The sequence below is a fragment of the Coregonus lavaretus genome (genome assembly GCF_964263955.1).
Source record: "Coregonus lavaretus genome assembly, chromosome: 8".
Lineage (NCBI taxonomy): Eukaryota > Metazoa > Chordata > Actinopteri > Salmoniformes > Salmonidae > Coregonus > Coregonus lavaretus.
In genome coordinates, this window is record NC_139995.1 from 14,850,125 (window position 1) to 14,922,213 (window position 72,089).

Sequence of the window (72,089 nt, forward strand, 5' to 3'; positions counted from 1 at the left end):
GGCCGGTAGAGTGAAACTCATTAAATCAGTTATGGTTCCTTTGATCGTGCCAACGTTACTTGGATAACTGAGGAAATTATAGAGCTAATACATGCCAACGAGCGCTGACCTTCGGGGATAAGTGCATTTATCAGACATAAAACTAGGGCTGTGGGGGTCACGAAATTTTGTCAGCCGGTGATTGTCAATCAAATAACTGTCAGTCTCACAGTAATTTACTGTTAATTAACATAAACACATTTAGCATCTCCTGGCTTCCACACACAGCCTACAAGCCACTGATGCAGATCTTTGGAACATCTACATTTAAAAAAGTCGAATAAATCCATGTAATATAGCCTACACCTTCACAATAAATTAATTTTTTACGCAATGAGGCTGACGCAACAGATCAAAACGTTTAGCTTAAAATGTTGATAAATTATTATCAAAAGTGACCACAAATGTGATTATGTATGTAATGTTTTTATTATAAAGGTGCATTTTTATGGTTAAAATGATCTTCACCAAACTTGAAACTCACGCGCTGCTTATGTATGCCAGTTAGGCTCTACACCCGTTGTAAAGGGGATTAATGTGCTTAATTTTAAGAAGTTATTTGGCCACTTTAGTTGTGATACAAACCTTATCAAAACATATAGGCCTATGGGCTAGGCTACATGAGATGTGCGACTATGATTCAAAAAAGTAAAACAAAAACACAATTGTTTCTTGCCTTAAGCTGGGCATCATTCACAAGTGATAATATATAATTCACAAGTGATAAGCTAATATTGTCACCCATTAGACTATTCTTGATTTAATCTTGTCTTTACATATATATGTGTGTGAAATTTGTTTTGATTTAGAATGGACCATTATCATGCACCTGTCTCGAAACAGGGGCAGGGGAAAAATACATGTAATCTCTGCACTTAAATAGCGAATGGAGGACGCTTTCCCTGTGGTTCATTTTCATGCCAGCCAGGTAGGCTATTCTCCTGTTGTAAAGATAAGCAATGTTCTTGATATTAGGAAAGTTGAGAAATAAATATAGTAGGCCTAGCCTATAGAAAGCTAATGTGATCCTCCACTTTTTCACTCCGTTTTCTCGTGCAATGTCATAGCCTATAGTAATATTGCGCAACATGAGCTCATGGGCTCTCATGAAGTGTTTGATTTGATTTTCGATTACATTTGCATTGATGTCAGAGTGATTAGAGGGAGAGTGCTGAGTACTAGGCAGTTAGCAAGTTTGGTAGGCTACTAATGACATTCAGCAGCATCATGTTTTTGGTGACCCCTTTCGTGGCGCTGACGTCTCATTCGAATGTGTGCCCTATCAACTTTCATTGATACTTTCTGTGCATGCCATGTTGACTATGGGTAACAGGGAATCAGGGTTCGATTCCAGGGAGGAAGCCTAAGAAACAGCTACCACGTCCAAGGAAGGCACCAGGCACATAAATTACCCACTCCGACTCGGTAGTGACACTTTCGAGGCCTTGTAATTATTATTATTTTTTTTTAGCAGACGCTCTTATCCAGAGCGACTTACAGTTAGTGCATGCATACATGTTTTTTTGTTTGAACCCAGATCCCTGCCGGCCAAACCCTTCCCTACCTTGGATGACTTGTGCGCCACCCATGGGTCTCCCGGTCGCGGCCGGCTGGGACAGAGCCTGGACTCGAACCAGGATTTCTAGTGGCACAGCTAGCACTGCGATGCAGTGCCTTAGACCACTGCGCCACTCGGGAGTCGGATGATTGGAATGAATACACTTAAATCATTTATTGATGTTTAGAAGTTGCAATTTACAATGGTCAGAAACTTTGGAAAGTGTAAAAATGTGTCTGCCTGTTGTGTATTGTCCGTCGGTGTGACATAATGTCCAATAGAGTAACGACAAATTATCGAAAAGAAAGGTGTTGTCTTGAACAAAATGTAAAAATAATTGTGAAGCTTGAGGCAGGTAACATCATCATAATACGCAAGTAAGCTAAATGCTTTTTATCTAGGTTTAATAAAATTACTCAAAATTTAATGGGGAGACACTTGGTTATCGTCATTATACAAGTAAATTGTGTTTTTCAATTGAAATTCCAGAATCTGATTACTGATTTAAAGACAGAAGTAACTAATAATGACAAAAAATTATGTTCTTGCAAATTATTCAGACCCCTTCCCATTTTCCACATTTTGTTACGTTACAGCCTTATTCTAAAATTGATTCAATTATTTGTTTTCCCTCATCAATCTACACACAATACCCATAATGACAAAGTGAAAACAGGTTTTTAGAAATGTTTGCAAATGTATTAAAAATAAAAAACAGTAATACCTTATTTACATAAGTATTCAGACCCTTTGCTATGAGACTCTAAATTGAGCTCAGGTGCATCCTGTTTTCATTGATCATCCATGAGATATTTCTACAACTTGATTGGAGTCCACCTGTGGTAAATTCAATTGATTGGAAATGATTTGGAAAGGAACACACCTGTCTATATAAGGTCCCACAGTTGACAGTGCAGGGGTTTTGGAGTTGCTTTAAAAAATGTAGGAACATATACAGTGAGGGAAAAAAGTATTTGATCCCCTGCTGATTTTGTACGTTTGCCCAATGACAAAGACATGATTAGTCTATAATTTTAATGGTAGGTTTTAATGGTGGGACTTGGGGCAGACACACTCCATGGAAACGTAGGCTCCCCTCTCGGGTTTGCTCTCCCTCTTACCCTCCCTCTTCCTCCTCCTCTCCCTCTGTTACCTCCTCTCCCTCCTCTCCCAACTCCTCTCCCTCCTTCTCTCCCTCTTCCTCTCCTCTCCCTCTTCCTCCTCCTCTCCCTCTTCTTCTCTGTTACTCTCCCTCCACTCTCCTCTCCCTGCTCTTCACTCTCCTCCTCCTCTCTCCCTCCACTCTCCTCTCCCTCTTTACTGTCCTCCTCCTCTCTCCCTCCACTCTCGTCTCCCTGCTCTTCACTCTCCTCCTCCTCTCTCCCTCCACTCTCCTCTCCCTGCTCTTCACTCTCCTCCTCCTCTCTCCCTCCACTCTCCTCTCCCTGCTCTTCACTCTCCTCCTCCTCTCTCCCTCTTCTCTCCTCTCCCTCTTTACTGTCCTCTTCCTCTCTCCCGCCACTCTCCTCTCCTTCCATTCCTCCTCACTCCACATCTCTATCCCTCCAATCATCTCTTAACTCATGTTCCTCCCTGCCTTTTGCTGCTGAGCCCTGACTCACCATATCACTTCCCTCTCTTCCACTGACAAAGAGGAACAGAGTAACAGAGGGAGAGGAGCAACAAATAGGAGACAATTGTGGTCAGGAACATATACTCTCTCTCTCTCCCTCTCACACAGTCTCTCTCTCTCTCTCTCTCTCTCTCTCTCTCTCTCTCTCTCTCTCTCTCTCTCTCTCTCTCTCTCTCTCTCTCTCTCTCTCTCTCTCTCTCTCTCTCTCTCTCTCTCTCTCTCTCTCTCTCTCTCTCTCTCTCTCTCTCTCTCTCTCTCTCTCTCGCCTCCAATCAACTCTCGCTTTCTTGCCTGACAGACTAACTACAGAGTTCGCCAATGTTAGCTGATTAGTTACGAAGCTGGACTAAACAAGCAACTTGTTAGCTGGCTATGTAAACAAATATCCAACTCAATATCATATGAGCTCTACTGCGAGGGCATCTACCCTAACACAACAGCTAAGCTGTCAAATAATAGGAAAACGAGGCAATGTATAGCCTATGAATATCTGCACCTAGCAAACATGACAAACCATAACCTAAGCCCAACAGATAAACACAAACTACTCCAACCTTCATTTTGGTGACTAGTTAGCTGATCGTCTGTATGGCTAGCTAGTGAAAGTGACAGCTGAGGTTGATGCTTTGTGAGCACTACACACAACTTTTCTTGCCTGACAGACTAACTGGCTAGCTAGCTAGCTATAGCAAGCAGCTTGGGCCGTTTCTATATGATTTACATCGGTAGAAACAAGACAAAACAACCAACTAGTTAGCTGTATCACCAACCAACATATATACAGCCTCTTTCACAGTGAAAAGTCGTGTCCGCTTCGGCGCCGTCATTTTGAGTAATTAAGTGATTTTCTTTTTTTTAAAGTCAAATGACAGCATACCCTGTTTCCGGTTTCTGGTTTCTGACAACAGCCCTGCAAATACTACGACAAGTTGTTTGCAAGTTAATTTTGCTATATTGACACAGACATTATTGTTTGAAAAACAAGGCCGTTCGCGGTCGCTATAGTATTTTTTTAAAAGCCCACTGACGGCTGCTATGGGTTCTAAAGAGTTAAACTGTATACATTAAAATTTTTTTATCAAAGTTGGCCACATAACATTTTGAATGTTTATTGCAAGTATATGTTTTTTTACTTACATTTTTGAATAAATGATTTGTTCACTTTTGTTTTGGCCATAATGTCAACTACTATCAAAATCTCAATCTATCAACCCTTCAGAGTTGACCTTACAGATTGACTTGACAATATGCACACCTATATAGAACCTTTTCGTTCTTTGGTTAAATTGTAAGAACCCTTTTCAGAAAAAGGGACTAGCTATGTTGCCGCTGAACCCAAATATCATTGCTACTGATGTCAGCAACTGCATGTAAGTTGGTCTTCTACATCATAATAATTATATGTCTGCATAGCATTTTTCCTTCATTCTTGCAGGTATAAGATTGACTCAAGTTTATGCTCCTTTTTTCTTCTTCTCAGGAACCAGCCAGGCAATAACCCATACAGTCCTTTTCCATAAAGAAGGCATGAACCCTGTGAAGGCATCCAGAGTTACCAAGATTGACATGGGCCTTCATTCAAACAAAGTGCCTCCCTGCCCACCAGTGCATATTTCCAAACAATGTTTGCAATATCTAAACTGTTTGTTTGAGTGTGACTATAATGACAATAAAATCTCAAAACTATGTTGGTATTATTTTGTGCATTATTTCATTATTTATTATATAATTTTCTTATTAATATTACTATTATATTAGTAGTAGCCATAATTCATAAATGGCGGTTCAGTGAAGAAGAACCCTACCAAAGAGTGCATATATCACTTTTAGAGGTTCCATATATGAAGCAATCAATAGAACCCTTTTTGATTCTATATGGAACTATTTTTCTAAAAGTGAGCCATTCTGCCAACCAATGGCTCCAAATTCCTCAATTTATGATAACCATCAGTTGACTTGGTACTGCACACACTTACAAACATAAAATCCAACATACATAGGGTACATACAATGTCCTGAACTGAACATGCTAACATTTACATTACATTTTTGTCATTTAGCAGACGCTGCTATTGAGAACGACTTACAGTGAGTGCAATCATCTTAAGATAGCTAGGTGAGACAACCACACACGGTGAGTGTCTGACACACTTAAACTCAATTTGATCTCACTGTTGGTAAGGTAATGCTTTCCCTTTGAGTACTAATCCTGTTTACCTTAAAGATTATGTCTCTGTCATAGCTCCCAGTCCTGAGACCAGCTTTATCAGTACTGAACCTTGACTATTCATGTGCATTTGCAGGCCAAGTAGCTTGTGCCACTTTGCAGATTATGAGTGCTTTAACCTGGGTCTTAGAACTTCTGTGCCCTGCATCTTTTTAAAATCAACTACTTATTCTCTTGAATATTTCTTCAAAACCTTGACAAATATTTGCAGATGTTTTGTGTGGACTTGAGATCAGGTCTTGGTTATTTCCATAATTCTAAGAGCGATTTACTGTTTTATTAATCACAGATTCCAACACATCTCAACCATTCAAAACAACATTTGATTTTAACTCCGACAAACTATTTCTATCACCAACATTATTCAATATTGCATTTGCTGGGACTTCCTCTAAACCTTGACACTCCTTTGTGCATATGCAGTGATCTTTCACCACTTCTGTGGCTATCTGTGGGAAATCTGGGCCAAATGTTCTCTGGTTCTTATGCATAAAATTCATTACATGGCCTTAGGAGGGGATGTCTAATCTGTCCCTACTTGAATTAACTGATCTCTATCTAACAGCTATTTAAGTATTGTCAAAAATAAGACTGCTATATGATTTAAGATTTACAATGGATGGTGGGGGTTGGGACTATATTGAAATCCAAGAAAAGCATGACTGGGTCGTGAAGGCCAGTAAAAAAAAAAAAACTATTTTATACATTGTAGAATAATAGTGAAGACATCAAAACTATGAAATAACACATATGGAGTCATGTAGTAACCAAAAAAGTGTTAAACAAATCAAAATATATTTTATATTTGAGATTCTTCAAATAGCCACCCTTTGCCTTGATGACAGCTTTGCACACTCTTGGCATTCTCTCAACCAGCTTCATGAGGAATGCTTTTCCAACAGTCTTGAAGGAGTTCCCATATATGCTGAGCACTTGTTGGCTGCTTTTCCTTCACTCTGCGGTCCAACTCATCCCAAACCATCTCAATTGGGTTGAGGTCGGGTGATTGTGGAGGCCAGGTCATCTGATGCAGCACTCCATCACTCTCCTCAGTCAAATAGCCCTTACACAGCCTGGAGGTGTGTTTTGGGTCATTGTCCTGTTGAAAAACAAATTAGAATCCCACTAAGCACAAACCAAATGGGATGGCATATCTCTGCAGAATGCTGTGGTAGCCATTCTGGTTAAGTGTGCCTTGAATTCTAAATAAATCACAGACAGTGTCACCAGCAAAACACCCCCACACCATCACACCTCCTCCTCCATGCTTCATGGTGGGAAGCACACATGCAGAGATCATCCGTTCACCTACTCTGCGTCTCACAAAGACACGACGGTTGGAACCAAAAATCTCCAATTTGGACTCATCAGACCAAAGGACAGATTTCCACTGGACTAATGTCCATTGCTCGTGTTTCTTGGCCCAAGCAAGTCCTTTAGTAGTGGTTTCTTTGCAGCAATTCAACCATGAAGGCCTGATTCACGCAGTCTCCTCTGAACAGTTGATGTTGAGATGTGTCTGTGACTTGAACTCTGTGAAACATTTATTTGGGCTGCAATTTCTGAGGTGCAGTTAACTCTATTGAACTTATCCTCTGCAGCAGAGGTAACTCTGGGTCTTCCTTTCCTGTGGCGGTCCTCATGAGAGCCAGTTTCATCGTAGCGCTTGATGGTTTTTGCGACTGCACTTGAAGAAACTTTCAAAGTTCTTGAAATGTTCCGGATTGACTGACCTTCATGTCTTAAAGTAATGATGGACTGTCATTTCTCTTTGCTTATTTGAGCTGTTCTTGCCATAATATGGACTTGGTCTTTTACCAAATAGGGCTATCTTCTGTATACCACTCCTACCTTGTCACAACACAACAGATTGGCTCAAACGCATTAAGGAAAGAAATTCCACAAATTAACTTTTAACAAGGCACACCTGTTAATTGAAATACATTCCAGGTGACTACCTCATGAAGGTAGAGAGAATGCCAAGAGTGTTTAAAGCTGTCATCAAGGCAAAGGGTGGCTACTTTGAAGAATCTCAAATATAAAATATATTTTGATTTGTTTAACAGTTTTTTCGTTACTACATGATTCCATATGTGTTATCTCATTGTTTTGATGTCTTCACTATTATTCTACAATGTAGAAAATAGTAAAAATAAAGAAAAACCCTTGAATGAGTAGGTGTGTCCAAACCTTTGACTGGTACTGTACCTAAACTCTGTCAGTGAGGAATATAACCCCTCCTGGAGGTCTGCATCATATCTCTTCACAGTGTTACTGTGACAACTACCTTTTTGAAGGTATAGTATTGTATGTCCCTCTCAGGATATGAATAAGTAATAACCACGATAAGACATCTTTACTATTAATTCACAGTTCATGATCGACATACTGATGGTACACTGTGATGAAAAATAATCAGTTAAGAGATCAGATCAATTATCTGTGTTTTATTTAAGACACATACAGTACCTTTGTGCAACATAACGTGACATAGGACATTTTAAGTACACTTCTTCTACTTTCATTCCTACACCTGCTTCTATTTTCAGATGGCCTGGCATCTGCTATGAAATCCCTGGGTACTCCACAGTTAGAGCAGTTCTCAGGAGATTAATGTCCACGTCCAGACACTTACCTGTCAGCCAACCTGATAAGATTATTCCAATGTGTGGCTGGCTGGAATGCACTTACTCTACTTTGGTGTCATGCCTCGTCTTGGAAATGTCATCTGCCATGTGGTACACAGAACTTTCTGTATCATTTGCTGTCCTAAATATCATATTTGAAATGTTACCTGGCACATTATGAAGTACATCCTGTGTGTGAGTTGATGAATTTGTCGCTTGTAAAGTTGACATGTACAATATATCCAATATAAATAAATACAATATCAGAAATCAGCATTCCAATATCATGCATTTGACATAACTTTGTTTGTCAGGAGGAAACAACTAGACAAATATTTTGCTTGATTCAAAACGGTTCCGTGGATTTCCTTTGTCACCCGCTATTCCTATTACTGAATGTTTACCATTCTAATTGCCTGTTGCAAGTTAATTTGTTTTCTAAGAAAGTTGTTATAATTGGAAATAATTATGAGAGCCTTCAATCATATGCTAGCAGTGTACAGTGTTCAACAGAGCTCATACAGGGGACCTGACCTCTGAAAACATGAACATTTCAAAGGTAATCTAAAAGTATCTGAAAAATAATCTATATAATTTCTGTATTCATGAGAGGTTAACCTTGAGCTATTGGTAATTAACAATCAGTATGCACAAGGCTTTGAATGGATTGTCTCCAGGCAACCATATAGATTGGAAGCATGAGATTTGTTTCATGTGGGGAAGGTACATCCACACAATACACATACATTCAGCAGTATTGAGCTGCTTACAAATACCACCGTGGGTTAGCATGAAGGGAGCAATTATTTTCTCTTGATACTTCTCAATGTTTTGACATCAGTGCATCTGATAATAGGGCAATATTAGCAAGAGCATGAAGGTAGTTATTCCCAGGCAATATGTTCTTGTCTAACCCAAGTAAGGTTCATTGATATTCTCGATAGAATTAGCACAGTTAACCCTAAAGTTCCCTAAACCATTATGTAATCATGATGTGTTAGGCTCTGGAAAGCACTGGACAATGTTTGTGGGTGCAACTGCCACTTTTCATTAGTAGGGTCAGTGTTCACTGCCAGTTGCAGTGCATCAAATCGAAATCAGGTAATTCAATTCTGATTAAAACAATCTAAATTGCATGCATGGACTGACACGACAGGAATTGGATTTGTTAATTTTATGCTAAGCAAGAACCAAAGTATTCAGTTAAATGTTGATTGTGTTCAAAAATAAAACCTTGGCAAGGGAAAGCACAGCAGCCATGCTGTCAGTGTTGTGAGCTACCTGTTCATGGTAACTGAATGGTAACTATTAATGCAGAGGGGTGTCACACTGACTCCTGTGAATGATGGCTGTCATTCTCCCTGGCACTTTCAAAAGGGTACACACACCTGAAATGAAACACATTTAAAATAGACATTTCAATTTGAAATGTTTTATTCATTCTCAATTACATCTCACAGAGATATCTTTTGTTTGTTAATACAATAGTATTAAAACAGTTATGCAACACCTATCAAGCACAACTCAGCCACAACTTGAAATATATTGATTACGAACCATGGAGAAAGAGTTGAATTAATCGAAAATGTTTGAGAAAATCTTCCCCAGGTACTGTTTCAATACACATTAACATGTTTTTCTGTATAGTTCTGCATATTGAGCCAAGATGTCTGTGATGGTCATATTGACCATGATGATACTGTTAAATGTTGACGATAGCATATGTGAAACCTCAAGAATGTCCATATACCACAGAACTGGGATAGTTTTTCACAGAATCTGCTGAATGTTGATGGCCACCAGACAGATCATACTGTCATTGTGCTTCATTAAGGAATTAAAGGACAACCTCCGAGTGAACCATGGTCGTTTCAACAGTTGAATCATTCTTACAGAACATTTACAATAACAAACAAACAGGTCACACAAAACACAGGGATGAGGCACACATAGGCAAGGTACTGTATCTCTACCATTAGAAAAGGACATCATGTTATTCTAAAGAGAAGCTTGACATGGCCATGGGGAACTAAACATTTTGATATGTAATTACTGAGGGACATAACCAACATCATTAAGGGGCACGTTTGTGCCTTCATTTGATTACTTTCATATTTCTGCCATTTATAAATATCTCATGTGGATTGTTCTAAGGTTTGACAATCTTCTCATATGTAAAAGCCTATCTTTTCGGCATAAAATCTAGACATAAAACACTCAAAAGCTTAGTTGACAAATTAATACAAAAATGCATACAATAAGGCAATGCAGCTGCGTTGAATAGTCTAAATAGTTAGCTGTTGATTTCACATTCTTGAGAAGTGAAAAGTACACCTAAAACACATCCTTTGTTGAGTACTTGACTCTGAAAGTTAGAGTTCATTAAAGGCATTACATGTTTAAGTCTTATAAAGTTAACCTTGAAAGTATAAAAAACATAACTGCACAAATCTTGCTTGGAGCTGAGCTGAAATGGCCCTTTGAGTTAAGACCTGAAAAAGACCAACACTCATCAACAAACATACAGTACCTGGGTGATTCATTGTTATGAAATAATTTAGTTGAAGGCACTCTGGAAACCTTGAATCTATTGTACCAAAAGTTAATCCTGTGAATGGTGAAAGCCAAAAACAGTGATCTCTTACCGGACATCTTTGGGATCCTTATGGGGCCACTGCTGCTGCCATCCCCTCCACCACTCAAGGCTTTGATCTCAATGAGGTAGTCCTCACCAGAGGGGACCTGCAGCTCCATGCTGGTCCTGTTGGTCTCCACAACGCTGGTCTTCCCAAGCCAGTTCTGACGGTACAGCACCTAGAGACGGGAGAGGGAATACCATGGTGAGTATCTGATATCAATAATACTAATTTAAGTGACCCAGTAGTTTGACATACAGTGGGGAAAAAAAGTATTTAGTCAGCCACCAATTGTGCAAGTTCTCCCACTTAAAAAGATGAGAGAGGCCTGTAATTTTCATCATAGGTACACGTCAACTATGACAGACAAATTGAGATTTTCTTTCTCCAGAAAATCACATTGTAGGATTTTTAATGAATTTATTTGCAAATTATGGTGGAAAATAAGTATTTGGTCACCTACAAACAAGCAAGATTTCTGGCTCTCACAGACCTGTAACTTCTTCTTTAAGAGGCTCCTCTGTCCTCCACTCGTTACCTGTATTAATGGCACCTGTTTGAACTTGTTATCAATATAAAAGACACCTGTCCACAACCTCAAACAGTCACACTCCAAACTCCACTATGGCCAAGACCAAAGAGCTGTCAAAGGACACCAGAAACAAAATTGTAGACCTGCACCAGGCTGGGAAGACTGAATCTGCAATAGGTAAGCAGCTTGGTTTGAAGAAATCAACTGTGGGAGCAATTATTAGGAAATGGAAGACATACAAGACCACTGATAATCTCCCTCGATCTGGGGCTCCAAGCAAGATCTCACCCCATGGGGTCAAAATGATCACAAGAACGGTGAGCAAAAATCCCAGAACCACACGGGGGGACCTAGTGAATGACCTGCAGAGAGCTGGGACCAAAGTAACAAAGCCTACCATCAGTAACACACTACGCCGCCAGGGACTCAAATCCTGCAGTGCCAGACGTGTCCCCCTGCTTAAGCCAGTACATGTCCAGGCCCATCTGAAGTTTGCTAGAGTGCATTTGGATGATCCAGAAGAGGATTGGGAGAATGTCATATGGTCAGATGAAACCAAAATATAACTTTTTGGTAAAAACTCAACTTGTCGTGTTTGGAGGACAAAGACATCTGAGTTGCATCCAAAGAACACCATACCTACTGTGAAGCATGGGGGTGGAAACATCATGCTTTGGGGCTGTTTTTCTGCAAAGGGACCAGGACGACTGATCCGTGTAAAGGAAAGAATGAATGGGGCCATGTATCGTGAGATTTTGAGTGAAAACCTCCTTCCATCAGCAAGGGCATTGAAGATGAAACATGGCTGGGTCTTTCAGCATGACAATGATCCCAAACACACCGCCCGGGCAACGAAGGAGTGGCTTCGTAAGAAGCATTTCAAGGTCCTGGAGTGGCCTAGCCAGTCTCCAGATCTCAACCCCATAGAAAATCTTTGGAGGGAGTTGAAAGTCCGTGTTGCCCAGCGACAGCCCCAAAACATCACTGCTCTAGAGGAGATCTGCATGGAGGAATGGGCCAAAATACCAGCAACAGTGTGTGAAAACCTTGTGAAGACTTACAGAAAACGTTTGACCTGTGTCATTGCCAACAAAGGGTATATAACAAAGTATTGAGAAACTTTTGTTATTGACCAAATACTTATTTTCCACCATAATTTGCAAATAAATTCATTAAAAATCCTACAATGTGATTTTCTGGATTTCTTTTTCTCATTTTGTCTGTCATAGTTGACGTGTACCTATGATGAAAATTACAGGCCTCTCTCATCTTTTTAAGTGGGAGAACTTGCACAATTGGTGGCTGACTAAATACTTTTTTTCCCCACTGTAAATGAGAAATTAGTGGTTTACGGATAATGACACTGTACTGTTTTTTATTTTAGGAAAGAGAAGCTGCTTCTCAGAGACTGACAAACTCTTCAGAAAAAAATATAAAAGTATTTTCTGGTGTAGCCAAATAGTCTTAAGAAATTGTATTTGTATTTCTCTGCAGACCCTTTCCAGAGGATGACATGAATTGCAAATTATAGTGCGAGGTGCTAGTGTGGCCCCTGTGGCGCTCCATGGAGGCTAGTGTCTGAGTGTGGAGCTTCACAGGCACCCAGCTGCTTCCTCGCCTTCTCTTTCATATCTCTGAGCCACATCAGATCAATAAATTAGCAAAAGGCGCTCAGTTGTAAATTAATACTTTAAAAGAAACCAGCACCTTTTCTGAGTCATAATCCTCTGCTGAATGCTCCCAGAGTTCAGATACCCAGGATGACATGAAACGCTTCCTGTTACGCATGTTCAAACACTTTTTACTACTGAGCATTCAGAGTTCAGAGGGATCAAAAGGCAGGGAAGAATGTATCATCAGGGTGTTCTGCCATTAGGGACGCCATTAGGGAAAGTGTTGCCTCAACAACTATCCACAAGGACACATTTTGTGTTTCCATATCAAAACATTGCAGACGTTCAATCAAACCTACTCAGTGGAAACCCAGCACAATGGAGAAACAGGTTTGTTTTGTGTCATATCACCAGGAACAGTCTTTAAAATGTTGTATGGACCATCCATACGTGACACTGGAAAGGTTTATATTTCTATTGTGATCAGGGAGTCATTAATAGATAAGACAGCTGTAGAGGTAAGCCAAGAAACTGCATTTGTTTCCTAGTTTTCAAAGATTCTGCTATTACACTGACAACACTCACCTTATATCCTGTCACCTCAGACTCATTTCCCATTGCCTTGACATGCTCCCAATTCAAAAAGATCTTGGAGTTTGTCAAGTTCCACTCAATATTCCCTGGAGGTTGACTTGGTGCTGAAAGATATGCAATCATATAGCCACACAAATTAATCATGCACAATTCCGTCAATAGCTGAAATGACTTCGAAATGACTTTCTCACTTTAAACATCCCCTTAATCACTGCTGTATGAAGGAACTCCCCACTGGGCACACACTGGTTGAATCAACGTTGTTTCCAAGTAGGGCTGGGCGATATGGACAAAATATCATATCACGGTATGAAAAAGAAAATGTACGGTATTTGACAGTATTTTATGTATTTGAATAATAAAAGTTCTAAATTTGCTTTATGAGTAGTGCGTGACCCTAGGGTGGCAACACATACATTCTAAGTGATTTCAATGGGTCTTTCTCCATTTTGATTGTTTTATACTGTTCAATTAAACTTCAACCAAAAATACTTTTCAGCATTTTCATTAATTTCTGCATTTCCTGCACTAATTTGAGATCATTGTCACACTGCCACGTAGGGATGCATGATATGGGCACAATATAGGTCTTATTTTTAACCAAATGTTGCAATTGCGATTTTACTTGCGATTTAGTGCAAAACAACTTGGGTGAACTGTTGGAATCATGGAAATAGAATGATTATTCTAATTCTATAGGCACAGTGTTGTTTGACATGACAATGAATGAAAATGCCAGGGAGGAGTTATTGTGACAGGGTAGGAACCAAAGTGTTGATAATGTGTTTCCTAGGGGACCCTGTAATCTTTGGCTACATTGAATGTTTTCTCTTAGCTACTTCATGTAGCTAACATTTTCATGCTTCACGTATTCCTCTTTGATTTAGAAGATACTGTTACACAAACAACATGCTGATTTAGGTCTACACCATCACTGTTATTATCAGGCTGTATAGCTAATTACGTTTGCTCTGACTCAGTACATTTATTAGCTAGCTAGCTAGCCAGATAACTAGCAATTAGCATTAGCAGCTAACAAGATTTAGGCCCAACTTGCTAAGAAAATACAAACTAGCTGTTTGCAGATGTAAGAAACACAAACTAATAGTGTTATTATAGAATGCTAGTGGATTTATATTAAGAAGCAAAGTGAAAACTGCATTGTTATCATCAACATTGTTGCATATGCTGCATTGACCATGCAGACTGAACGCAAGTGTCTCGTGGTCGAGGAACAACATTTGTGCTCCTTGAGTGACGGGGTGGGCTAGGAAAGCGGCATGGAGAGAGAGAGAGCAGAGAGAGATGACTCAAGTAGCGAAGTAAACTATAAAAATGGACGTTACACGCGGCTTATCACATTTAACAAACCAAACATTCAAATACCGTTATAGAAGGTAAAGTAAAAACCAAAACCGGTCCGTGCATCAATATCGGTATATTGTAAAATACGGTATACCGCCCAGCCCTATTTCCACGTAATTTCAATGAAATTACATTGAACCAACGTGGAATAGATGTTGAATTGACATCTGTGCCCAGTGGTTCTCGACTAGAAGATAACAAAAGGAGGAGAGCTGATTGCTTTGTGATAGAGTTAGTAGTTGAATAATTGAGTCTAACTCTGATAAGCTCATAAACACGCCTCCTCTCCCTGAGTAGTCAAGGCGAACAGCATCTTATCACCGATTTTTTAATTTATTAAAGAGCCCCAGAAGTGACTCTTCTTATCAACTGTACGCAATAATTTGCTATGTGTTGTCTTAAGAATTTAACATTATCTATGTTGATCTTGCCATCCCACATTGTCACACCTCTGAGAAGCAGAGGTTACATCGTGTAGGTCTGATATCTGATTGGAGGTTAACTTTACAGTAATACTATTGGTCAACAACTCAGGTTTTGAATCCAAAAAACACAGATGCTTATAAAATACTAAGATTCATTGTTCTTTCTCTTATTTGTTCCTGACCTGCTGTTGTGAGATACTCTTTCTTTCTTTCTCTCTCCACCTCATGGACTTTTGGGGCATGGCCTTTCAGGCTATGGTTTCTCTCTCTCTCTCTGATCATGCTTAGAATAATGCCTTGTAATGCTTGTTAATGCCTTGTAACTTAAGCTTTATGCCTTGTATATGAATCCATTCATTTTACAAAGTAGTTAAATAAACTTGTATTTAGAATCCATTCTCAGACATTTCTTCATTGCCTATTACTGTAACTCAACCATAGTCTCTTGCATATTGCTAATTATCTTTATGGAGTCAGATAAACATTTTAATAGGATAATTGCTTAGTCTTATTACGAGTCGCATATGATGTACTTACAATATACACATATAGAAAATTACTGCCCACTACACTGCTAATTCACGTTTGTAGGTATGACATAAGCCAATTCCATTCGTTAGTCTTGCAGTTAACATGCAGTCAAGACTTTACCCAGAGGATTATGTTTTGTCTCAGCAGTGCTGTTGATGTAAAGTATTCACAGAGGCTCTAAAGTCATTGAAGTTGTAGTGTATACTGCTGCATTCCACCACAATTCCATTAATATAAACCTCTACTGGATATGCAGGCTTCATACACGTGAAAGCAGACTTGTAAAGAGAAAAACGCTCAAATTGCATGTGACAGCTGTCCCATCTCAGAGAATACTCACGTGGTTTCTTGGTGGTGACGTTGACTGCGGGGCTAGAAGGACCTGCTCCAGCGCTGTTCTGGGCCCTGACTGAGATCAGATACACAGTACTGCTCTTGAGCCCAGAGAGAAGAGCTGCAGTGTCTGTGACCCTCACCATCTCAGCATCACTCTCCTGCATCCCCTCCTCCCAACAAAGGACCTGGAACCAAAGACATTAAGGTTATTCCAGACCTCCCGACAGCATTAGAGACACTTCCAGCACCGTTGTTTGATGATTTAATTCTGGACCTGATAACCAGGGGCTGTGAGTGACCTTACAGGTTCACAATGGAGGTCAAGCAACCTGGGCCTTCTCTACAGCCAGACAGTCTTGGGCTATACTAAGGGGAAAATGGGTTAGATTAGAGACAGTGTTAGTTGTGGAGGAAATTGATATATGATGTTCACACTTGTGAGGGGTGATTTATAGAACACTACTCAGGCAGAGTAGCAGCCAGGGTATTAGGCTCCTTGGGAGACTGGAACAGCTGTGGACAGACCTCTTCACTCTCTAGATTAGATGGTGAGAAATATACCTTTGTATCCCAAGGTATTTTTCGGTGTAGGGGAACTTCACGTTTTTGCCATTGGCAGTTCTATTTAAATGCATGCCAACCTATTGCTGAGTCAATCATCGTGAGGATAATACTGTATCTATCATGCTGTTTTCTGCTCTGTACCAGCATCATGATTCTTGGGATATTTTTCATACCTCATATCCAATGATCTTCCAACTGCTGGCTGTCTGGGTGATGGGTTCCCAATACACCTCGATTTCAGAGGCTGACAGAGTCCGGGTCCACACTCTGGACGGGGGTTCAGAGGGCTCTAAGCATTACAAATTTAGACCAAGGACATTATCAAGAATGTTAAACATTAAAGTCAAACTAACCCAAAGCTTCCATTTCATCAGCAACTTGAGAAATAGTCAAAATAACTAACCTTCCTCTGCAGAATACACTACAACCACATGGCTAGACGGGCCTTCTCCTTTGTTGTTGTAGACTCCAACTTTCACCTCAAATTGGGAGAGGGGTGGGATGCTGTCGTTCCTGAAGGTGTATCTTGATGCATCAGGTGAAGCCAGCACAGTCTGCTTCCACGTGCTTGTACCAAGAGGACGAAAAGCCACAACATATCCAAATTCTTCTCCACTCTGTAGCTCCTCTGGTATCGGCTATGAGACAGAGACAATTTGACAGCATAAATTGTAGTAATTCTTATCCCTTCCCATTGGTTGAACTGAATATCAAATTACTACCTCAACTGGAAGTGTCAAATTCTGAACAGTGAAATACCACAACACCAACATGATAATACATTATATCCAAAAGGTATACACAGTATATACACATTCTGCATGATAAGTCAATTCCCTTTAAGAGAGCCACAGATACACCCATTCTGAGACTTCGTCCTAGATTTATGCACAAACAATTTCCATCATCTCCGCATCTGCATTTTCATTTACACACCAGGGGAGCTGTTTGGAAGAGGCAAATAGCTAGGCAAGACAGCTCTTCTTTTAATTAAAACCCATTTAATTGAAGTCGCATCGCCGTAGAGAATTCTGTCAAAACCCCATTCATGTCAGAAGAGTGATTTGAACTGAACATATTTGTAGGTATTTTATTTTGTAATTGTCTTTGACATAAACTCAGCAAAAAAAGAAACGTCCTCTCACTGTCAACTGCGTTTATTTTCAGCAAACTTAACATGTGTAAATATTTGCATGAACATAAGATTCAACAACTGAGACATAAACTGAACAGGTTCCACTGAATATGTGTCCCTGAACAAAGGGGGGGTCAAAATCAAAAGTAACAGTCAGTATCTGGTGTGGCCACCAGCTGCATTAAGTACTGCAGTGTGTCTCCTCCTCATGGACTGCACCAGATTTGCCAGTTCTTGCTGTGAGATGTTACCCCACTTTTCCACCAAGGCACCTGCAAGTTCCCAGACATTTCTGGGGGGAATGGCCCTAGACCTCACCCTCTGATCCAACAGGTCCCAGATGTGCTCAAAGGATTGAGATCCGGGCTCTTCGCTGGCCATGGCAGAACACTGACATTCCTGTATTGCAGGAAATCACACACAGAACGAGCAGAATGGCTGGTGGCATCGTCATGCTGGAGGGTCATGTCAGGATGAGCCTGCAGGAAGGGTACCACATGAGGTAGGAGGTAACGCACAGCATTGAGATTGCCTGCAATGACAACAAGCTCCGTCCGATGATGCTGTGACACACCGCCCCAGACCATGACGGACCCTCCACCTCCAAATCGATCCCGCTCCAGTGTACAGGCCTCAGTGTAACTGTCACGCCCTGACTCTGGGGACTCTTATTTGTTGAGTCAGGGTGTGATTTTCTATGTGGTGTAGATCTATGTTTATAGTCTAGTATGTCTAGATCTATGTTGGCCGGTGTGGTTCCCAATCAGAGGCAGCTGTCGCTCGTTGTCTCTGATTGGGGACCATACTTAGGCAGCCTATTGGCACTAGTGGGTTGTGGGATCTTGTTCCGTGTGAGGTTTGTTGTGTGTACCTTAGGACGTCACGTATCGTTGGTTTATTGTTTTGTCGTTGTGTTTATTCATTTAATAAACATGTATGCATATCACGCTGCGCCTTGGTCTGACCCGTCGATGAACGAACGTGACAGTAACGCTAATTCCTTCTATGATAAACGCGAATCCAACCATCACCCCTGGTGAGACAGAACCGCGACTCGTCATTGAAGAGCACTTTTTGCCAATCCTGTCTGGTCCAGCGACGGTGGGTTTGTGCCCATAGGCGACGTTGTTGCCGGTGATGTCTGGTGAGGACCTGCCTTACAACAGGCCTACAAGCCCTCAGTCCAGCCGCTATCAGCCTATTGCGGACAGTCTAAGCACTGATGGAGGCATTGTGCGTTCCTGGTGTAACTCGGGCAGTTGTTGTTGCCATCCTGTACCTGTCCCGCAGGTGTGATGTTCGGATGTACCGATCCTGTGCAGGTGTTGTTACACGTGGCAGAGTCAGTAGAAAGGCCTCTTTAGTGTCCTATGTTTCGACCGTTCCACAGGTGCATGTTCATTAAATGTTTATGGTTCATTGAACAAGCATGGGAAACAGTGTTTAAACCCTTTACAATGAAGATCTGTGAAGTTATTTGGATTTTTACAAATGATCTTTGAAAGACAGGGTCCTGAAAAAGGGACGTTTCTTTTTTTGCTGAGTTTACAAGGGAAAACAAATAAATAATACAAAAAAAAAGTAAAAAAGAAGAGTGATTAGAAAACAATCTGTCACAATAAAGACGTATTCTATAAGTCTGTGATGATCAGCAAGCTTACCTCCCATTGGATAACTAGTTCTCCTCGCCTTCCTCCTCCTCCACTCACATTACCTGGTGCTACTTCAGGAACTGGACGGACAAAAACAACAACAGTGTCCAATATCAGGGTGTGTTTTCCTTGGAGAAAAGGCATGAATTTGAATCCCTACTACTCCGAAACCATACAGAAGCCTTGATATCACTATCATAGTGCCCCTAATTCCAATACGGTTTCCTACATTCACAGAGCAAAGGCTTGGTTTTTATATGTAATTAAATTAGGGTTGATAGTGGCACGAGCGCCAGTGCATGCTACTGCTGTTACTACAGTGTATCACACTGCAGGAGTACTCCTCCCTTGTGATTCAGTGAGCCAGGCAGAACCACTCTGATAACCCACTCAAAATAGACACTTTCAAGTCATTGCCTTATGGCATGCGTGGGTATTTCACACAGCGCCTGTTGATGCTGCTGACATGAATTAATAATGGCAGGATTTCCTGAGTGCTGATGTACACAGCATCTAAATGCTTAAAAGGTTTGATGCCTCCTGCTCGGATAGTTCTAATCTGACGAGCAAAAGTTTAAAGTGTCAATTTCCACATGAATAGATAGGCCATGTGGTCTAAACACATGAATAAATTATCTCTCACTTTCTTTTCCTATTAGGTAAATCATTAACATCTGTCTCTGTGTAAGTCAAATTAGAACAGAGCTGATTCTGTCTTCATTAGACATAATGGCAGGATTTCCTGAGTGCTGATGTACACAGCATCTAAATGCTTAAAAGGTATGATGCCTCCTAATCTGATGAGCAAAAGTTTCAAGTGTCAATATCCACATGGATAGATAGGCCATGTGGTCTAAATACATGAATAAATTATCTCTCACTTTCTTTTCCTATTAGGCAAATCATTAACATCTGTCTCTGTGTCAGTCAAATTGGAACAGAGCTGATTCTGTCTTCATTAGACGTATTTAGCGATGAGAAAGGCACAATAACCAATGGATTGGCTTGAAAAGTGAATGTGGGTTCTATATGGTGAAATTCATCAGGGGCTGTACGGAACACTCAATGCAAAATGAAACTAATCACCGTTAAATTACATTTCCACTGCGGGGTTGATAGATTCACCACAAGAAGAAAGAGGAATGAGAATGTACCTGCTCCTTTTGTTCGAATCTGCTTGGATTGCATGCTGGGCTCTCCAACACCCACATTGTTGATAGCCACCACCCTGAATTCATAATCCACCCAGGGATTCAAATCTATCACCGTTGCATGAAACATCTGTCCAGGCACAGAATCAGGAACTAGGATTAAAGAATTTAGAATTTAAATACATATTAATTCTCATCCAACAACAAAACACATTCATGTTATCAAAGACTGCCTGTGATACAATTCATGTTAATATAACTTATCCATGAAGGCCCCAAAGATAACGAATGATTAAAAATAAATACTCCTCTTCACATCATTCATCCCCAAATCTAACTGTTCCCACAGTATTCTGATAGTATAGACATTTTAAAGTGGAAATTACAAATTAACTTCAGAAGCCTTTTTAAACCTCAAATACACTACAAGTTTTACATTTCCTGCATTGCAAGAACATTCTCCTGCAACAGATCAAATTAAGATCCTACATCTGTAAACAGTGTCCGTGAAGGATGGGCTGGCATTGTAGCTACCTGTCCTGACGGCCTGCCAGCCAATGGAGAAGGGGGTCCTGGCCTGGATGCTGTATGTGATAACAGGGCTGTGGTTGTCAGGCCCAGACTCCCAGGAGAGCTGGACAGTGGAGTCAGTGATTTCCCCCACAATAAGGCCCTCTGGGGCACCGGGGGCACCTGAAATAACCAGCAGCACAGGGACAGAACAGGGAGACAAGGACAACCACTGTCAAAGAATTCTATTGTGTCAGCCAAAACAGGATGGTACGGTTAGAGCAGTTTCATGCAAGGCAGACAAGTCTGCCCACAAAAGAGAGAGACATTTAATATTTCACACAGCAGAGCTAAAGATCCTTCAGTTGATGAGGGGAAACAAAAAAGGATTCCAAAATGAAGGAGAAGAGGAAGATTTATGCATTGATTTTCAGATGCTCCTGTAGTCATTATTTAACACTGAATGAATGTCACCCAGAATAGTTGACTGAAGTAAAGCGAATTAATAGAAAGGGTGATCATGTCTGAGGTTGTCTAATTCCTCTTTAGATGGGTGCTACCCTAGATATGGTATATCTTTATGGGTGCTACAGCGTGCCTGTAATACAAAGTATCATCACAGGGAGGAAGTGCGTGCGTACCTCTGACAATCAGGTCGGCTGCTGCTGAGACACTGTCCACCACGGTGTGTACCATGCACACATACTTCCCAGAATGCTTTAGCTGAATATTCCTGACCATCAGATCACCAGCTGATCCCTGATGACAATAGAACAGAAATAAAAAAACAATACTAGTGTCTCAAAATACAGTCATTCAATATATATTTTTCCAGCTGTGTACCAACTTTTGTACCACTTATACATTATGATAGATGTTTTATCCCCTGTATGCTATTGCAGTAGCAGAAAGACCTAGGTCAGGCTACGTACAACAGTGAGAGAAAAGAGCAGGTAGGAACACTGGAGTGACAATGATATCAACACTCCTTGTGTTAAAAAAAAAAAAACTTCCTGAAGTTTAAGAGCTCTGCCAAATGATGCTCACAGTGAAAATGTCAGTGTTATACAGGCCATTTTAGTGCAGGGTATTTGTGTGCTCAGCAGACCAGAGGATAAATCCTGTAGTAAGACAGATTTGTGTGCCTTTGTTCACTGGAGTGTCAGGTGATTTACTCATAAGATCAGCAACAGACTGGGGGTTTTCATCTTAATGTCCACAGGTTTTACCTGGCCAGGTCTCCATGTTAAATGCAATTTTCTTGTCTGACCCCAAGTGCCTTCAGAAAGTATTCATAACCCTTGACTTATTCCACATTTTGTTGTTACAGGCTGAATTCAAAATGGATAAAATATTTTTTTTGAAATCACCCATCTACACACAATACCCCATAATGACAAAGTGAAAACATGTTTTTAGAAATCTTTGCAAATCTACTGAAATACAGAAATATTTTATTTACATTAAGTATTCACACCGCTAAGTCAATACATGTTAGAATCACCTTTGACAGCGATTACAGCTAGGAAGGAGTCTTTCTGGTAAGTCTCTAAGAGCTTTGCACACCTGGATTGTACAATATTTGCACTTTTTTTTATTCTTCAAGCTCTGTCAAATTGGTTATTTATCATTACGAGACATCAATAGATTTTCAAGCCGATTTAATTCAAAACTGTAACTAGGCCACTCAGGAACAATTCAATGTTATCTTGGTAAGCAACTCCAGTGTATATTTGGCCTTGTGTTTTGGGCTGAAGGGTGAATTTGTCTCCGAGTGTCTGTTGGAAAGCAGACTGAACCAGGTTTTCCTCTAGGACTTTTCCTATGCTTACCTCTATTCCGTTTCTTTTTATCCCCCCAAAAACTCCCTAATTCTTGCCGATGACAAGCATACCCATAACCATGATACAGCCACCACCACCATGCTTTATGTGTTGTGTTAGATTTGCCCCAAACATAACGCTTTGCTTTCAGGACATAAAGTTAATTTCTTTGCCAAATTCTTTGCAGTTTTACTTTAGTGCATTACTGCAAACAGGATACATGTTTTGGAATATTTGTATTCTGTATAGGCTTCCTCCTTTTAATACTGTAATTTAGGTTAGTATTGTGGATGTCACGCCTGCACCCGCTCCCCCTCCCTGGCGCTCGAGGACGCCAGGCTGCCCATCATTACGCACATTTGTCACCATCGTTACGCGCATCTGCGCTCATTGGACTCACCTGGACTCCTTCACTTTGTTGATTGCCCCTTCTATATCTGTCTGTTCCCCAGTTTGATCCCTGTGTCTGCATTAATGTCGTTACGTTTCTCCTGTCCAGACGCTGTCTGTGTTTTGTTCCATGTCTTTTATTTATTAAATCATCACCCTGTACTTGCTTCCCGTCTCCCAGCGTCTGTCGAGCCGAGATCGTTACAGTGGAGTAACTACAATTTTGTTGATCCATCCTCAGTTTTCTCCTATCACAGCCATTGAACTCTGTAACTGTTTTAAAGTCACCATTGGCCTCATGGTGAAATCCCTGAGCGGTTTCCTTCCTCTCCGGCAACTGAGTTAGGAAAGACGCCTGTATCTTTGTAGTGACTGGGTGTATTGCTACACCATCCAAAGTATAATTAATAAGTTCACCATGCTCAAAGGCATATTCAATGTCTGCTTTTCTACCAATAGGTGCCCTTCTTTGCGAGGCATTGGAAAAAACTCCCTGCTCTTTGTGGTTAAATCTGTGTTTGAAATTCACTGCTCGACTAAGGGACCATACAGATAATTGTATGTGTGGGGTACAGAGATGAGGTAGTCATTCAAAAATCATGTTAAACATTATTATTGAGTCCATGCAACTTATGTGACTTGTTAAGCTAATTTTTACTCCTGAATTTATTTAGGCTTGCCATAACAAAGGGGTTGTATACTTATTGTCTCAAGACATTTCAGCTTTTCCTTTTTTATTAATTTGTAAAAATTTCAAAAAACATAATTCCACTTTGACATTATGGGGTATTGTGTGTAGGCCAGTGACACAACATCTCAATTTAATGAATTTTAAATGTAGGTTGTAAAAAGTCAAGGGTGTGAATACTTTCTGAATGCACTGTAGGTGTTGGTGTACTGTTACTGTACAATTTAGGATGCTTGTGTGCGGAGGTTGTAAATATTCTAACATGTTCATATAAGGTGTAGCTTTACAGTACAAGCTATGAAGCTTGTGAGCAGAGACTACTGTGTGCTGTCTCCTGTACAGTACAGATAGTAGGTACATACCACTCCTATCATCTCAAAGTGGTCCTGTCGGTTGAAATCGATGAGCTTTCCGTTGAAGAACCACCTAAAGGTGGGATCCAGGGAGGAGTCTCGAGACACTTCACATGGCAACACGATGCTCTCTCCCACAGTGGCATCCACACTCAGCGGTGGAACTATTATCTTGGTTGGCTCTATTTGAGAACACAGAAAAACAAACACACAGAATCATGTGTAACTGGACCCATGCTACATGTCTTGAATATTCATATAAACTTGCTGCTAGACAAAATATACTTTAGACAAGATGGTTCAATGCAGAGGCAACCTCCCCTGCTATTAATGTAACAAATTGATCTTAATTTGCTCCACTTCTCTTCCTCTCAACCCTATTACATGTGTTTTTTTATTGATATAGTCTTGAGACTGAACAATTCAACTAAATGCAATCATTGTGTCAAATTAAGAAAAAAATGAATAATCCATGTATAACCATCAGTTATTAAAACAGCCAAATCGAAAACTGCAGCAGCAGCTCTTTTTAAATTAACATGCAATGTCTGACTTGGATGGAACAGAACATCTCTCTCCTCACTACTATAGATATAGGGATTTTCTACCCTCCGCTGTGTGAACAATAACTCACAGCTGACAAAACCAAGGATGAGTTATGTTTCTGTCAAACCAGCAGGAACATAAAACAACTATACATTTCATTATCAATTTCATGCTTGGCTTAGTATTTTTTTTCTCTAAACAGGTTTAAACCATCTGCTTAAAAGGTAGTGAAATCTGTGTCCGGAAAAGTACCTTTCACCACCAGAGTGCCAGTACTGCTTGATGTCCCAAAGGGGTTCCTGGCCACACAGGTGTACCTCCCTCCGTCTGATTCGCTGATGTTGCTGATACGGAGAGTTCCATCCTCCATGATGGTCCGTCTGACAAGAATTAAAGAACAGACAACTGTTGTTATCAGGATCAATAATTATTTGATAGCCCTCACTGGGTTATATAGGGATTATAAATACTATATTAGTGATTGATAAATGATGAAAACATACAATTACATCAATACCTTCATATCACATCCATTCCTATATCCATGTTGTAGTTTGAATGACAACTATTTCATGAATAAAAACGTAATTATCTGGAAGATTGAATTCTCTACAAGCACATTTGCAGAGAGCAATTATCTTAGTTGAAGCAGAACAGATTTGTTGTAGAGTTGCCATGCTATTGACAGCACAAAATATTAAATGCATATTTTAATAGGATCCACAGCGGGACACTAAGACAAAAATGAGAACAGAGAAGAGAGCAGAGTAAAGGAGAGAGATGATTCACTAACAAGAATCTTTACCTGCAGCCTTATCATTATTATTTTTTTTTGAACATGTGAGTGATTCCTCAAATAACCAGGACAAAAAAAGACCATGGTTTTAGAAATGTTCACAAACTGCAATCCATAGAATGGTCCTTTGGAGGGATGTTGACATACACCTTCCTAATATTGAGTTGCAACCCCTTTTTCCGTCAGAACAGCCTCAATTTGTCGGCGGGATGGATTCTACAAAGTGTCGAAGGTGTTCCACAGGGATGCTGGCCCGTGTTGACGTTAATGCTTCCCACAGTTGTGCCAAGTTGGCTGGATGTCCTTTGGGTGGTGGACCATTCTTGATTCACATGGGAAACTGTTGAGCGTGAATAACCCAGCAGCGTTGCAGTTCTTGACACACTCAAACCAGTGCACCTGGCACCTACTACCATACCCCGTTCAAAGGCACTTAAATATTTTGTCTTGCCCATTCACACTCTGAATGGCACACATACAAAATCCATGTCTCAATTGTCTCAAGGCTTACAAATCCTTCTTTAACCTGTCTCCTCCCCTTAATCTACACTGATAGATGTTCCTAATGTTTTGTACACTATATTTGACATTTGAATCTAATTTGGCATATTTACGACATAATGTTTCATCTGTAGGTACGAGTAAGCAAGAATTGGTGGCATATGAAGCTTTACCGCTTGCTCCATACCATTTATTTTAAACATTAATTTATGAATATTGAAAATATATGCAGCACCAGTCAAAAGTTTGGACACACCTACTCATTCAAGGGTTTTTCTTTATTTGTACTATTTTTTACATTGTAGAATAATAGTGAAGACATCAAAACTATGAAATAACACATATGGAATCATGTAGTAAGCAAAAAGTGATAAACAAATCAGTGTATATATATTTGAGAATCTTCAAATAGCCACCCTTTGCCTTGATGACAGCTTTGCACACTCTTGGCATTCTCTCAACCAGCTTCATGAGGAATGCTTTTCCAACAGTCTTCAAGGAGTTCCCACATATGTTGAGCACTTGTTGGCTGCTTTTCCTTCACTCTGCGGTCCAACTCATCCCAAACCATCTCAATTGGGTTGAGGTCGGGTGATTGTGGAGGCCAGGTCATCTGATGCAGCACTCCATCACTCTCCTCAGTCAAATAGCCCTTACACAGCCTGGATGTGTGTTTTGGGTCATTGTCCTGTTGAAAAACAAATTAGAATCCCACTAAGCGCAAACCAAATGGGATGGCATATCTCTGCAGAATGCTGTGGTAGCCAGTCTGGTTAAGTGTGCCTTGAATTCTAAATAAATCACAGACAGTGTCACCAGCAAAGCACCCCCACACCATCACACCTCCTCCTCCATGCTTCACGGTGGGAAGCACACATGCAGAGATCATCCGTTCACCTACTCTGCGTCTCACAAAGACACGGCGGTTGGAACCAAAAATCTCAAATTTGGACTCATCAGACCAAAGGACAGATTTCCACCGGTCCATTGCTCGTGTTTCTTGGCCCAAGCAAGTCTCTTCTTCTTATTGGTGTCTTTTAGTACTGGTTTCTTTGCAGCAATTCAACCATGAAGGCCTGATTCACACAGTCTCCTCTGAACAGTTGATGTTGAGATGTGTCTGTTACTTGAACTCTGTGAAACATTTATTTGGGCTGCAATTTCTGAGGTGCAGTTAACTCTAATTAACTTATCCTCTGCAGCAGAACTCTGGGTCTTCCTTTCCTGTGGCGGTCCTCATGAGAGCCAGTTTCATCATAGCGCTTGATGGTTTTTGCGACTGCACTTGAAGAAACTTTCAAAGTTCTTGAAATGTTCTGGATTGACTGACCTTCATGTCTTAAAGTAATGATGGACTGTCATTTCTCTTTGCTATTTGAGCTGTTCTTGCCATAATATGGACTTGGTATTTTACCAAATAGGGCTATCTTCTGTATACCACTCCTACCTTGTCACAACACAACTGATTGGCCCGAACGCATTAAGAAGGAAAGAAATTCCACAAATTAACTTTTAACAAGGCCCACCTGTTAATTGAAATGCATTCCAGGTGACTACCTCATGAAGCCGGTTGAGAGAATGCCAAGCGTGTGCAAAGCTGTCATCAAGGGAAAGGGTGGCTATTTGAAGAATCTCATATATAAAATATATTTTGATTTGTTTAACACTTTTCTGTTTACTACATGATTCCATATGTGTTATCGCATAGTTTTGATGTCTTCACTATTTTTCTACAATGTAGAAAATAGTAAAAAGAAAAGAAAAACCCTGGAATTAGTAGGTGTGTCCAAACTTTTGACTGGTAGTGTACATGAATACAGAAAAAACACAATTTTAAATCTGGCAATTTTTTCTATATATTGTTGAACATAATATACTCTACAGACATATCAAAATTCCAGAGTGCGATCTCTGGTATTTTTAAAGTTCTGGCCAATTTTATGCAGAGAATATGGCATAGTAGGCAATGTAACCAATCACAACCCTCCTTTTACTTGTATAATTGCACATTCTGCATATCACCAGCAGAGGGCCACCACTTTGAATCAATTTTCACATTCACTCTGTTGGTAAAATAAAAAGATAGACATTTAAATATTACTTGTATTACAGAGCATGCAGTAAAGCTTCATATGACACCAATTTTTGCTTTGTAGCACCTACAGATGAAACATTGTCTTAAAGGAGGCCTGGGTAAGACCAAAATGTCATAAATATGCCAACTTTGATGAATAATTATAATTATTATATGCTTTTAGATACAAATGTCAAAAATATGTCAAAAATCCTTCCTCCAAAGGACCATTCTATGTATTCAATTTCGTGAAAATCCTGCAATTATTTTGTCCTGGTTTCATAAGGAATGACTCATGTGTGAGATCCTATTGAAACACTAAAAGTCATTTCCAAAAGGTAATGAAAGCAGATATGACTAGAGAGCCGTCTCTCTTGTAGCTGGTTGTATGGACTCAGTGAAAAACCAAGGGAACTCGAGCAACAATGGTTAAAAGGCACATGACGGAAATACAAATCAGGGACGATTTAGAGCTGGGTTCTACATGGAACCAAAAATAGTTATCCTATGGAGACAGCCGAAGAACCCTTTTGGAACCCTTTTTTCTAAGAGTGTACTTTTGGATTATTACCGTACCCTTAGAACTACTACTACTACTACTTTGAATGTTGTAACTATCAATTGTAACCATCCATTGTAGTCAATATAAGCAGACTTACAGTATTTCATTGCAAACTTCACATTTCTCTAGTATAGGCTACTTATCGTGACAGCAAAATGTGACTAGTTTCAGGAAACTAGGCGTATGTCGCACGTCACTACTTCACAGGAGCGTAATTTGAACGTAAACATTTATATATTTTATCAAAATGCTTGTTGGGCAGAAATGCCTTCTGGAACGTGAACTTTCATGTGCCTTAATAACAAACTTGTATTCCATCCATAAATACGAATACAATTGTAAAACACAGGAACCTTCCCGCTAGCCATGATTGGCTGAGATAATGGATGGGCTGGACATGCTGGGAGATGAGTTTGGATTGGTCTGCCATGTAGCATGCTTCTGTCTATAACGTGAGCTGTTCAGTATGTGTTGACAGTCCTTTCTACCACGCCGTTTTTAAAAAATATAACGTTAGCCATCGAGAACTACAAAAGTTATCCTACTTTTCTCAACAACTTTGATGCCAAGAATTTAGCGGGTACTATCGACAGATCAGTTGGAAAAAGTGATGGGCTACTTTCTGCACACGCCACGGTCAGTGTGAACCTGAGTGACTTGACACAATGCTGGCCAAACAAGATGTAGCTACAAACAAAACAGAGTTAAATGGTTCCAGTCTGCCATGAAGCGTTCATCCATGTATACGGGTAAGAGTCTAGCTACATTTTCAGATATAAGTTTCACATTTTGTCAGAAAGTCGTTTTTATTGCAAGTTAAAGCCTACTGTTAGTTAGCTAGCAAACGTTAGCTTGCTGGCTCGCTAGCTAACGTTACGTGTATGATCTGTGTAGTAATATTATTCGAATCAGAAATACATTTGCATTGCTAGTTATAGCCTAATGTTAGCTAGCTAACATTGAACCTAGTTTGTTAGCTTTAGCTACCTGCAGATTCATACTACAGCTATGACAATGTTTGTATTGGCAGTAGTATGAGTTGAGATTATGCCGGTTCATTGTTTAGATAGCTAGCTACCTAGCTAGCTACATGTCTAAACAAAAGACTCCACTTCGGCTGGATTATTACATGACCCATCAAATTAGCCAGGTGTGTCTGGGGGTGATTACGGCCATCTACTGTATTTCATGAACATGTGTACATGTCTAGACAATAGTGACCCATCCACTTAGCTAGATGTGGCTGGGGGGTGGTTATAGCATTTCCTTCACATGACCCATCAATTTAGACAAGTGTGTCAGGTAAGCGTCATCTAATAATGAAATATTTTTGTCTGGACACTTTCTGTTTTTGATATTGCTACTATGCAAGTAACCACTTCACTGTACCATTTACACCTTCTGTATCCTGTGCATGTGACGAATAAACTTACATTTTATTTGATATAGCGTGTGTTTACCACATGGCCTCACATGTGAATCATTAAAGAGATGGGTGGGGCTAAGGCTTAAGAGGGTGTGAACGATGCTGAATGGGTGTAGACAAAGAAGAGCTCTCCAGTAGGTGTACCAAAATATTCAAGGACCCATTTTCTCAAAAGTGGGGATACAAGTTGATCAACTTTCAAAGTAGAATTACTTTCCAATTGTTCCTCAGCTGTAGTGTATAATATACAATTTTCTAGCTCTGAGTCTCTACTTTTATCCAATGTAAAAAACACAATTTCAAATTTCACCGAATCGAGGTTGTCGGTCACATATTGACTTAATCTATTTGTGACATTTACATTTGACATTTTAGTAATTTAGCAGACGCTCTTATCCAGAGCGACTTACAGTTAGTGAGTGCATACATTTTCCATACTCCCCAAATATGTAAAGTGGAAGTTTCACAAACAAACTAGATTAAAAAGTGGTTTACTTTATACAGTTGAAGTCGGAAGTTTACATACACCTTAGCCAAATACATTTAAACTCAGTTTTTCACAATTCCTGAAATGTAATCCTAGTAAAAATTCCACTTTATTTTAAGAATGTGAAATGTCAGAATAATAGTAGAGAGAATGATTTATTTCAGCTTTTATTTCTTTCATCACATTCCCAGTGGGTCAGAAGTTTACATACACTCAATTAGTATTTGGTAGCATTGCCTTTAAATTGTTTAACTTGGGTCAAATGATTCAGGTAGCCTTCCACAAGCTTCCCACAATAAGTTGGGTGCATTTTGGCCCATTCCTCCTGACAGAGCTGGTGTAACTGAGTCAGGTTTGTAGGCCTCCTTTCTCGCACACGCTTTTTCTGTTCTGCCCACAACCTTTCTATAGGGTTGAGGTCAGGGCTTTGTGATGGCCACTCCAATACCTTGACTTTGTTGTCCTTAAGCCATTTTGCCACAACTTTGGAAGTATGCTTGGGGTCATTGTCCATTAGGAAGACCCATTTGCAACCAAGCTTTAACTTCCTGACTGATGTCTTGAGATGTTGCTTCAATATATCCACATAGTTTCCCTTCCTCATGATGCCATCTATTTTGTGAAGTGCACCAGTCCCTCCTGCAGCAAAGCACCCACACATCATGATGCTGCCACCCCCGTGCTTCACGGTTGGGATGGTGTTCTTCGGGCTGCAAGCTACCCCCTTTTTCCTCCAAACATAACGATGGTCATTATGGCCAAACAGTTCTATTTTTGTTTCATCAGACCAGAGGACATTTCTCAAAAAAAGTACGATCTTTGTCCCCATGTGCAGTTGCAAACCGTAGTCTGGCTTTCTTATGGCGGTTTTGGAGCAGTGGCTTCTTCCTTGCTGAGCTGCCTTTCAGGTTATGTCGATATAGGACTTATTTTACTGTGGATATAGATGCTTTTGTACCTGTTTCCTCCAGCATCTTCACAAGGTCCTCCTGTTGTTCTGGGATTGATTTGCATTTTTCGTACCAAAGTACGTTCATCTCTAGGAGACAGAACGCGTATCCTTCCTGAGCGGTATGATGGCTGCATGGTCCCATGGTGTTTATACTTGCGTACTATTGTTTGTACAGATGAACGTGGTACCTTCAGTCGTTTGGAAATTGCTCCCAAGGATGAACCAGACTTGTGGAGGCCTACAATTTTTTTCTGAGGTATTGGCTGATTTCTTTTGATTTTCCCATGATGTCAAGCAAAGAGGCACTGAGTTTGAAGGTTGGCCTTGAAATACATCCACAGGTACACCTCCAATTGACTCAAATTATGTCAATTAGCCTATCAGAAGCTTCTAAAGCCATGACATCATTTTCTGGAATTTTCCAAGCTGTTTAAAGGCACAGTCAACTTAGTGTATGTAAACTTCTGACCCACTGGAATTGTGATACAGTGAATTATAAGTGAAATAATCTGTCTGTAAACAATTGTTGGAAAAAGTACTTGTGTCATGCACAATGTAGATGTCCTAACCGATTTGCCAAAACTATAGTTTGTTAACATGAAATTTGTGGAGTGCTTGAAAAACGAGTTTTAATGACTCCAACCTAAGTGTATGTAAACTTCCGACTTCAACTGTACATCACAAAAGCAACCTCATAACACAGCAGTGGTTTCTATTCATTGTTTGCCATATTCCACAAACACCAGAGGCCACGGGGTGTCTAATGCTTCTACGTTATTTTCTAATCTAACAAAATGTAAACACATGCATAAATGATGCTGAGAACTCCTAGCTATCATGACCTTCTGTTTCAGCAAATCAAACACAAAGGCTGTGAGCTGCAAGCTCAGAAATCAAACAATTTCACTGCAGCTCTTAAAAATAAATATGTATTCACTCCAGCTGAGCTGAGACCCAGAGAGCATGTCTGACACAGGGTGCTTTGCGCTGATTTATTGACAAAAATATCAAACATTGAGTGATGGAGGCGCGCTGAGAACATGACCTGAGGGGCAATGAGCTGCAAAACAAATACAAACGTAAAGAACTATCTGCTTTAAGAAAGAAACGCCGTTCCACGCCGTACATTTTCTATTCTCGTCCAGATGCACAGCCTGTGTAATCACTTCTTTCTCCTTTTCCCCATGACCGCTCCGTGGAATATGATACAGTAACTAATCAATCGCTCTGCTCACATGTTGAGGCAGGTCCACTGAGTTACGGAAATACTATGGAAATGTGGCAGCACATATTGATTCGGGCCACAGCCCTAAAGCAGGACACTAAAGAGAATAACATAGCAGTATCACCAAGGCTCCTGTTCACAATCTGTCTGACTCAACCACACCACCCAAATTAAAGATGCAGAATTGGAGGGAGTATATTCCAGGGTGTGAGAGGAGTACACTAAACAGAATACTGCTGGTGATAATAAGCTCTCACCTTTTCCCCCTCTCCTTCTCTCAACCACTAACTCACACCCACTCACCCTCACTCACACACACGCGCACACACAAACGAACACACAAACGAACACACACACACACACATACAGAAGCTACTGTATAGCGGCTGACTGAGATTAGAGAGTAAATCATAACATGGGTAGGCGGTAGTATACTGGACATACACTGAGTATACCAAACATTAAGAACACCTTCCTAATATTGAGTTGCACGCAGAACAGCCTCAATTCGTCGGGACATGGACTCTACAAGTTGTCGAAAGCGTTCCACAGGGATGCTGGCCCATGTTGATTCCAATGCTTCCCACAGTTGTGTAAAGTTAGCTGGATGTCCTTTGGGTGGTGGACTATTCTTGATACACACAGGAAACTGTTGAGCGTGAAAAATCCAGCAGCGTTGCAGTTCTTGACACAAACTGGTGCGCCTGGCACCTACTACCATATCCCGTTCAAAGGCACTTAAAATATTTTGTCTTGCCCATTCACCCTCTGAATGGCACACATACACAATCCATGTCTCAATTGTCTCAAGGCTTAAAAATCCTTCTTCAATCTGTCTCCTCCCCTTCATCTACACTGATTGAAGTGGATTGAACAAGTGACATCAATTAAGGGATCATAGCTTTCACCTGAATTCACCTGGTCAGTCTATGTCATGGAAAGAGCAGGTGTTCTTGATGTTTTGTATACTCAGTGTATTATTCTCCAGCCCTCTCCAACCCTGTTCCTGGAGAGCTACCCTCCTGCAGGTCCTCACTTCAAACCCAGTTGCAACTAACCTGGCTCAGCTTATCAACCAGCTAATTCCTACAATCAGGTGCGCTAGATTAGGGTTGGAGCGAAAACCTACAGGACGGTAGCTCTCCAGGAACAGGGCTGTAGAGGCCTGCTCCAGCCATTGGTCCACAGCGTACTCTTGGCGGAGCCTTTCTCCCAGACGACTGCAGGGCCACATACAGTACAGTAATTGACATTAGGTTAGCGTATCTTCAGCTGCAGGGCCATGCAGCAGTGACACTGTCCACACAACCCTTCTGGGGCTATGACCAGTACCTCAAATTAACTTGTGAGCTGTGAACCTGTGTAGCTGTGAGGCTTGCATGAGCGGTTACAAGGAAGCATCTATAGCCACTGCTGAATACAACATTGAAAGACCAAGGTCATAATCAACATAAAGCCCCTACCATAACTGTCATGGTGTTGTACAGAACAACCCTGAATGCAGAGACATACAGAGAGTGATAAAGGCAAGGTCTTTGACATCTCTATTGAACTTCAAGCAAAAGAGAGGGTGTTAGCAAAAAGCCCCCTCACCACAGCAACGTCAGTCCCCTTAAGTAGAGACATAGCGTTGAGTCCTAGAGACTAGCTCGGCCCCAGGAGAAGGGCCCTTTTACACGTGCCATCAATGGCATGAGCAGTGATGCGTACGGTTACTACGACTGTTACTGTACCTCTTGCTGTCCTTCAGAAACTCTCCCCCTCTCCGCCAGGAGATAGAGGCCCTAGGGGACGCATGGGGACGGCACTCCATGATCACCTCCCCCCCTCTCTGGATCAGCATGGACTTCTTCACAGGACTGTTGGAGAAGTCGGGTGAAGAGGCTGCATGGGGAACAGAACAAACCCTGTTGCTACCCTTCTGTTCTCTTTGACGAGGCACATCAGCTAGCTATCGCATGTACTGTATGCATTAGCCAAACAGTCAAAATCATCCTATTTAATTATATAAATTGTATTTCATGAAAAACCACTGGTTGGCTTTCTTTATCAAGTAAATATGTAAATGTAGCTAAAACCATGGCTCAGCTAATATTCACTGGTTCTGTTCATTTTCTTCTGGAGTTGGTTCTGCCTACTGACAGTGATACTACACAAATGTCTTGACCTTGCGGTGTCTCTGACTTCAACTTTCTAAACAAGACAGAACAAATACTCCAGACTAGAGTCCTCCAGACATGCTTACCTACAACCTTGAGTTCAGCGCTGGCATAGATGGCTCCATGTTCATTCTCTGCCAGACACTGGTACATCCCAGAGTCCAACAGGTTGATCCTGGATACGGCCAATCGTCCACCTTCTACCAGTATCCTGTCCTGGTGACAAGAGCGATACATCCTCAATATCACACCTTAGTATGTGATGTGTGATAAAACTCAACATATAAATTGATACTTTTATAAATGTATAACCTAGGAAGATCAGTATCTGAACAATACAAATGTTCACACAAACTGTCAACAATAATTTTTATATTTTGGTCATGTAGATTTAGCAGAAACAAATGTCAATCAGGATTTTTCTGCAGTGTAATTTGGATATCATCTATCTTATGATAGTGTGACCTTTGCAGCAAACCTTGTGATGGGTAGACTTTTGAAATGAAAACCGGCTTAATGTTTGATCTCATGTCTTTGATCTGAGATGAAAAAGGGGTCTTAAGATGGGTAGAATAGTTCTTAATGGAATATGACAATGACACATAAAAATGCTAAGTACAATGTTAGCAAGTCATTCTCACCTCCAGCACCAAGGGCTCCCCATTCTTCAGCCATCTGTACACAGGCTTAGGCTTACCGCTCGCCCTGCACTCCCACTGGAGATTAGCCTCGATGGCCATCTGAGCATCTTTCAACGTCTGGACCCAGTGCAGATGTTCAACACCTGGAGAATAAAGAACACGATTTAGTGACAAAATGTCAGCCTTTATATTGACAGTTCCAATGCAAAACGGGTCTTTATTGGCCTAAGTCGTCCTAAAATAAATAATGCCACAAACAATAGCACTATGGCAGAGCTGGAAGCTGCCCTAAGCTTGGGATGCCATTTGTATTTTTCTCTAAGGACCAACTGGCTATTGGCAGTATTCAAGTTGGCAAGACAACAGCTTAGCTACTTCAGAATGACTAAACAGAAAGGTTAATTGGTACAAATTAATTCCAGATTATCTTGTCATTATAATGTGAGCAAAAGGTTTTTCAGGCCTGACTTATGACCATAATGTATCCATAATTTATGGCCCCTAAATGTTAATTAGACTTTTTTAGCTAAACGTTGACAAAAGACAGATAAGCCCATTACCATTCAAGGAATTGTTAGTTATTATTAGTTCTATTTAGGAATTTAATGTTGAAAACCCAATTATAGTTTTTGAATTGTTTCATTATTACACAAATAAGCATCTACAAGCATGGGAAATAAAATGAGGAAATCCTGTATGCTTATGTACAGCTAAAATCATTATCACCTGCAGTTGAAGTCGGAAGTTTACATACACCTTAGCCAAATACATTTAAACTCAGTTTTTCACAATTCCTGACATTTAATCCTAGTAAAAATTCCCTGTCTTAGGTCAGTTAGGATCACCGCTTTATTTTAAGAATGTAAAATGTCAGAATAATAGTAGAGAGAATGATTTATTTCAGCTTTTATTTCTTTCATCACATTCCCAGTGGGTCAGCAGTTTACATACACTCAATTAGTATTTGGTAGCATTGCCTTTAAATTGTTTAACTTGGGTCAAACGTTTCAGGTAGCCTTCCACAAGCTTCCCACAATAAGTTGGGTGAATTTTGGCCCATTCCTCCTGACAGAGCTGGTGTAACTGAGTCAGGTTTGTAGGCCTCCTTGCTCGCACACGCTTTTTCAGTTCTGCCCACAACTTTTCTATAGGATTGAGGTTTTGTGATGGCCACTCCAATACCTTGACTTTGTTGTCCTTAAGCCATTTTGCCACAACTTTGGAAGTATGCTTGGGGTCATTGTCCATTTGAAAGACCCATTTGCGACCAAGCTTTAACTTCCTGACTGATGTCTTGAGATGTTTCTTCAATATATCCACATAATTTTCCTTCCTCATGATGCCATCTATTTTGTGAAGTGCACCAGTCCCTCCTGCAGCAAAGCACCCCCACAGCATGATGCTGCCACTCCCATGCTTCACGGTTGGGATGGTGTTCTTCGGCTTGCAAGCGTTCCCCTTTTTCATCCAAACATAACAATGGTCATTATGGCCAAACAGTTCTATTTTTGTTTAATCAGACCAGAGGACATTTCTCAAAAAAGTACGATCTTTGTCCCCATGTGCAGTTGCAAACCGTAGTCTGGCTTTTTTATGGCGGTTTTGGAGCAGTGGCTTCTTCCTTGCTGAGCTGCCTTTCAGGTTATGCTGATATAGGACTCGTTCTATTGTGGATATAGATACTTTTGTACCTGCTTCCTCCAGCATCTTCACAAGGTCCTTTGCTGTTGTTATGGGATAGATTTGCACTTTTCGCACCAAAGTACGTTCATCTCTAGGAGACAGAACGCGTCTCCTTCCTGAGCGGTATGATGGCTGCATGGTCCCATGGTGTTTATACTTGCGTACTATTGTTTGTACAGATGAACGTGGTACCTTCAGGCGTTTGGAAATTGCTCCAAAGGATGAACCAGACTTGTGGAGGTCTACAACATTTCTTCTGAGGTCTTGGCTGATTTCTTTTGATTTTCCCATGATGTCAAGCAAAGAGGCACTGAGTTTGAAGGTAGTCCTTAAAATACATCCACAGGTACACCTCCAATTGACTCAAATGATGTCAATTAGCCTATCAGAAGCTTCTAAAGCCATGACATCATTTTCTGGAATTTTCCAAGCTGTTTAAAGGCACAGTCAACTTAGTGTATGTAAACTTCTGACCCACTGGAATTGTGATACAGTGAATTATAAGTGACATAATCTGTCTGTAAACAATTGTTGGAAAAATTACTTGTGTCATGCACAAAGTAGATGTCCTAACCGACTTGCCAAAACTATAGTTTGTTAACAAGACATTTGTGGAGTGGTTGAAAAACGAGTTTTAATGACTCCAACCTAAGTGTATGTAAACTTCTGACTTCAACTGTATCACAAAAGCAACATACAACTGTTCATCTATATATGTTGTGAGTGATCATACTCTGGAATATGAGTTGTCCTTTGGCAACGTTCTTTCCTCTGGAGTTCTCTGCAACACACTCATATACACCAGCATCCTCCAGTCTGAAATATGGTATTTCCAGGACCCCGTTGGAATGATTGATTTTGATCTTGCCAGGGAGGGGATTCCCATCTGTTCTCCTCCATGTGATGGAAGGCACTGGGCTGGAGAGGTCAGGCAGGAAAGGTCACCAGAGCCACATGCTTCATACTGACACTTATTATTAATACATTAGTTGCCAGACATAGATATCTAATATTGTTGTGTGCCATGGGAGATGTCTGGCCAATGACTAATACAGTACATTCTCAGAATATGAAATTCCATATGCAATGACTATGTGACGCTGCTACAGTGTGCTTGCTAATGATCGCAGTTGATTAATGGTTACCCGAACTATCTGCACTGACGCTATCTTGCACTGACTCTATGCACACTCACAAGACTATACACTGAGTGTACAAAACATTAAGGACACCCCCCCCCCACCACCTTTTGCCCTCAAAACAGCCTCAATTTATTGGGGCATGGACTCTACAAGGTGTCGAAAGCATCCCACAAGGATGCTGGCAATTGTTGACTCCAATGCTTCCCACAGTTGTGTCAAGTTGTCTGGAGGATATCCTTTGGGTGGTGGACCATTCTTGATACACACGGGAAACTATTGAGCTTGAAAAACCCAGCAGCGTTGCAGTTCCTGACACACTCAAACCGATGCATCTGGCACCTACTACCAGACCCTGTTCAAAGGCACTTAAATATTTTGTCTTGCCCATTCTCCCTCTGAATGGCACATACACAATCCATGTCTCAATTGTCTCAAGGCTTAAAAATCCTTCTTTAACATGTCTCCTCCCCTTCATCTACAATGATTGAAGTGGATTTAACAAGTGACATCAATAAGGGATCATCGCTTTCACCTCGATTCACATGGTTAGTCTATGCCATGGAAAGAGCAGGTGTCATTGATGTTTTGTACACTCAGTATACACACTATATACACACTCACACACATTCACATACACTACATACGCACACACACATAACACACACACACATACACAGTCATCATTTGCTGCTGCTACTCTATTCTTTATTTTACTCTTATCTATTCTGATACCTAGTCACTTTATCCTGCCTTCATGTACATTTCTACCTCAAATACCTCGTACCTCTTCACAGTGATCTGGTACTTGTACTCCCTGTACATAGCTCCATTCTTGTGTATTTTATTCATCTTGTGTTACAATTGTTCTTTTTCTGACCATTTTTTAAAACTCTGCATCGTTGGGAAGGGCTCCTAAGCAAGCATTTCACGGTTAAGTCTACACCCGTTGTATTCGCCACATGTGACAAATTAAATTTGATTTGATTTGAGACCTACTTTCCTAAGGCAAAACATTCCAGTTTCACTGATGATCCTTTGGTGACATGAAGAGTTTCGGGGAACTGAACTTCGATCTTTGGCTCATACTCTCCCATTACAGCTGTGTGAGGTGAAAGAACATCACATTAATTCAAACACAAAATGAACGTTGCGTTCTATAATTCAAATTAAATGCCAGAACTGTGGCACAGAGCAGGTTGGTAAAGGCCAAGCCTGCGTGTTAATATGCTTTACAACATATGCTTTATAACATCTCTGCTCCAGCTCAAATCTTAAGTGGCACACGCTGTATATTCAGTAGTAATGGGGTTGGTGAGGTGAATCTCCCTGTGCAGAAACGTGTTTGTGTGCATGTGCATGTATGTGTTTCTGTGTGTGTCTATGTACTCTACAGTTCTGGATATGTAAATGCGTAAACATGTATTTTCATGCAGAGGGAGGGATTACTTTTCATGCCGCGTTCAAAACAACTGGGAACTGGGAACTCGTAAATCTCAGACTTCCGACTTCAGTGCGTTCAAAACAACTGAGAACTCTGAAAAAAACTAGCTCCGACTGGGAAAAATCGCTTTCAACGGTCAGCCAACACGGGCCTCTTTCTAGAGCTCCAACTTTCCGACCTGAAGATCACTGGCGTCATGATTTGACCTCGTATTTTTCTGAGTTCCCAGTTGTTTTGAATGCGGTATCAGACCTACAGCTCTGTAGTGTGAATACTGCACAACCCCGCTCCTGCTCCCGAGCAGCAGCTAAACAAACACTGTCACGCTCAAGATGACTGATTTATCTCCTTAGCTTTCACACCCCTCAACGGTACAGGCAAGTTCAGCATGCAGGATAAGCAGTAGCCAGTGGAGCTAGTGAAGGCAGTGGAGCATGCTCACCGTCCCTGCGCAGCACCACAGGGGTGGGTGAGCTGTACACGGTGGCGTTGGTCATCATGTTCCTCACCACACACGTGTAGTTCCCCACATCGGAGGCCTCCACCTTGGCAATGTACAGGTTGCCAGTCCTCTGGGAGATAAAGCGGCGGGTATCCTGCAGCAGGAAACTTGGGCGTCCGTTGAAAACCCACGAGTATTTGATCTCTGCAGAGGAAGAGCACAGACAGCAGCGACCACAGAGGATCGTGGGTATTGACAAAGGAAGAGATACTTGTGCCAATGACATTATAAAATCTGCCAGTGTGGTGAAACTAAGAATAGACAATAGATTAGGTTAGATTCTTGTACCTGTACTGTAGCTATAAAAAGGGTGGAGACATACAGTAGTTGCATCTTATAATATCTATTAACATTGCATTTAGACAGTGTGATAAGACTTTGCCATTTCCCATGCCAGATATGTGCAGGGGGCAGTTCACAAAGCAGTTACACTAAACAGATGGTAGCACATCCATGACAGTCATGACATTCTAGTCTGTGAGTACTGTTGCCATCGACATACTCAACAGCAGTATTTCAAACAGTTTATAATTTAATAATGCATCATTCAATAATGTTATGATTTTTAGCTCAACAGCTTAACATGGCTGAACCTTGCTCTTTTCACATCTCCAAGCATTTCAGAGAGTAAGCAGAGATTTGGATACACTATTGAATTCCATTTTCAGTTAGCCCAGATAGCAACCTCCTCCCACACGTATTAAGGGTCAGTGCCACAGGCTTGTGCCGATCACACAGACAGTGGAGTAATTTATAAGTTCAAAAACATTATCGTAATCTAGGCTGGGTCCTTTTTGTCCTGACAGCCTTTAGACTCGGCCTCCCTTTAATGAGAGAGAGAGTGAAAGAGAGACAGGGGAGGGGGGGTGGGGGGGGGCATGGAGCAGCGGGATCTGGAGACATCAATGTCAAATTAAGAGCTTCTTAGGGGACAGGGAGGGTAGGATGGGCTGGGGTGTTAGAGCCCCTCTGATCAGAAACACATTACATCCTGCAGTCAGTCTTTTGACTGGGCAGACAGTAAAACATCATATTGCTTCCTTCAGGGAAACAGTGAATTAAAAAGGATCATAGTGAAAGTCAGGGCAGAGTGACAGACCTTTCATGATTAGAGAGTATTATGGAGTGGTTCTGCTGAAGGGTTTTGGTCTCACAGCAACAGAGGACTCGCAGAATTTAACACTGAACACAGACCATTTTAGAACACCTACTACTGATGGCTCAAAGTTGCTTCAAATAACATGTATCTCCTATTTATATGGCTCTGTGTATTTCTGTATAAGCATTAACTTGCACTAAATTGGTTTGACATTACTGCAGGTTATGGCAGAAAACAAACATGTTTGCTTGGATATAAAATCCACAGCATTGTTCTCCAATTCAAGCATTTATGCCCTTCCTTTGACATCCACCTGGAGACAGCGGCATTGTGAAACACAATCCCATCAAATGTCTATCTGGAAGAAAAACTGGAAAATATAAAATAAAGAGATGAAGGCATTTTGGGGAAAAGGAGGACAGATTGTGAAAAGGTACGGTTTGAATCCCTTGTGGCCATTGATTCAGTTGGAAACAGAGAGTGGAGAAATGCTGGTGCGCTGGCGTGAAATTGTGGTAGTGGTGCGGAATGGCTTCAGGAGTGCGGGGCACTTTGAGGGTCTGCTAATCAGCAGCACACAGACACGGAACAGACTCACAGCTGTGCCACGGGATAAACGATCCCCCCCCCCCCCGACACACCAGCCACCAGGAGCCTTTATTACCCACAGATACCCAGTCTACACTGAAAAAACCTGACGCTATGGAAGGAAGTGGAGCGCCGGAGGCTTTACAAATGACAGCATGGTAGCGGGTCACATTGGGAAAAAGTGAGCTTGAGGCCATGAAGTGTGAGGGTATGAACTGAGGATGTAAAGGCATTTGGAGTTTGGGGAGAGTTCAGGAAGATGAGTGACCCTGCTACAGTCCAGTAGGAATGATCATAAAAGGAAGAGAGAGAGAGCATAATATGAAAGACAAGAAGTGAGAAGAAATAGTAGATATGAGAGCAAAGACGTGCAGCAGTGTTGGGGAAAGAAAGTGGGTATGAGAGTGAAGAACCATACGATAGCTGGGGCGTGAGTGAGAGTGAAGCAGCATAGAATCTGTAAGGGTTGAGGATGCAAAGTGTTAAACACTCTTAGAAAAAAGGGTTCCAAAAGGGTTTTTCAGCTGTCCCCATAGGAGCACCCTTTTTGGATCCAGATAGAACCCTTTTTGGTTCCAGGTAGAACCCTTTTGGGTTCCATGTAGAACCATCCATGGAAAGGGTTCTACATGGAACCCAAAAAGGCTCTACCTAGAACCAAAAAGGCTTCTTCAAAGGGTTCTCCTATGGGGACAGCCAAAGAATCCTTTCAGGTTCTAGATAGCACCTTTTTTTCTAAGAGTGTGGTACCTCCGTTATGGGGTGGAGGGCCACACAGTAGCACCACAGCCTGGCCTTCTCTCACTGACACTGTGTTCCTGGGCTTTCTGCTGAAGTTCTGCAGATCTGTGGGGAGGTAAAGACAAAGGGGCTTTGATCACTTTCAGATGTCTATAGTTGAACCCCCTCTACAGTGCAGTGAGAATTTAGAGAGGGCATTTTAATTTTGAAGACCGTGTTCCTCTCTATGCACATTGCTTATACCTCATTTACTTTACTTCCCTGTTAATACCACCAGTGATATGTGTGAACAGGGAGAGACATAAATACCTCTCTCTAAACTGGGTTTACAGATCATTTTCACTTTTCATTATATGCTGCTGCATTATAAGGAAAAATAGACAGCACTAGGGACCACAAACCTTCAGAAATATCATTCAAATCCCAAGAGGGGGCAGGCAAATATCAACAATAATAAAGTCTCATCTCATCCGAAGGCTTATCACCATTTAAATGAAAATATCAAGTATGAGCACTTCCTGCATGAAAAATACAACCCCCTACCCCCTGAGTTCGGTTATAACTTCCCTAATGTAATGTGGGATTGGTTTGGATTGGTTAATTAGCTGAGCCTGTCAGTAAACCTGCATTGTAAAATGAAACAACATAAAGCAATGTTCTATTGACACATGAACACCCAACCAGGTCTACCAAGGCATATCCCTTAGGTGGACCATTACAACTGGGTTAGTCTTGGTATTATCTCCAGAGATGTAAATAAATGTGTTGATGGATTCATAGGATAACTTTAGTCTGGAATTATGTTTATCTTTTCACAATCTATAGAGGGAGTGAATTTCACAGTGCATTTGAGTGAGAGGGAGAGAGAAAAAGTGCCCATCTGTTGTTGAAATGCTCCAGATGATGTGATTTAGTCAGGGTGTAACATTAAGCCAGTGTTAAAACCATTCTAAGATTCAGACTTACACTAATCACTAATGGAGCTGCAGGCTTAGTGCATGTCAACACGGCAATTACCCCCAGTAACAGCTCTTCTCAAATTAAAACATGCTTCCAGAATGAGAGGAAAAACCCTTTTGGGGTTCCTAACCTGAATGATTTGCTTATGCTGTACTTAATCGTGCGTTAAATCGTAGCAAATCACGTCTTCACTCGATGTGTCATGACAAGAAAAACTGAATGTGTCTCTAAGACATATGTCTCTAAAAATACACTTGAAAATGAATTGTGTTTAGATAAATGTCTGAAATGGCAGTGTTTTGCTGTTCCTTTGTATTAGATAGAAGTCCAAATCTACTCACATGCAAACTGAACCTTGGCCTCCCTGCTGACGATGGTTCCAAAGGCATTGGTAGCAATACACTGGTAAACACCCCCATGATGTGTTGCATGGGGGGTATTGATCAACAGGTTTCCTTCAACCAGGTTGTAGTTCAAATCCATGTGAATATCTCTCCCATCAACCTTCCATCTGTAGAGCAACACACATAAACACAATGACTATTCATCACTATCAGACAGTATAAACCATCATGGCCACAGGACAAAATATTATTCTAAATTAAAATAGTGACAAGAGGAAAGGTATGAAAAGTTAAAGAGTTTAAGGGACAAGCGCCTACTTATAATGCGGGTCTGGGTTTCCCTTTGCTTTACAATTGATGAACACCTTGTTGTCCTCAGATCTCAAGGGGAAAATGCTGTCACTTGGTTCTTGAGTGAAGACGGGCCCATGGCGGGTGTTTCTCTCTGAGTGAAAGAACACAACCGCTTTAGTTATACCTTGCTGCTGACAACTATGTCTGAAAGGTGAAAGACAGGACAATTACTGAGGACAAATGATAAGTTGTGTGAACCTATACCCAATTATGTAACAACCCGTTATATTATACGTACAGTAGTCTTAGGCTACAATAATAGCCTAGCTACAGTGTTGACATGAGAGAGGACAAATACTACACTAACAATTAGAGGCCAATTAACTGATCATATTCCCTACACCCTGTAGCTCTGCATGCATACTAGGACACTGCAATTTACAGTGCACACGGACAAGTCATACAGGAAGTCCAGGGACATCTTCTACTCTATTTTCCTTCTTTCCATTTGAATTCCAACTAACGTACAGTCTGTTGGCACACCCATGACACGTATGGCAGCTCAGTCAGGTCTGTTGTTTTGGTAAACTGCTGCCAACTTACCAATACACCAGAGTAATTACCCCATGTTACTCTAATTAACTCCACTGAAATGCAGCTATCATTCCCTTAATGGGTAAACCCCCCTCCGTCAGAACTAATCGTCTTCTCTGTTCTGACACACAGTAGGCTACAGTATCCTGTTGGTGGCTCACTACAGCTACAGTCTAAGTTCTAATGTCCCCTTTGAAAATCATCTGTTTTTTCCTTTCATATGAAGGATATCAGATTATTTTTTACAGGTACCTAACCTTGACGACTAGGACAAAGAGAAGTACTCCCTCCAGCATCATCATCATGCTAATGAGAGTGTGGGGGAGAAGCTTTGCCTGAGGTGAGGGCCTCCTTTCCTTTCTCAGCCTCCAAGGGAGGAGCTTCATATCTCTGTCCTTTAAATGAAATAAATGAATGAACCTTTTATAGCTGGCCTATTCAACCTGGGAAATGCTTGTGCTTCGTGTAATTTTGAGAGAGCTCACCCTAGCTAGCAGTCACCCTTCTCTTGCCATCAAACTACACATGCACACTGAATATCAATTATATATGTATTTATGTAAATGCAAGCTCAATGATGAGGAAAATACATCAACTCGCACAAAGTAGACGTCTTTGACATCTCCACATTCTGTTCCCTCCTCCTCGTTGTCAGTTTTCTTTTCCAGGCTGCCTTCATCTGTATGTGTCCCTGAGAAAGTGCTGACTTAAGATAAAATGCTAACTCAATGGAAATGGAAGCATAGATAACACAATAGCCACCTACTCCATATACTGTATACATTTAAATACATTTGTCTGATGACTTGTAAATATTCGGCTTGACTTCCATTTAAATCTGTCAGCCAGGCCTGTCAACTTTAAATCCCTCTCCGTTCTGTAGATTCATAATACCCAGATATAACAGTGTGGGAGATACTCTGTTATATTGACACTCCAGATCTCTGCCTCTCCAAGGTCACTCCGGTGTATGGAAACAGAATTCAGGTTAGTAATTGGGACCTTCCAGGTGTGTGTTGAGTGGTTTGGCTAAGAAGCTAAGGAAGTGTTATTGCCATGGAGATGAGCATAAAGCGAGACATATGAATGAGAAATACAACATAGATTAGCACCATGGAAACCATTGTGTTCTGAGTTAATCACAAACCCTACAACTTTCACTCCAAGTTTGGTAAAGTTTGACACATAATCCTTTGCGGTGATATAGATCAAATGATGAGGTAACCCCCTAACAGCATGCATTCTGGGTGAGAATGGCATGATACTCTTTGAAGAGATAAGGAAATGATAAAACAGACCATGCATAAAGAGGGGAGTATGCAGATCAGGTGTGGTATCAAAGGCAACTTGGGGGACATCTTACCAGCAAGGCAGTCCGTGAGTGACAGAAGGATTAACAGTTCCCATGGCAACAACATTTTCATTTTCCAAGGTCAAAGACTTTCTTTCTTCCCATCCAATTGCCAGTGAGAGGGGAAAATTTCCTGTGTAAACTGCTCCTTTTAGCTGTGGAAGGAGAAAAGAGGAAATAGCCAATGCGACAACAATCCTTTTGCAATAGGCTATGCACTGAGCCTGTTGAAAAATGGAGCTGGAATTGAGGAAAATCAGTGAGCCATTAATAATTCATTCATCAAAATAAGCAGGGCCAAGATCCCGTGCCTGAGGGGCAGCTAGTAGCTGATCCACAGGAGCTGATATTTGGTGTGTACATTCTGTTGCTACAATATCTCCCAGGAGCAAGTCAAGGGAGCGAGAAAAAAGATTCAAGGCTTACAGCAGCAACAGATGAGCAGCACAGCCCCCCTGCCAAAGGCACTGTTTAGATTTCTCTAAAACTACTGGTTCAACACACTTACACTGTGAAAATAATGTGATACATATACAGATCTGCGTGCATTTCTCTCCTCTTATAGCAGTGAAAAGTATGTGCCGGGAAGGTATTCGATGTGAGTCTTAAAGGGCAGGGAATATGACAGCATGGTGAGACATATTCATTTAACCTGGCCTCTATTGAGAGAACTAGAGAGAGCAATCCATCTAGAGGCAAGACATTCAATCCACTTCAAAACAGAGCAGACGCAGACACAGACAATATCCTCTATGAATCATCTGAAGGAACTATTATTGCTATGAAGAGCAAAGTATTGCTGCTATACACATTCACAGGCTTTGATCAGCAGGATCAGACAGAGAGGGTTAGGTATCAATAACATTAACTCATTATATTGTGCTGGGATTGGTAAATAAATACCTTGAGTATTACACAGCCCGAATGGGAGACATTTGAACAAATCAAATCAAATCACATTTTATTGGTCACATACACATATTTAGCAGATGTTATTGCGGGTGAAGCGAAATGCTTGTGTTTCTCGCTCCAACAGTGCAGTAGTATCTAACAATTCACAACAACACACAAATCTAAAAGCAAAAGAATGGAATTAAGAAATATATAAATATTAGGACGAGCAATGTCGGAGTGGCATTGACTAAAATACAGTAGAATTGAATACAGTAGAAGAGAAGAAGAACAAGTATTTGATACACTGCCGATTTTGCAGGTTTTCCTACTTACAAAGCATGTAGAGGTCTGTAATTTTTATCATAGGTACACTTCAACTGTGAGAGACAGAATCTAAAACAAACATCCAGAAAATCACATTGTATGATTTTTAAGTAATTAATTTGCATTTTATTGCATGACATAAGTATTTGATACATCAGAAAAGCAGAACTTAATATTTGGTACAGAAACCTTTGTTTGCAATTACAGAGATCATACGTTTCCTGTAGGTCTTGACCAGGTTTGCACACACTGCAGCAGGGATTTTGGCCCACTCCTTCATACAGACCTTCTACAGATCCTTCAGGTTTCGGGGCTGTCGCTGGGCAATAAGGACTTTCAGCTCCCTCCAAAGATGTTCTATTGGGTTCAGGTCTGGAGACTGGCTAGGCCACTCCAAGACCTTGAGATGCTTCTTACGGAGCCACTCCTTAGTTGCCCTGGCTGTGTGTTTCAGGTCGTTGTCATGCTGGAAGACCCAGCCACGACCCATCTTTAATGCTCTTACTGAGGGAAGGAGGTTGTTGGCCAAGATCTCGCGATACATGGCCCCATCCATCCTCCCCTCAATACGGTGCAGTCGTCCTGTCCCCTTTGCAGAAAAGCATCCCCAAAGAATGATGTTTCCACCTCCATGCTTCACGGTTGGGATGGTGTTCTTGGGGTTGTAGTCATCCTTCTTCTTCCTCCAAACACGGCGAGTGGAGTTTAGACCAAAAAGCTAAATGTTTGTCTCATCAGACCACATGACCTTCTCCCATTCCTCCTCTGGATCATCCAGATGGTCATTGGCAAACTTCAGACGGGCCTGGACATGCGCTGGCTTGAGCAGGGGGACCTTGCGTGTGCTGCAGGATTTTAATCCATGACGGCATAGTGTGTTACTAAAGGTTTTCTTTGAGACTGTGGTCCCAGCTCTCTTCAGGTCATTGACCAGGTCCTGCTGTGTAGTTCTGGGCTGATCCCTCACCTTCCTCATGATCATTGATGCCCCACGAGGTGAGATCTTGCATGGAGCCCCAAACCGAGGGTGATTGACGTCATCTTGATCTTCTTCCATTTTCTAATAATTGCGCCAACAGTTGTTGCCTTCTCACCAAGCTGCTTGCCTATTGTCCTGTAGCCCATCCCAGCCTTGTGCAGGTCTACAATTTTATCCCTGATGTCCTTACACTGCTCTCTGGTCTTGGCCATTGTGGAGAGGTTGGAGTCTGTTTGATTGAGTGTGTGGACAGGTGTCTTTTATACAGGTAACGAGTTCAAACAGGTGCAGTTAATACAGGTAATGAGTGGAGAACAGGAGGGCTTCTTAAAGAAAAACTAACAGGTCTGTGAGAGCCGGAATTCTTACTGGTTGGTAGGTGATCAAATACTTATGTCATGCAATAAAATGCAAATTAATTACTTAAAAATCATACAATGTGATTTTCTGGATTTTTGTTTTAGATTCCGTCTCTCACAGTTGAAGTGTACCTATGATAAAAATTACAGACCTCTACATGCTTTATAAGTAGGAAAACCTGCAAAATCGGCAGTGTATCAAATACTTGTTCTCCCCACTGTACATATGAGATGAGTAAAGCAGTATGTAAACACTATTAAAGTGACTAGTGTTCCATATTAGTGGCCAGTGATTCTAAGTCTATGTATATAGGGCAGCAGCCTCTAAGGTGCAGGGTTGCGTAACCGGGTGGAAGCCGGCTAGTGATGGCTATTTAACAGTCTGATGGCCTTGAGATTTAAGCTGTTTTTCAGTCTCTCTGTCCCAGCTTTGATGTAACTGTACTGACCTCGCCTTCTGGATGATAGCGTGGTGAACAGGCTTGGCTCGGGGGTTGATGTCCTTGATTATCTTTTTGGCCTTCCTGTGACATCGGGTGCTGTAGGTGTCCTGGAGGGCAGGTAGTTTGCCCCCGGTGATGCGTTGGGCAGACCGCACCACCCTCTGGAGAGCCCTGCGGTTGCGGGCGGTGCAGTTGCCGTACCAGGCGGTGTTACAGCCCGACAGGATGCTCTCAATTGTGCATCTGTAAAAGTTTGTGAGGGTTTTAGGGGCCAAGCCACATTTCTTCAGCCTCCTGAGGTTGAGGGGTTATTTTCCTGGCACCACTCTCCCAGGGCCCTCACCTCCTCCCTGTAGGCTGTATTGTCATTGTTTGTAATCAGGCCTACTACTGTTATGTCATCTGCAAACTTGATGATTGAGTTGGAGGCGTGCGTGGCCACACAGTCATGGGTGAACATGGAGTACAGGAGGGGGCTGAGCACGCACCCTTGTGGGGCCCCTGTGTTGAGGATCAGCGAAGTGGAGGTGTTGTTTCCTACCTTCACCACCTGGGGGCGGCCTGTCAGGAAGTCCAGGACCCAGTTGCACAGGGTGGGGTTCAGACCCAGGGCCCCGAGCTTAATGATGATCTTGGAGGGTACTATGGTGTTGAATGCTGAGCTATAGTCAATAAACAGCATTCTTACATAGGTATTACTCTTGTCCAGATAGGATAGGGCAGTTTGCAGTGCGATGGCGATTTCATCGTCTGTGGATCTATTGGGGCGGTAAGCAAATTGAAGTGGGTCTAGGGTGTCAGGTAAGGTAGAGGTAATATGATCCTTAACTAGCCTCTCAAAGCACTTCATGATGACAGAAGTGAGTGCTATGGGGCGATAGTAATTTAGTTCAGTTACCTTTGCTTTCTTGGGTACAGGAACAATGGTGGACATCTTGAAGCAAGTGGGGACAACTGACTGGGATAGGGAGAGGTTGAATATGTCCGTAAACACTCCTGCCAGCTGGTCTGCGCATGCTCTGAGGAGGCGGCTAGGGATGCCGTCTGGGCCGGCAGCCTTACGAGGGTTAACACGCTTAAATGTCTTACTCACATCAGCCACGGAGAAGGAGAGCCCACATTCCTTGGTAGCGGGCTGCGTCGGTGGCACTGTGTTATCCTCAAAGCGGGCGAAGAAGGTGTTTAGCTTGTCCAGAAGCAAGACATCGGTGTCCGCAACATGGCTGGTTTTCCCTTTGTAGTCAGAGATTGTCTGTAGACCCTGCCATATACGTCTCGTGTCTGAGCTGTTGAATTGCGACTCCACTTTTTCTCTGTACTTACGTTTTGCCTGTTTGATTGCCTTACGGAGGGAATAACTACACTGTTTGTATTCGGCCATATTCCCAGTCACCTTGCCATGGTTAAATGCGGTGGTTCGCGCTTTCAGTTTTGAGCGAATGCTGCCATCTATCCACGGTTTCTGGTTTGGGTAGGTTTTAATAGTCACAGTGGGTACAACATCTCCTATACACTTCCTGATGAACTCAGTCACAGAATAGGTGCAAACTCCGATATAAATTCAGATGGGAACACAATTTTCCTAGATTGTGATCACCTTCCATGTGAACAGAAACCAATACACTGATAAGAAAGTAAACTAAAAGCTAAAAGAGAGAAAAAAAGGAAGTAAAATCTCTCTCACACGGTGTTAAAATCATTACCTTTATACGTTACACAATGTGCCTGAAAAGCTCAGCATGAACTCCTAAATAGGTAATGTAGGCTACTTCTTGACTCAGGTATTGCCCCTCCAATTGTGGAAATGAGCTAATGGACCTTTGTACAGTTATACAATGTTCTTTCAGATTACTTTCTAATGTTAAAACCAGAAAATTTACATTTGATGGCGACAATAATTCTCAAAACTTTTACATCATTTTTTTTATTTGCAATCAGTGCAGTCTCATTTCCTGTGGTGAGAAATACCCATGTTGGAAACTTAATGGATGGTAGGTAAAATCTCTCTCACACGGTGTTAAAATCATTACCTTTATATGTTACACAATGTGCCTGAAAAGCTCAGCATGAACTCCTAAATAGGTAATGTAGGCTACTTCTTGACTCAGGTATTGCCCCTCCAATTGTGGAAATGAGCTAATGGACCTTTGTACAGTTATACAATGTTCTTTCAGATTACTTTCTAATGTTAAAACCAGATAATTTACATTTGATGGCGACAATAATTCTCAAAACTTTTACATCATTTTTTTTCTTTGCAATCAGTGCAGTCTCATTTCCTGTGGTGAGAAATACCCATGTTGGAAACTTAATGGAAGAAAAAGGTGAGAAGTAGTAATCAGGAAAGATCAAATGGCTTAGATCTCAATAGGGATGAGAAGAGAGATTCAATTAGATGAGATTCACTATCTTCTTGATCTTCTACTTTCTTAACCTTCTGCCTTTTTATTAGTCATTCTGCCCACAGTCTTGCCATGAGTCTCAATCAACTATGGAGGAATAAGTCAGTAACAGGACATTTGGCTGATCCCTTATGAGAGTTACATGGATGATGTATCTGTCTCATGTAGGGAAAACTGATGCTGAAACAGTATCCATTTAACAATAGACAGAACTCACATTTGACCTATTTGAACCCTAATGGGAGAGCTAAATGCACTGACTATCCCCCCTACCCATCGCAATCCCATCAGTCTGTAGTACCATCAGTCTGCAATACCATCAGTCTGCAATACCATCAGTCTGCAATACCATCAGTCTGTAATACCATCAGTCTGTAATACCATCAGTCTGTAATACCATCAGTCTGTAATACCATCAGTCTGCAATACCATCAGTCTGCAATACCATCAGTCTGTAATACCATCAGTCTGTAATACAATCAGTCTGCAATACCATCAGTCTGTAGTACCATCAGTCTGTAATACCATCAGTCTGCAATACCATCAGTCTGTAATACCATCAGTCTGCAATACCATCAGTCTGTAATACCATCAGTCTGTAATACAATCAGTCTGCAATACCATCAGTCTGTAGTACCATCAGTCTGCAATACCATCAGTCTGTAATACCATCAGTCTGCAATACCATCAGTCTGTAATACCATCAGTCTGCAATACCATCAGTCTGTAATACCATCAGTCTGTAATACCATCAGTCTGTAATACCATCAGTCTGCAATACCATCAGTCTGAAAAACCATCAGTCTGCAATACCATCAGTCTGTAATACCATCAGTCTGCAATACCATCAGTCTGTAATACCATCAGTCTGTAATACCATCAGTCTGTAATACCATCAATCTACAGTCCTTGTTAGGGGTATATGTACCATTTTGGTATTGCAGTTTGAACTCTCTGAACCCTTTCAAGAATATTTGCCAGCCAACTACCCAAAATGCCTATTTGCAATCAATAAAGTATACATGCCAGCTACTGAGGTGAGTCATTAACAATCAATGTGATCTAAATTCAGGCCAGCTTGCCTAAAAAAAAAAAAATGGCTGAGCACACAATCCTCTGGCAGAGAGTGAGGTGCGGTGCAAAGAAATTCACTGACAGTAGTGATGTACATTGGCCAAGCGGGGAAACTCTTCCCTTTGGTCCAAGTAGATTCTACTGTAATGATGTAGAATCAGGGCCTTGAATACCGATCCCCAATCATCATATTCTGGCCATCCAATCATTCCAACATTTTCCAACTCTAAGAACTGCACTCTTTTCCACCCAGACAGGTGCTACACATTGTTAATGGATGAGTTGATTTAAACTCAAACATACTGTAAAGCACCAAACTTGACTATGAATTGTGTAATAGAGGAGTGGCATTAATCTAGCCATACCAGTGGCGACTAGGATCACTGAGGAATTATAGCTATTTATGGGTATTTAGAGGATTGGGAGGGCAGGGGAACCATTGCAGTCCATTGCTGAGGTTGTCTAACAAGGCCCTGAAGCCTAAAGTCATTAGTGTCCCTGCTCTGCCAGATGATCGATGCTAATTTATGTTTGCTCTAGTCAGCTGTCCAGTTTCACTTCCAAGCTGATCAACTTTCTTTTGTCTCCTCACTGTAGCACGTCCTCTCCCCCTGGCGCTCAAAGTCAAACTCATGGAGCTGTTTGCATTTTCCCCATGGATGGTAGCTATGATTATGCTCAGCGTCAAGATGCAGAGCCTTGATTCCCGCAAGTGTAAGGTACGACTGAGAGAGATGGCGCTGTTCCTCTGTCAGATAGCACAACTCTGTTTTAATGATGCATATGTCCTGGGCATCCTTGGGGAGGATGTGTTTCTTGGTCACAGTCCAGAAATTTAAAGTAGTTGCTCATGATCCCCATGATTAATTTATATACCAGAGAAAAATACAGTGGTAATAATTCTTGTGCCTAGCGGACGGTGGTCGCAGGTGTTGGAAATACCAAGTGGGATGAATCTGAGCTAATGGTGCCTGCAAGGGAAACTATCTGTCAGGGATTAATCCCTAATAACACTATTGCATAGATAATGCGCCTCTTCTCCCTCAATGGCCTCCGATATTAAGATAGCTAGCTGGAGAGAAATTATTAAATGAGGTATGGGTATTGACACGGCTGGATTCTGGTCTGATGCATTGGCTGGTTTAATGTTCATTACTGATGAGCAGCATCCCACAGTGGAATATGTAAACTAGGTGGAACTGAGAGGAGGATGCAGTTGAACTCTGGTGAGCAGTGTTCCACTTCATTAGTTCCTGAGTAATTGGCTAAACACGTGACCACAGAAAATTAACATCAGCGGCCTAGCCAGAGGTAATTAAGGCATGTTTTTGGAGCTTACCCCTGTAAATAAGACTAGTAGTATACAGAATCACACACTTGTGGTTTCAAAGGCCTCATTTTGTTAGGGTTAATCATGGCATAGAGCATCTGGACCAGGCTGGACTAAACAGTTTCTCTGTGAAATTGCAACGCCAAGGAGGGGAGGGGAAGGGCGCACACAGAGATACAGTGTTGCAATGGACAGACTTTAATTATTGCTATGAAATATTATACCGGGGGTACAGAATGAATTAAGTCTTGTCCATCCCCTTCCATGTATGGCCTTATCATATCATAGCTCGCCTCTCCAAAACACTCCTGTAATCTCCTTGATCTCAGGTTACCGTCAACCCATATCCATTCATGGGGGAGCAGGAGCTAGGCAAACACTATGGTGGCTGGATGTCAATCAACATTCACTGGCTAAGGGGTAAACATGTTGCTAGCTAGTTGAGAGGAGGAGTAACATTGACGAGTACCATCTTGTTATTTCCCATCTTGCTTTTCAGCATTCACACAAACACTACAGTATGTTCACAGAGTCAACAGGCAACGAAGAGAGAAGGACTGAGTGAAGATACAGTAGCTCAAATTAACCCACAGATTAATCTTTACACTCATACAGTATACAGTATCTCAGTAATTCACTCAAATGCTTAAATAAAATGTGTTTCTACTTTTAGGGGTTATGAAAAGCCACACAAAATGGTAAGCAAAGTAAAAAATGATTCTGTTATCAGACAAATGGCTGTTGTCATGGAGGGGAAGAGAGCTTTTTCAGCCAAAGTGTTATAAGGGGAAGGAAATGGTAAGATAATGGTTATCTGGTGTGCAGTCATGCACACAATTGAAAGTAACCAGTTCATACTAGTCCTTACAGCTTGAAATGCAGACACTGTGATAAGACGATACTGTAAGTCCCATCCCCAATAAAGTAGCTAACACCGATCAGCACCAGGGACAGCGGCAGATACTGTATGTTGAATATTCACAGCCCACTATTGCTAAATGTAATGTGGGCGTAAACACATGCATACGTGCAAATTCACACACACACATGCACACACACACACACACACACACACACACAGTAGCTACAGCAACAGCTCTTGTACCTGAAATAACACCCACAGTCGCACTCTTTTACAGTATGAAATAAATCACCAGCTCCACTGACAACCATGTTTCCCACTGATTGAGTACTCACAGAGTAACTGGAGAGAGCCCTCTACTTCCCCAGGAGCTGAGACACAATCAGCCCCTTCCTTTGGTCTGCTAAGAGAGAGAGCTCAGAGACCGTGTGAGCTGAATCTGAAGCCGAACAGGAGCCACTGAAATGGTGGGAGCTCGGGAAGCTCCGTCCCTTGCTGCTGCTATTAGTCTGTAACACAGTGTGTAGCCCTGATCACAGGGAACATTTCTTTGTGCCCTGCCCCTTCATGGCACCGCACAATTATGGCACCACTGACGCCAGCAATCCACCACGGCAGGAGTCAAGGATTGTTCTTGAATTCCTGATGAAAAGGATGACTGGATGTCAAATAGTGATACAAATGTGAAAAACAACACTACAAGTTTGATCCATCTGATCGGCTCCGGATAATAATTTGTTTGACAGAGTTTGTGTATTATACAGTGCCGAAAATCAATAAGTTAAATACTGGCGAATAAATTCACTGCTTTTAACATTTTCTACAATGATGTGTAGTGGTAAAATGCTATAAAGATATTTTGTACAAGTGGTAGCTACTTCATAGGGTATCACCATTTCTAAGAGGCATTGATGTGATACACAAACACGCATACAAACACATTCGCACCCACACACGCGCAAACACACACACACGCACACACCAATCACAATGACCTGAATTCCTGAGCTAGCACCACAGAAGCCATTTACTCATTGTAATTTGGTTTCCAGCATGGCAGACACCAGCAGAGCTATCACAAAAAGACAGATTGTTTCTGCAGGTGGATAGAGCCTCGCTTGCAATGGCCTTAATAAAAAGCACTCTGAATACTCCACAGTGTAACATCTGAAAAATGAATTTCTTATCCCAAAATAAGCAAACAACTAGCAATTTCACAACAGTCTTAAAGAGGACCATTGAGCAAGTTGCTGTGAAATGCAGAAACAGGCAAAAGGTAATACAACTGGTGAGAATTACTATTATTTAAGAGCTCTATTTCCAACAAAACTAGTGTCTGTGTTTGTTTGCTAGGCAATTTGACATTCAGTGAAAAGCGGGAGAGAGAGACAGAGACAGAAAGAGAGAGAGAGACAGAGAGAGAGAGAGAGAGAGAGAGAGAGAGAGAGAGAGAGAGAATGTTTATTTATTTTCCCATTTGTACTTTAACTATTTGCACATTGTTACAACACTGTATATATACATAATATGACATTTGAAATGTCTTTATTCTTTTGAAACTTCTGAGTGTAATGTTTACTGTTAATATTTATTGTTTATTTCACTTTTGTTTACTATCTACTTCACTTGCTTTGGCAATGTTAATACACGTTTCCCATGCCAATAAAGCCCTTAAATTGAAAAATTGAGAGAGATAGTCTGACTTGGTTTAGAGCCCTGCATTATATTTCTATTATGAAAAATCCCAATAAATTTAGGCAGCAGCAGTGATATTCAAGATCTAATTTTACTGGAATGGCTGTATCTCAATAGGAGTGTAATGAGGAGGGGAACAAGGCAAGGCAATTCTTTATTAAATTAACATGATTTACCACAACGTGGGGCTGCTGATTACTATGCATAATCCTGCCTGTGACTGGTGGATATTTAATCCACTTTACATCAATGTCCTCTCTCTGGTTCCAGTAGGGAATGGATATGGTATGCTGTTCCCAGTTGGGTACCCATAACCAATCATATCTATATTCCCTCCCTGTTGAGCTAAGAGGACTGGTGTTGGAGTGTGGTGTTATGCTTCTCTGGACTAATGGCTTTTCTATTTTAAGGGGTGACAGGGTAAATCAAATGCAGGTAATCGGATTCATGCCATTGTTTCCAGTGAGTTGCTTATGACACACCATTTTTCACAGCTTGTTTTTGTTGTTGTAGCCTACTGTATCTTACTTTATGAGAAGTGAGTTGATCATGAGCTCACATAAGCCTATGTTAAGCACAATGAAAAGTTTCAAGGAGAATATGATTTCTTAGATTGAACCTTTCACTTGTAGTCTAGACACTGTAATTATCAGCTATATAAAAGGGAAATGTCAAAGAACTCGGTGAATTGTTGCTGGTCTTTGTGAACTGTGCTGGTTTTACAGTATATTTATAATGTGAAATGGCAAACCAGACAGATACATTCAGATATTCATCCTATTGTATTCTTTATCAAAAATCCTCATCCTGAGTACAGACTTTTTCCTATTTCTTCCATAATCCTCAGCCATAGTATCTGTGTTAACATTTGAATCTTCTCTCTCAGCATACACTTAAAATTGCTCTAGTTCCACAACTTCCTTACATGCTCAGCAGCCTTTTGGCAACGCCACTAAATGCCCGAAGCATGGGAGTCACATTACTGCAGCCCCGGAGATTATGAATGAGAGGGAAACTCTTTTAACATTCATTATAGGACCACACATGAATAATTCATTGAATCAAATTACAGGCCCCGAAATATTCAACTGTGTTGTATCAGGCCTTTCCTCTCCAATTGATCACTTCTTATACAAGTGATGTATTTGCTGACAAGGGAGCTGCAGTACCATTCACCTGCTAGCCAGATCGGAAATAGCTCTTACTGTAGGGCGAAGGGACATTAGGAGCAATTCCAAACTGATATAAAAAGGTGAGATCAAGAGAAATCTAACAGCAATACTTATCTACGTTGGTGGAACAATTATATTCGTACTGTCAGACAAAATTAACGTTTCTGTAAATACTACTTTGCACTGAGTCAAATATTACATCCCTTTGAGAATATCTGCTGAGGAAAAGTGAAAACAATAAACTTCAAATCACAACTGCTTATACTGTAACACACGCATCATCACTCTGTATAATATCATCAGAACTGCTCCGAGTTCTGCCAACACAGCCTAGTTGTGGGTCCCACTGGGGAATTGCAGCTGTCATTCACCTGAATAATGTCGGAGACAGCAGTGGTATTTCAGAGAAAGAAGAAGGAGTCCATCATCTCCGCTAGGTCACAGAGTGAGTGACTAATTCTGCTAAAGGTTAGGCATGAACTGTGACCGCTCTCCTTGACAGGGACTCTGACAGAGCACCCACACCCAACAAAACAGGTCAATGCCGGTCTGATTATTCCTCCTACAGCCATAAGAATAGGAGAGATGATAAACTAGGTGGTGGGCTCAGAGGTTGGCAGTGAAGGACATCAAACATAAATGCAGCTCGAGGGAAAAAAACACCACAATAAAGTTACAATATAAAAAATTCATGGCCTTTTGTTGCATCCGCTGGATGAATCTGTTCAGCGATTCCAAAGGGTGCAATCTACGTGGTAGAGCTCAGAACAGCTTTGTTCAGGAGAAGCGTCCCTCAATTCACAGTCTTCAGATTGCAGCCCCTATAAAAGCTGCAGATATGATTCCATTGGACTGCAAATTAAAAAGGCATCTGAAACCCCTATTGACCTATCTACTGTACTCACCTCACCATAGAAATTATCTATGGTAATGCAGAGAGATAATTTTATTGTAATGTCCATGGCCCATATCTAAAAGGAAAGTGCTGTTTTCATAATCATATAATAATTAAATGTACTTCCAAAATCAAGATATACCATTGCCTTAGTGTTAACCAGTGAATGAACCTACTAGAGAATCTTTAAGGCAAGATCAAAAGGGCACGGCTGTACGACAAGACGGAGTCAAAAGGCAATTGTTCAAGGTCAAGAGTTGAATGATTAAAGCCAGGTTTGGAAAAAAAGAGTTGAGATGAAAAAAATTAAACTGAAACTCCTAAAGCACGAAATAATAATGCTAATCATTTAAAAGTGGTCTTCCTAGAAATGGGTTAGGTCGTTGAAATCACTACCACATTTGATAATGTAATACAGCTGCTAAATACTGCATGTTATTTTTCAATATTCTTTCTCCCTCAAGGGTAGCCTACTGCCTTGCCTGCCTATGCACCCTAAACTCTCTGGGACCCCAATTTCAGAGGTCTCAATTACGCTGTTTCAGTCTCCTTCAACTAGAGACCTCTAGTAACACACAGCCCCAGAGACATAAAGCCCATTAACACTAGTTCTCCAACTCCATTTGGAATCTAGCTCAGCCAAGAGAGGATTTTTTCTGACTTACCACCATGTATTTTAACCCCCTGCCTGACACTTCTATACACACATCAAATAAGGGTGACAGAGTGCTAAGCAGGAGTGTGATTTAATCAAATTGTGTTAGTGGAGGAGTTTTGAAACCTATTTTGAGATGTGAAACTTTAACAATGTGATGTTATTCACACCATTGCCATAATGATTCAAAATACAGGCTTGCAGTATACAAAGTGCAAGTGCTGAAATAATTAATAATCCACAGTTATTAAGTTATTACATTTTTATTTATTTATTCATTTTAGGTATGGAAAAATGCTATCTATCAGTGTAAACTTTAATTACCAAAACCAGATATCAATTACGTAGAAAATACACCTATATATTTTTTTTAATAATATTTGAGAACTAACAATCACCAGCTACACAGCCAGGGAGAATTTAACATTTCCAAAACAATACATTTAGCAGTATTGATATTATTATTATGTTTGCACATAAGAACACAGCATTAGCCATGGCAAAATGCATAGAATTGAGGGAAATTAGCTTTAAAACATGAAAATGTTATGTAATCTGTCTACATAACATTTTCTTTAAAAACAATGCACCAAAAATGCATTTTACGTACCTTTCTTTAATATTTTACAGATGGAAAGATTAATAAGGTATTTATCCACAATCTGCTATGTAGACCTCCAGTCCTGGAGTGTCTTAACAAAATGAAACCAAAATATTTAGTTTGACAGAAAAAAGGATTTGCATGATATGCAAATATGTGCATATTTAATGAGATATCACCTAATTTGCATATTTGCAATACAATATTTCAGGAAAATAATTATACAAAAAAGCCTTATATTTGTGTCCACATTCAACTGTTAAAAGTTGATTGTGATATGATTAAAGGGAAAAATTACCGTATTTGGTGTGGTGCCTGGTATGGCCTTAAAACTGCAACATTTTCTCTCAGCTCCATGGCAAAATGTGTAGAATTGCAGGAAATTATCTTTAAAACTGCAAAAATGTATCTCAGCTCCATGGAGAAAATGTTAGAATTGAAGGAAACTGGCTTAGAAATGAATTGCCAGTTTTAAATCTATACATTTACAGACAGTGCGCCAATCCACAGCATGTCCTGGATATTGTTATAAATTGCAACAGTGTAGTGAACAGAAACATGTCAATGGCAAACATGTCACTGGCCATTCAAAGCTCAGAAAGCACTGAGGGGACAGAATGGATTGTCTCAGTGACTGAGAGTGTGTGCCAGCCACTCAAAGCCCAATGTTTGGTGCTCCTCTGGGCTTCTGCCCTGAACTCCACTGTACCCAAATCATCACGGCTTTGCCCTTTATCCGCAAGTCCTGTAACTTTGATCTCCTTGCCATCAATTAAGACATGGTTTACTCTGACTAAGTCCATTTGAAGCCCATGGCAGTGCACAGCACTTCCACTGAGCCCTTCACACTTGTGGCCTCCACATATTCCTCATGTTGTCACCCCATTAGACAGGCCCTCTCCTAATTGCAGTGACACTATCTTGCTTGTACAGGGGGATGGTGTTGCTGCAGTCAGCAGTCCACAAGACTCATTTGCACGTCTCCCTGTGCTTTAGCACCGTGGAACATAGAATTCCTCCGGAGACATAACTCACATCCTCATGTCACTTTAATTGATGGCAAACTTGCTGTCGGTGATCATTAACAACATGGAGTGCTTCTGACTGAAGGTGTCTCTATATAAAGGGACTCACCTCATTTATCATCCAGCAAGCCTGTGCTACTGTATTGGACTAATCTGGTTTCTTTCAGTAAATTATGCCATATACAAAATAGACGTTCCATATGACATAACTAATTACAGGTCTAACATTTTCCACCTCGGAGTCAACACATTTTCATTTCTGAGTATGGGTCACAAATTGACCACCACAACCTTCAGTACACCTTCTTTCAAGCCTGTCTTGTTTGATCACGCCGACAAATTACATCAAGAGCCTCGCTCCTGTGCAGTTCAGCGGGAACATTTATGATGGGAGATAACCTTACATGTCTGACATTTCCCAAGAAAAGGCTGCTTGGATGGGGTAGGGGACTGATAGAACCCTGGGTTCTGTCTGAAATGGCACCCTATTCCCTACATAGTGCACTGCTCTGGGAAAAAGTAGTGCACTATATAGGGAATAGGGTGCCATTTTGGACACAGCCCTGGTTAGGTGCTGTTGAACCATGAGGCTCACGCCTCCTGGGTTTCACCACAACCCACCACACCTGGCTGGGCTGCTGTTGCCTGGTGACTCAATCACTAGGCCTGAGGATTAGTATGCAAAGCATTAGGGCATTGAACATGGTGTCTGCTGCCTGCGATAAACTGTAATGAACCCAGCGGTAACATATCAACCCTGCAGAAAGTAGCAATGATCACACCAGAACAGTCAGCTGTGACTCAGAATTGAAGTGAAATTGTAGTGAGAGAAAAGGATCTTGTAACAGTGGATTCACTTTTTGTGTTATTTACACAAAACCTCTACTATTTGTAATATACAATAGGATACTACTGCACCTTTCTTACTACTGCACTACTATTGTCATTTTTGCTCCCGCCAAATCCTTACCACATGCTCAGGTGCTTCAATTGTATCGTTGCTGCCAGAGGCACCATTGCGCTGTAAGCCATTTCTTCAGAGATAAGCTAAACAAATAGCCAAGTAAACAATCACTTTGTTCGTAATAGTATTCAATAATAACCATACAGTACACTCTTAGAAACCTAAAAGGGTCCTTCGTCTGTCCCCATAGCAGAACCCTTTGAAGAACCCTTTTGGGTTCCATATAGAACCCTTTCCACTGAGGGTTTTACATGGAACTCAAAAGGGTTATACTATGGGGACAGTCGAAGAACCCTTTTGGAACCCTGTTTTCTACGAGTGTATGCATCAAACCTCCATTTATTTAGGTAGCGTTGTAATGTGGTTTCTTGATTATAATCGGCTGAATCTGGTGGGCCTGTTATAAACAGACTTTATTACCACCAGGCAGCATGACATGTGGAATGTCAATGTACCTTTGGTACACACCTTCAATAAAAGATAATAGAAGTGACAATAAGATGAACTCCATTCACTCTAACTGGGCCAAGGTTTGATACAGGCCAAACAATCGTTCTCAATCCAATTATAGTATGCAAAGCTGGACAGTTTCCCTCTCATAGTCTCAATGATAAATGGCACAGTAGAGAAAATCTAGATATTATCTTCCATTATAATGGTTCTGCTCATACACAGAGCCTATCAAGAGACCTTTTGTGAATATGCCTGATATCATATGTGTTTGAAAACGAACAACATCCCCCTATCAGGGAAAAATAAACTGGGCATGTATATTTTTAAATACAGCAATTTCCTATTCTTTGCAAACGTTTAGGGTAATTTACATATATTTTCTAAATTCTGGATCTAAATGTTGTTTACTTAGCAAATCTCCAAAAACAATGACTCCCTGATATCAGATTAAGACCACAGACATTATTCAAGCACAGACTTTTGACAAAAGTGGTGTCCCTTATTGGGAGACAGAATGTTTATGAAACTTTTGAATGTGGTAAGTGAAGAGGTTTCATGACAATGAGACCATATTGCAGTGTCACATCAGTCGTACAAGGAAACACAAGGCTGTATCCACTCTAAAATCATATTCTACTTTTACAACTAGCAGAATGACAGCTGCAAGAAAGAAAGACAGTCTGAGTCATTTACATTCATAACCAATAGAACGGATAGTAACTCCATATACATTTTTAGAACAGTAGGCATGCAACTGTACCAATCAGTGGTTTTCCTAGCCTGTCAGAGCCTGCTGAACAATTTTTGTTTTCATACTATGGCCAATTAGTTTGGAGGCAGAGCTCATTGGAATGGAACCGCTAAGATGCAGAACATTATCCAAACCTTTCCTGGTAAAAGGAATGCCAATCAAAGGCATGTCCCACTATGTCTGGGAGGAAGTGGAACAAGAACAAAGCTCACCACTGAATTTGAGTCAGAAACTCACTACTGTTGAATAGTAAACCTGTTCACAATGTGCCAGAATAGCAATTAGATAATTCCCCAAGCCTACAATCACAGGAATATGCAATACATTTCCAGGAAAGTAACAATTGCCATGCTAACCACACATTTGAATCTGTCCTAGACGCCACCTAACAATGAGTTATGTTCGACCTTAGGCTTCAAGTCAGCAAAACCGAAAAATGATGGGTGTATTTCTGTCAGGTGAATTTCTACAGAGCCTCTAAACTTCAGAGCGCTACCATGAAAAGCTGTAATAACTACAGATTATCTCCAACTGTGAGTTAATTTCAATGTGGCTGAGGTGTTTAAAAAAAGACATGCGTTCAGCTGATTCACGGCTAAACTGTCAACAGTTTGGTAATCTCGTCTGGGCCATGTCTAATTTTGCTCAAATACCTGGAAAACACAACCTTCCTTTTCCATTAATCTCAATCTGACACATAATAGAATAGTGAAGTATTTCAAGGATGGAAGGATGTATTTTTCAAGCACTTGAACAAGGTTTATTATGTTGTCAGGGCCTCCTGTAGCTCAGTTGGTAGAGCTTGGCGCTTGCAACGCCAGGGTTGTGGGTTCGATTCCCACGGGGGGCCAGTATGCAAAATGTATGACCTCACTAACTGTAAGTCGCTCTGGATAAGAGCGTCTGCTAAATGACTAAAATGTCTAACCTTGCCACCCCCGGCCAGTTTAAAACAATGTACCACAGAGAAAGGAAACCCCTGGCTTCCATATTCAGCAGACTAACATCTTAGTCCTCCCAGAGATGATTTTGGGTCTCTATTCTAATGTGTGTTTATCTGTATTACAAGATGGCACTTGAATACAAGCAAGGGTAGCTGGGTTCTTTGAAACTCCTTAGCTGCTATAGCCACACTGGGTAATTGGTTTTGATTGCGTCGAGGGGTCTTGAATGTTCCCTGACCTTTGCTGTGAGGGCGAGGAGTAGCTTGTTTTAACTGGAGAGCTTTTAACCCCTCAACATATTTGAACCTCAAACTGTCAGATGACAGGTAAGTAGCCTGAGAGGAGAGGCAAAGGCCAACTCAGCTCCAAAGATAAAAGCGGAGTGATTTCTGGAATGTTTGTAGATAAACAGCTTGAGCCCCAATGAGGATTTTAAATCAATCCAATGAAGACCCACCACAGTCCAGCCACAAACTACTGATATACACTGAGTGTACAAAACATTAGAAACACCTTCCTAATATCGAGTTGCATGCCCTTTTGCCCTCAGAACAGCCTCAATTCATCGGCGCAAGGACTCCACAAGGTGTCGAAAGCGTTCCACAGGGATGCTGGCCCATGTTGACTCCAATGCTTCCCACAGTTGTGTCAGTTGTGCCTGGATGTCCTTTGGATGGTGGACCATTCTTGATACACACGGGAAACTGCTGAGCATGAAAAACCCAGCAGCGTTGCAGCTCTTGACACACTCAAACCGGTGCGCCTGGCACCTACTACCATATCCCGTTCAAAGGCACTTAAATATTTTGTCTTATCATGTCTCAATTATCTCAAGGCTTAAAAATCCTTCTTTAATCTGTCTCCTCCCCTTCATCTACACTGATTGAAGTGTATTTAACATCAATAAGGGATCATAGATTTTACCTGGATTCACCTGGTCAGTCTATGTCATGAAAAGCGCAGGTGTCCTTAATGTTTTGTACACTCAGTATATTTGGATGGGTGCCCTTTCTTCATTAGACCATTGAGAAGCGGAGGACACGGTCGTTTTCAAATTCTGAACTTACTTGCATTCACATACTGTAGATACTGTATATAGTAAGTTTGACAAAACAGGTGACTATTGCATTTTGTAACATCTACTAGTATATAAACATCACATCACACAAAAATAAAACACATGGAAAAAGGTGGTTTCATTTTAATGACTTGTTTCCTGCTTTGGGTTTATGCTTTTGTCATAACACAAAGTCAAAACAAACCAAAACAATATGCTATCATGACTAGATAAAATAAATCATCTAATTCCTAATCAAAATCAAGACATTTCCAGTTTCTTTGCAATTGTATTTTAGTATTCCCTTTTAACTGCGCGCTCTGTCAAAATAAAATACATATTTTATTCATTATATAAAGTTGGGTATTTGAGAAATCAAACATGCATTCTCTGAGGTCTATGTCTGGGTATAAACTTGCTGAATATTTATACAGGAAAAATTGAATGACTATATGAAAATGAATGATTAAAATGTCTGCTCCATAGTCAAGTCAACTCCTTCGTTACTTTGAACAAATCTCCAGACCGCTGGAGAATTTAACAGGCTCCTGAGCCGCCACATAAACACCCGGCTCTGGTTTGACTTTTGAATAGGTTGTGTGCCCTGCGGGGGTGAAAGCTCCACCTCTTAGTTGGGGTCCTACTGCGGCAGCGGCAGTGCTCTAGTTTGTGTGCCCGACTGCAATAAAAGCTTTTTTATTTACCACTTCTCTATATTCAATCATCCTGCAGACAACTGCCACTGACTCTATAAATACAGTGGGAAAAAAAGTATTTAGTCAGCCACCCATTGTGCAAGTTATATATATATATATATATATATATATATATATATATATATATATATATATATATATATATATATGCCATTTTGCAGATATATATATGCCATTTTGCAGACGCTTTTATCCAAAGCGACTTACAGTCATGCGTGCATACATTTTTTTTGTGTATGGGTGGTCCCGGGGATCGAACCCACTACCTTGGCGTTACAAGCACCGTGCTCTACCAGCTGAGCTATAGAGGACCAAAAAAAAAAAAAATATATGTGGTTATTCCATAGATTAAAACTACAGTGGGGAAAAAAAGTATTTAGTCAGCCACCAATTGTGCAAGTTCTCCCACTTAAAAAGATGAGAGAGGCCTGTAATTATCATCATAGGTACACGTCAACTATGACAGACAAAATGAGAATTTTTTTTCCAGAAAATCACATTGTAGGATTTTTAATGAATTGATTTGCAAATTATGGTGGAAAATAAGTATTTGGTCAATAACAAAAGTTTCTCAATACTTTGTTATATACCCTTTGTTGGCAATGACACAGGTCAAACGTTTTCTGTAAGTCTTCACAAGGTTTTCACACACTGTTGCTGGTATTTTGGCCCATTCCTCCATGCAGATCTCCTCTAGAGCAGTGATGTTTTGGGGCTGTCGCTGGGCAACACAGACTTTCAACTCCCTCCAAAGATTTTCTATGGGGTTGAGATCTGGAGACTGGCTAGGCCACTCCAGGACCTTGAAATGCTTCTTACGAAGCCACTCCTTCGTTGCCCGGGCGGTGTGTTTGGGATCATTGTCATGCTGAAAGACCCAGCCACATTTCATCTTCAATGCCCTTGCTGATGGAAGGAGGTTTTCACTCAAAATCTCACGATACATGGCCCCATTCATTCTTTCCTTTACACGGATCAGTCGTCCTGGTCCCTTTGCAGAAAAACAGCCCCAAAGCATGATGTTTCCACCCCCATGCTTCACAGTAGGTATGGTGTTCTTTGGATGCAACTCAGCATTCTTTGTCCTCCAAACACGACAAGTTGAGTTTTTACCAAAAAGTTTTATTTTGGTTTCATCTGACCATATGACATTCTCCCAATCCTCTTCTGGATCATCCAAATGCACTCTAGCAAACTTCAGACGGGCCTTGACATGTACTGGCTTAAGCAGGGGGACACGTCTGGCACTGCAGGATTTGAGTCCCTGGCGGCGTAGTGTGTTACTGATGGTAGGCTTTGTTACTTTGGTCCCAGCTCTCTGCAGGTCATTCACTAGGTCCCCCCGTGTGGTTCTGGGATTTTTGCTCACCGTTCTTGTGATCATTTTGACCCCACGGGGTGAGATCTTGCTTGGAACCCCAGATCGAGGGAGATTATCAGTGGTCTTGTATGTCTTCCATTTCCTAATAATTGCTCCCACAGTTGATTTCTTCAAACCAAGCTGCTTACCTATTGAAGATTCAGTCTTCCCAGCCTGGTGCAGGTCTACAATTTTGTTTCTGGTGTCCTTTGACAGCTCTTTGGTCTTGGCCATAGTGGAGTTTGGAGTGTGACTGTTTGAGGTTGTGGACAGGTGTCTTTTATACTGATAACAAGTGCAAACAGGTGCCATTAATACAGGTAACGAGTGGAGGACAGAGGAGCCTCTTAAAGAATAAGTTACAGGTCTGTGAGAGCCAGAAATCTTGCTTGTTTGTAGGTGACCAAATACTTATTTTCCACCATAATTTGCAAATAAATTCATAAAAAATCCTACAATGTGATTTTCTGGATTATTTTTCCTCAATTTGTCTGTCATAGTTGACGTGTACCTATGATGAAAATTACAGGCCTCTCTCATCTTTTTAAGTGGGAGAACTTGCACAATTGGTGGCTGACTAAATACTGTTTTTCCCCACTGTACACCTGCTACTTTGAGCTTTCAGCACAGACCAGCATTCCAGCAATCACGTTCAATCAGTTCAATGTCGGTTTGTGGGGCTCAACCGGAGTGCTCTGAACTCAACTGACTGTGCGGGCACAAGCTCAGATCACAGATCACTTTTCTTTTTGTTTTAATCATACCACAAGGCTTTTACCAAAGCCTTCTCTGATATCTTCAGGCAGGAGAAAGAAGAGAGCTTTGGAAACGTGTTATTGTGTGCCTGTCTGAAATTGGACCACTGGAATCCTACCACAAGGATAGTATCTATCTAACCTTGGATACATTGTTCTTTATTTAAAAGCAACACGAATTCATCCCTCATAGTACTAATGGTTGACATATCTCTTAGGGGACTTAGAGATATATACTGAACAAAAATATAAACGCATGTAAAATGTAAAATGAAATTCTCCATTTGCTCAAAAGCTAATTTCTCTTCAATTTTGTTTATATCCCTGTTAGTGAACATTTCTCCTTTGCCAAGATAATCCATCCACCTGACAGGTGTGGCATATCAAGAAGCTGATTAAACAGCATGATCATTACACAGGTGCACCTTGTGCTGGGGACAATAAAAGGCCACTCTAAAATGTGCAGTTTTGTCACACAACACAATGCCACAGATGTCTCAAGTTTTGAGGGAGCGTGCAATTGGCATGCTGACTGCAGGAATGTCCACCAGAGCTGTTGCCAGAGAATTTAATGTTAATTTCTCTACCATAAGTCGCCTTCAACGTTATTTTAGAGAATTTGGCAGTACGTCCAACCGGCCTCACAACAGCAGACCACGTGTAACCACACCAGCCCAGGACCTCCACATCTGGCTTCTTCACCTGCGAGATCGTCTGAAACCAGCTACCCGGACAGCTGATGAAACTGGGCTGGTGTGGTTACACGGGCGAGCAGTTTGCTGATGTCAACGTTGTGAACAGAGTACCCCATGGTGGCAGTGGGGTTATGGTATGGGCAGGCATAAGCTACAGACAACGAACACAATTGCGTTTTATCAATGGCAATTTGAATGCACAGAGATACCATGATGAGATCCTGAGGCCCATTGCACAACCTAAACATTTCAGCACAAACTCTCAGAAACCGTCTCAGGGAAGCTCATCTGCGTGCTCGTCGTCCTCACCAGGGTCTTGACCTGACTGCAGTTCGGTGTCGTAACCGACTTCAGTGGGCAAATGCTCATCTTCGATGGACACTGGCACGTTGGAGAATTGTGCTCTTTACAGATGAATCCCGGTTTCAACTGTACCAGGCAGATGGCAGACAGCGTGTATGGCGTCGTGTGGGCGAGCAGTTTGCTGATGTGAACGTTGTGAACAGAGTGCCCCATGGTGGCAGTGGGGTTATGGTATGGGCAGGCATAAACTACAGACAACGAACACAATTGCGTTTTATCAATGGCAATTTGAATGCACAGAGATACCATGATGAGATCCTGAGGCCCATTGTCGTGCCATTCTTCCACCGCCATCATCTCACGTTTCAGCATGATAATGCATGGCCCCATGTCGCAAGGATCTGTACACAATTCCTGGAAAGTGAAAATATCCCAGTTCTTCCATGGCCTGCATACTCACCAGACATTAAGCATGTTTGGGATGATCTGGATCGACATGTACGGCAGCGTGTTCCAGTTCCCGCCAATATGCAGCAACTTCGCACAGCCATTAAAGAGGAGTGGGACAACATTCCACAGGCCATTATCAACAGCCTCATTAACTATGCGAAGGAGATGTGTCACGCTGCATGAGGCAAATGGTGGTCACACCAGATACTGACTGGTTTTCTGATCCACACCCCTACCTTTTTTTATGTATCTGTGACCAACAGATGCATATCTGTATTCCCATTCATGTGAAAGCCATTGATTAGGGCATAATGAATTTATTTCAATTGACTCATTTCCTTATATGAACTGTAACTCAGTAAAATCTTTGAAATGTTTGCTTGTTGCGTTTCTATTTTTGTTCATTGTATATTTAAGACAACTCTTATTTGAGATGGAGTACATTAAAGGAAACCATATTGATACAGATCACTGAAGCATTCTTAATTGGCTCAGTGAATTCTGGAAATTTAAATTACTTAGAAAACTGATCGTAAATTACAGCTCAATAATGGGGATCTGTAAATGATCCATAATTCCTAAATGTATCTCAAAATACATTGAAAAGACACCCAATTCACTTTAAAACCAAGTAACAAGTAAACAATACATCACTTAATGCTCATTGTTGCTTGGTATGAGTATCATTCAAAGAAACAGACTGTGAGTTTTAGCTGAGAAATTCTCATGAGACATGCCAGGCTTTCAAAGCAATTCTGAGACTCTTATCTATATAAACATGCACAACTTTCAGTATTCTTTCTGCAAGAAATAAGTGTTATTTCTACTGTCTGGACATTTGAGATAGTAATATATTTGAGATAGTCAAATACTTAGCATATTCCCCGCAGGAAATAAGCTATTTAAGAGCACCTGCCAACTTGGATTGAGTTGAGCTATGTGAATTCAAGGTTCAAATGAACATAAAGCTGATGTTAATTTAATAAAACATTCATGATCAGTGGTTTGCTTGAGCATATGTTAATATACATCCTATTATCTCAAAATTCAATATTACATATTCCAGCCTGTAGCAATAGAATAATTGTTCTTGGTTGAAATGTGATGCATTGTTTGTCAACATACTGATTACACATCTGGTAGTGATGGAAAATAATGGCATAATGAATAGTGAATGATGAAACTATGATTCTAATGGTTTTGGAATATGCAAAAAGAACTGTGACTTCATCTGTCCATATTAAGATAAGCATGAGTGAGGAGTGAGGAGCTTAGGGAAGGGAAGGGGAGCCTTTCAGTGGGATGCTGCTGATTTGAATATGATTAATGGAGGGCCAGCTCCTGGAGTTCCATCCAGCACACCCAGCCAGTCAGCCACTGATAGAGTATAACCCAACGTTTTCTCTGCCATTACCAGATACACTGCTTCTATTTACCCAACACTCAGGAGGGTAGACTCCTGCGCTCAGTCTTAAGCCCATAATAAGACAGTGAGGAGTCTGTCCAGCTGGAAGAGGAGCTGAAGACCACTGGCACCAACGCCCCAGCCAGGGATCAGTCCATGGGAGGCCATCTCTACCACACAGAGGACAGGACAATGTTGTGACAACAGCAGTCCCTTCCCCTCTATGTCACTTCAAAGTGCTGGAATCGAAAGCCATGTCAGAGGCATGCATGTCATCATCACCATCAGGACAGGAAACACTACAGGCATCAAGGTCAGCCCTGACAAAGTCACCATTCTTCAGGCACTGAAGTGACGCACAACATGAGCTCAGTCAGTGACCTGGGTGGAACTGGGTTATAAATTGCCCTCACACAAAATATGCAAAGACGGAGCATCACTTACAGAAACTGAATTTGATGCCTTATAGGCCTGTAGGCTGTATCTAAGATTGAGCAAGCTGTTGTGCTAAGACGTGTTCAAACAAGTAGAGTACTGTAAAAAGCAACAACTTAGTCCTCGTCTTATAAAAGACGTCACATACTAGGACTTACTGTCATTCAACCGTTTATGTATCTTACTATGCATATCCATGAGAAACACCAGTTGGCGCACTGATACAAAGCCAGCTTTCAAAGTCAGGTTACATAAATGAAATAGAATTACTGTACTTTCACTTTTATCTTCATCCCGCAAAAAAAAAAAACTCCCTGTCGTCTCATACATCATTCCAGCGTTGCCGTGTCTACGGCACCATGTGGACAAGGTCTCAAAGAGCTCTGACCCTCCGTGTGTTTATTTCACTTAACCATCTGGCTGCTTGAGACCAGCAAGGTCACTTTTCATTCCCATTCACCGGCTCAGCTTGGCCTCCTCTCCTTTCAGCCTGCACTACAGTACCTGGAATAATCATTGAAGTTGTGCTTGCTCCCAAACTCTACAAAGTTACTACAGTAGGAAAAGCAGTAGCACAACTAAGAGGCAAAATTGTAATAGA

General features: G+C 41.2%; 1 protein-coding gene across 1 annotated transcript; it reads right to left on the minus strand.

Annotated features, from left to right (window-relative positions):
* Positions 1-10,490: 10,490 nt before the first annotated feature.
* Positions 10,491-46,563, minus strand: LOC311133603 (contactin-4-like; the record flags this gene model as incomplete). Its single annotated transcript, XM_084167120.1, has 22 exons — positions 10,491-10,576; positions 10,730-10,898; positions 13,451-13,563; positions 16,121-16,301; positions 16,854-16,969; positions 17,084-17,318; positions 19,477-19,547; positions 20,622-20,771; positions 21,153-21,311; positions 21,770-21,887; positions 24,392-24,564; positions 25,181-25,308; positions 34,685-34,835; positions 35,197-35,326; positions 35,752-35,894; positions 38,168-38,352; positions 39,573-39,675; positions 40,460-40,663; positions 42,957-43,052; positions 44,249-44,418; positions 44,570-44,696; positions 46,503-46,563. The coding sequence occupies 22 exons, from the start codon at positions 46,561-46,563 to the stop codon at positions 10,491-10,493; spliced, it is 3,069 nt and encodes a 1,022-aa protein (XP_084023246.1).
* Between the last annotated feature and the right edge of the window lie 25,526 nt (positions 46,564-72,089).